This window comes from Chiloscyllium plagiosum, chromosome 17 (genome assembly GCF_004010195.1).
Source record: "Chiloscyllium plagiosum isolate BGI_BamShark_2017 chromosome 17, ASM401019v2, whole genome shotgun sequence".
Classification (NCBI taxonomy): Eukaryota; Metazoa; Chordata; class Chondrichthyes; order Orectolobiformes; family Hemiscylliidae; genus Chiloscyllium; species Chiloscyllium plagiosum.
In genome coordinates, this window is record NC_057726.1 from 39069746 (window position 1) to 39138443 (window position 68698).

Here is a 68698-nt window from a genome sequence, read left to right on the forward strand (position 1 = left end):
TTTCCCTACAGTCTATATCTTCCACATCCTTTTCCACAGTAAATACGGATGCAAAATATTCATTTAGAATCAGCCCCATTTTCTGTGGCTCCACACAAAGGCTACCTTGCTGATCTTTGAGGGGCCCTATTCTCTCCCTAGTTACCCTTTTGTCCTTAATATATTTGTAAAAACCCTTTGGATTCTCCTTAATTCTATTTGCCAAAGCTATCTCATGTTATATGATGGACAAACATGTCCAAACAGATTGATTCAAGAGAATATATCAATGGGGTGGCACAGTGGCTCACACTGCTGCCTCACAGCACCAGGGTCCCAGGTTCAATTCTAGCCTCGGGTAACTGTCTGTGTGGAGTTTGCACATTCTCCCTGTGTCTGCGTGGGTGTGCTCCGGTTTCCTCCCACAGTCCAAAGATGTGCAGGTCAGGTGAATTGGCCATGCTAAATTGCCCATAGTGTTAGGTGCATTAGTCAGAAAGAAATGGATCTGGGTGGGTTACTCTTCGAAGGGTCGGTGTGGACTGGTTTGGCCAAAGGGCCTGTTTCCACACTGTAGGGAATCTAATCTAATCTAATCACATTCGCTTTGAAATTTAGGACATTAGTTTCAAGTCCCATACAACACCAAGACTTGAACTTAGTTATTAATGCTCCCACTCCTCCCTGTTCCCAACTATAAACGAGAAAATACTCATCCAACGCTTCCAATCATTTTGACATCTCCTGATACCTCTGCTGATTCCTCTCTCTCTATTTCTGCTGTGATTAGAGAACCCACCACGATAAGTTTGTTCGCTTACTCTGTTAGGAGAACCACAGCTGATTTACACCCATTCCGCAAGCTCGCAGGATCAATATTACACCCATTTACCAAGGAGTGTGGTCAGAGACTGTTCTGTCGGTCCCCAGCTGTGGCCTTCCACCACAGCTGTATCTTACTAGCCGCCAATCAGGTAGAAAACAAAATGATGTCCTTCCATTAAGATCAGTGGGAGTCTACGTCCCTGTCCTAACCAGGATCGTTGACTGATTTCATATTTTCCCTCATTTCCTGCCTGTTAATATCCAGGCTTCAGTGCCCTCCAAGGAATATAGGTCATAGAACAGTGAGAAACCAAACATTTTCAATGCAGGCGGTGTACATTTCAGAGCTCAGAGGAAATAGAAACCAGAAGATCTGTGTAATTTAATACTGTTTTATATATAAATATAGAACAATCAATGCGTCAACAAAATCATTGCAGTCAAGAAACTTTAATGAAAAACAGCTGCCAGATCAGGCATGATCACAGTCAGTAAGATCTGGCAACAGTTAATGCTAATATTATTCATTTTTGGAGCACAAATTGACAAGTTTAAGCAGATATACAACTACAAAATATTTGGCTATGACTAACCGATCTGCCTTTCACGCAGGAACATGCCTTGCATTTAGAGTTGCAGCCTCAAAAGCTGGTCTGACAGCATTTTACAGAGAAGAATAATAATTGATTGTATGCCAAAACAGTTGTGTATAATCGATTGAACTTGGACTTTGCTTCAATTACAAAAGGTTAAGATATCGAAATAAATAGCTGTGAAAACAAATACCCTCTGTAATTATTATTTGCTCCCTGATACATGTGGGAAAACTTCAAACACATTAACAAGAGTGAAGTTTAAGTACACTGGCTCTATAAATGAACTGGCTCTGTTCATTTCCAACAACAGTTACTAGGCCATTCGTGGTATATTTTAGTATTCTTCTTCTGGCTTCTACTACTTGTCAAGGGTCAGATACAAATTAGCAAGGAGACTGGCAAGGAAACAGCAAGATTTCAACGAGAGAGGTGCAGCAAAAAAGAACAAGCAGAGCAGGGCAGACTTTGAAGAGTGCACAGAGGGAGAAAAGAGCGTGACATCAAGCAAAGCAGTACTAAAAAACAAAGTCCATGAGGAGGGTGCTTAGAGCCTGCAAACAGCTAGACAACAGAGAGATGGTAGGAAACAATGAGTGAAACAGAAAATAGCAAGACGTCAAGGAAATCAAAGCCAGAAAACAGGTTGATATCAAGAGCAGTGCCAGAAAGCAGTGAGGTCTCAGGCTGAGCACAGCCAGAAAGCAGAAGACAACAAGGAGAGTGCGACCAGAAGACAGGGGGAATGTGAGAAGAGTGGGTCCAGATAGGAGTCAGGCTTCAAGGAAAGTGGGACTATAAAGAACCAGACTTTGTGGAGAGCTTGAGCCAGAAAACAGCAAGACTTGAAGAAAAGTAAATCTAACCACCAGGAACCATGAAGCCTGTAAGTTCAAAGCCCACGTTTGGAATCAACATCAAGAAACATGGCATCACAGTGAAGAATCATCTCTTTAGTATTTCTATTTATTTTATCTAAATGCAGGAATTTCCTATGTACTAAGAACAATATTAATCGAAATAATAAAATACAAGCACAATCAAGACTTGAAGCATTTATTATAATTTAATTACACAAACAAATAATTAAATAAAGGTTACTGGACAGGTGATATGTTGCAGGGATATGTTGCGCCTTATGGGATTGGATGGGTGATCAGTAAACATGTCTGTCGTAAGTGCTTGTGGTACAAGGAATTTTGTTTTAGAATTGCTGAACTGGAGGCCAAATTGCAAATGCTGTGCTGCATCAGGGAGGGGAAATGTTACCTAGACATTATTCTAGAAGGCAATCACACCTCGTATGTTATAGTAATCTGATTTGGTATATGGTAAAGGACACAAAGGTATTACTGCAAGTGTTTTAGTAAAACTAATTTTGAATCCCCACCCTTTATTTATCTCATACAATAACAGCACCTGAATAAACATGTTTCATGAGTAATTAACTGGTCAAAGTGTATTTATAGAACATTTTACAGGCAACATGATAATAGCAGGTGACAGTACAGTTAGAGAGATAGAAATAAATTTCTGTATCGAAGAGCAAGAGCCCAGAAGGGTGTGTTCCATTTAAATTAAAATACTGTGGATGTTGGAAATCAGATACAAAAGCAGAAAGTGCTAGAACCACTATGCAGGTCTGGAGAGTGAAACAAAGTTAACATTTTGAGTCCAATATGACTTTTCTTCAGAAGTCGAGAAAGAATAGCAAAGAAATCATTTGTAAGTAGCTTGTAGACCCCTGATGATAACCGTGCACTGGTATTGGGCATTCACTAAGAAATAATTGGATTTTATAAAAAAGGTATGGCAATAATCATAGGTGATTTTAATTTAAAGATAGATTGAATTAATAACATTGGCAAAGGTAGCCTGAAGGTGAGTTCATAGAATGTTTTTCAGAAGAATTCCTTTGAGGAACATGTTCCGCAGCTAACGAGAGACCAAGCTGCCCAGCTGGGGGTATACAATAAAGCAGGATTAATTCATGGCCGCACAGTAAAGGAAAAATCTTGGGTGCTGTGGTCATATACATGTCAATTTCAAAAGCTCTTAACATAGATAACAGAGATTTAATTTTAGCCCAGAAATATTCTTTTTAGATACTCAATCTCAGTGAAATATCTATTTTGGGTTCACTCTGAGAGCTGGCTCTTGAGGGAGCTGGATCAGTGTGTGTGCACATGAGTGCGTCTGAGGGGAAGGGGACTGTCTCTGGACCAGCTGCCCCACATCCAGTATGCTCAAAGGAAGGAGGAGGAAGAAAGAAGAAGAAGGAGGGAGGAGGAGGAAGGGGGAGGAGGAAGGGGGAGGAGGAAGGGGGAGGAGGAAGCTCTGAGTCCTGGACCTGCTTTTGGAGCTGCAGCCTGGGCCTCCCCCAGGTCAAGGGAATGTCGCTGCTGCCTGGGGCCCACTCCCACTGCTGGTCTCTGGACCCCACCCGGACCTGCCTTGGGGTCTGCCTCACTGCTGCTGCCTTGGACTCACCTTGGGCCCCTCCCATGACCTCCACTACTGCTATTGCTGGAGGCCCACCTCCACCGCTGCTGCCTGGGACTCGCCTTTGGCCCCTCCCCAGGACCTCCACTACTGCTGCTGCCAGAGGCCCACCTCCACCGCTGCTGCCTGGGACTCGCCTTTGGCCCCTCCCCAGGACCTCCATCACTGCTGCAACCAGAGGCCTACCTGGGACTCGCCTTGGTGCAGCCTGGGACTTGCCTTGGGACCCACCCAAGACCTCCACTGCTGCAACCCAAGGCCTGCCTCCACCTGCTGCTGCTGCCACTGCCTGAGGCCCCACCTGGACTTAACAACACAGCTGATTCCTGGGGCCTACCACCATACAGCAGCAGAGTATGGCGAGTCCCAAAATTGCAGGACCCAGCCGCACCTACGCCAGGGTAGCTGCTGCCTTAGGCTCGGCTGCCCCAACCCCCTTTAGGCACCGAACAAAACGCCTGGGGGCTAAGGCCTATCCCCATCCCAACATGACCATCGAGGCCTACAGTAAGGCTATGGCTAGTGGTCGGCCCACTGACCATCGTCAGTGCGGCCAAGATGTATGGGAAGGCTGTCTTTTTCCTAAAGACTGAGCAGGTGGTCCACCTGGCCGTGGAGAGGGGGCTCACTGTGGGCGGGACACATCTACCCGTCGACCCTTTGGAGGTTACGGCCCAGAGGGTCGTGATCTCCAACGTCCTGCCCTTCATTGCCAGTGAGCTCCTTCTTCCCCACCTCAACACCTTGGGGGAGGTGTGTCGGGTGTCCAACCGCTCCTGCTCTGTCTCAAGGACCCTGCCCTCTGGCACATTTACTGCTTCTGACACCAGGTGTTCATTTGCCTGGCCCAGGAGGAGGTCACCAAGAGCTCTTTTACTCTCCTCCACGAGGGCGCGGCCTACCACATCTTCTGGACGGCGTGCGGTGCCACCTGTGCCACAAGGTGGGGCACATAAGAAAAAACTGCTCCACCCAGAAGGCCACCCAGCCCACTCCAACGGCTGAGGGTGGCACTGCTGCACCCACCCCCCTTCCCCCGAAGCCAACACCACAAGCCCCGGCAACAGGGGCTAAGCCAGAGGCTTCCAATGCCTCAGTCTCTAGCAGGGAGGGGGGTGAGCATCCGGCCGGACAGAAGGCGCTAAAGAAGATGCAACGCGCCAGGCCCGCCCACGTGGAGACCACCCTGTCACCTTCCCCCAAAACTAGCCCATGACCTGCCCTATCCCGGCATGAGAATGCCCCCGCGGCCATGCCAGCGTCGCCCCGACGCGGGAACCCTGACCCCCAAACCTGTACCTGATCCCAGGCCTGCTGCACCCACTACCCCATTACAGAAACCCCTGGGGCTTCAACGCCTGCTCCTGGCCCAGGGGCCCCTGAGCCCAGTCCAGCTACACCCTGAAACCAACGCTGCCTTCCCTCCTGTAATAACTGTGTGTCTGGGCCCTGAACAGGAAACTGGGCCCCTGCCCTGCCCACTATCACCTGATAAACCAGGGGCGGGACAGGAAGTGACAAGGCTGGCCCTCCCCACCCTGGCCACACCCTCCCCTGCCTTCCCCCAGCCAATAATATTCTGGGAAAAACTGGGGTGGGGGACCTCAGGCCCCATGACCACCAAGGTGGGTGGGGAGGGGAAGGCCCATAAATTCCCCCGTCTCTCTTGGGAAAAGTTGCTGGCCCTTGGAGGGAAGAGACATCCTGGCAGCGCGCCAGTGGTGCTGTCCTTCTCCAAGGGATGAGCCTATGGTGTTCCTTGCCTGTCCTGCCCAAACTCCCAGGGACTACAGCAGGACCTTCTGCTGCCATAACTTCACTGGCCCCTGGGGAGGACTTTAAAAACAACACGGGCCGTGGTGCGGGTGACAACAGCGAACTGTCCGCTGGGTCATCAAGCACTGGAGGAGAGTAAGGTGTTATCCTCTCTCCTCCCTCCATCCCTGTTTTTCCGGGGGCTGATTTTCCGGGGGCCTTGGCCCTGGGGGAAGACCTTTTCCCTGAGGAGCCGGGTGTCCCGGTGTCGGGAGAGGAGCAGGGATCCTAGCCTCTGCCGCCCAATGACCCGAACTCGGGGTGTTCCGGGAAGGGGTACACCAAGGAAGGTACTGCCAGTGACCCTGGGGTTGGGGTCGCCGGGGGTTTGAGGCCAGTTGGTGTTGGCGGTGCCGGACCTGCCCCTACTCTCTGTGGGGGGAGGGATTGGTGACCGAGGGCGACTTCCTGGAGGAGGGTACAGGATCAGTGGTGGACACTGGGGACAACGCGGAGTCTGTCTCCAGCGGCATTTTTGAGTCCCAGGTGCCCCCCCACCGATCTCCCCCTCATCCCCTTTGAGGAACTCCAGGAGTTTGTCAGGGAAACTCGGAGTTGCTGGGATAGAGCCCATATGGCGCTCGACCGTTGGAGCTCCTTTGAAAGAGTGTACTGGTTGGCCCACGCTGCTTGCCAGGCACCTGAGCTCGACGCTAATGAGCCAGGAACTTCCTGGGGGCACACCTGGTGAGGGCGAGGGACTTCTGAGCCCCTCCCTCGTCCTCCCAGTAACTGTATTTCATTTGTAACTGTACTGGTGGTGGGTGCACAATGCTTCTGACATGAAGACAACTATAGCCAGCCTCAACATCAACGGCAATAGGGAGTCACAGCGCAGATTCCAGATCCTCTCGGTCCTTCAGGACGGGAGGTATGCAGTGTGCTTCCTGCAAGAAACCCACGCTACCCTGGGAGATGAAGCCACCTGGCTCCTGGAGTGGCAAGGGGGGGGTCTACATGAGTCACCTCACCTGCAGATCTGGTAGGGTGGCTATCCTGTTGACCCCGCACTTTCAGCCGGAGATCTTGGGGGTCAGGGAGCCTGTACCAGGCCGTTTGCTTCACCTGACGGTTCGCTGGGAGGACGCAGTGCTTCACTTGGTGAACGCCTACGCTCCCCTGGCCGGGCCGAGGCAAGCGAGCTTCTTCGGAGAAGTGTCCACTTATCTTGCCTCCAACGACATGAGGCAGTGCGTCGTCCTCGAGGGTGATTTTAACTGCGTCCTCGAGGACAGGGACCACGGCGGTGCCCGCACCGGTTGGGCGTCGGGGAGGAGGTTGGGGGACTTGGTCAAGTCCTTCAACCTGGTGGATATCTGGCAGAATCTCTATCCCAACTCCATCGCCTTCACCTTCGTGAGGCTTGGGGTCGGAGCATCCAGAATCGACCGCCTGTACGTTTTGCGGGTGTACACTTCCTGTTTTCCGATGGCCTCCACGTGGCAGGTGTCGTGCACGGACCATCACCTGGTGTGGGCGGAACTCCCTCCGTTCGGCACCAGGCTCGGCTCCGCGTATTGGCACTTTAACAACCTGCTGCTGGAGGACGAGCGGTGCCGGGACACGTTTCGTCATTTCTGGGCCGGCTGGAGAAGGAAGCGGCGAAGCTTTCCCTCCCTGAGGCTATGGTGGGACGTGGGCAAGGCTTACGTCCACGTCTTCTGTCAGGAGTACGCGAGGGGGTCGACGAAGAGGCGGAAATCCAGGATCGGGGAGTTGGAGAGGGAGATGTTCAACCTGGAGTCACGCCTCGGTCAGCCCGACGTGGACCCAGCCCTGCGCAGGGCGTACGAAGAGAAGAAGGCCGCGCTCCGGGACCTGCAGCTCATCAGGGCTCGGGGCGCGTATGTGAGGTCGCGGATCCAGCTCCTCCAGGACCTGGACCGCGGCTCTCCCTTCTTCTACTCGCTGGAAAAAAGGCATGGCACCCGTCAGCAGCTCCTTGTGCTGCTGGCCGACGACGGGTCCCTCGTCTCGGATCCGGAGGGCATCAGGGCCCACGTCCGAAACTATTACACGGCTCTGTTCTCTCCGGATCCGTCCAGCGAGGATGCTCGCAGAGTTCTGTGGGAGGACCTGCCGCAGCTCGGCCCAGAGGACGCCGGAAGGCTCAACGCTCCCGTCACTTTAGAGGAGCTGACCGGCGCCCTCGAGGGGCAAATCCCCAGGGCTGGACGGGCTGACTATGGATTCTTCAGGGCGTTCTGGGAAGTTCTGGGTAGTGACTACGCATAGGTCCTGGGGGAGTGTCTAAATGCCGGAGAGCTGCCCCATTCTTGGCGCAGGGCGGTCGTCGTCCTGTTGCAAATGAAGGGGGACCTTTTTCTTTAAAGAACTGGCATCCGGTCTCCCTCCTCAGCACGGAGTACAAACTCTTCACCAGGGTGTTGTCTTCTCGCCTGGCCTCCGTGCTGGCCCACATGATTCACCCGGACCAGTCCTACACGGTCCAAGGCCGGAGGACACACAACAACATCCACCTGGTCCGGGACCTGATCCATTTCTGTCGATGGGCTGGTCTGCCGAGCGCCTTCCTGTCTCTCGACCAGGAGAAGTTGTTCGACTGGGTCGATCACGAGTACCTGCTCGGGACTCTGCGGGCATTCGGGTTCGGGACGCAGTTCGTCGCCCAGATCTGATTTTTGTGCACCGCCACAGAGTGTCTGGTTAAAGTTAACGGGTCCCTGACGGCGCCCCTTCGCTTTGGGAGAGGAGTGCGTCAAGGCTGTCCCCTGTCCAGCCAGCTATATTCCCTGTGCGTGGAGCCTTTCCTGAGCCTCTTGCGGAGGATGTTGTCGGGACTGGTTCTGTGCGGCGTGGGCACGGGCACGGGGGTGGTCCTCCCGGCCTATGCTGACAACGTGCTCCTCACTTTCGCTGACCTGGGGAGGATGTGCCAGTACCAGGCTGTGTACTCTGCAGCGTCTTCTGCCAGGATCAACTGGGCCAAATGTTCCAGACTACTGGTCGGTCCGTGGCAGGTGGACTCTCTGCCGGAGGAGTTACGGGGGTTCAGCTGGAATACCACCCATCTCCTCTACCTGGGGGTCTACCTCAGCCTGGCTGAGGAATCCTGGCCAGTGAACTGGCAGGAGCTGGAGGCCAAAGTCTCGGCTCGCCTAGGCCGCTGGATAGGACTGCTCCAAGTGCTATCTTACAGGAGTCGAGTGCGGGACATAAACCAGCTGGTGGCCGCCATGCTATGGTACCGGCTGGTCACTTTGGTCCCTCCTCCTGGCTTTGTCGCTGACATCTAGAGAACGTTGGTCAACTTCTTCTGGGACAAAAAGATGCACTGGGTCGCCGCGCAGGTTCTGAGTCTCCCTATTGAGGAGGGCGGTCAGTCGCTGGTGTGCGTCCGCACCCAGGTCGCGACGTTCCGCCTTCAGACCTTGCTGCGATACCTTTACGTCGAGCTTCCTCCTAGGTGGTGCACCCTGGCGACGTATTTTTTCCGCGAGGTGCGTAGCGTCAACTACGACACGCAGCTCCTGTTCGTCAACCATGACGGTTTGGAGGTCACCCTCAAGACGCTGCCTGTCTTTTACCAGGACCTGATCACTGTCTGGAACATGGTCGAATCGCGTCGCGCCTACCCTCCGGCTGGAGTAGCGGCTGTCATCAGGGAGCCGTTGCTCAGGAATCCGCACCTCCATACTCGCAGGTTCGAGTGGCTGTCGGAGGGGAGGGCCGTGGCAGCGAGGGTGACCAGGGTCTGGGACGTGCCGGGGGCCTGGGCTGGACGCTGCCACAGGACATTGCGAGCAGGGCAGCGGTAGACGTCCGGTACGTGGCCACCGCAATCCAACATCTTAAAACGGCGGTGCTCTGACCCAACGTGGTGCACCAGTTGGAGGGTACTCAGGATTCCTGAGCAATGGCTCCCTGACGACAGCCGCTACTCCTGTCGAAGGGTAGGCGCGACGCGATTCGACCATGTTCCAGACAGTGATCAGGTCCTGGTAAAAGACAGGTAGGATCCCATCCGCACTCACTCCAGCCTGGACAGAATTTCACATTGGCCCCAAGGTCCCATACTTCCCGCGGGAGCCTGTGCCACACAACCTGAGTCGCCTCCGGAATTTTAATTTTGTCCCTCTTTAAGGACGTAAAAAGGCAGGCCCTGTATCGACTGCAACTGCACACCGTCCACCTCTTCTCCCTTATCCACCGCCCGGACACGCCTTGGCGTGCCCATTTGCCACTGGGCGGTGGGGATCCCCAGTGGAGGGTTCTCTACGTGGGAGACCTCCCCCTTTTCTCTCGGGGATCGGGGGTGGAGGGTGCTGTGCACAGCGGTCTCCTGCAACCGCAGATTGCTGTGGTTCACGGACTCCCAGTCCAACTGCTTGTTCTGTGGCGCTGTGGAGTCCGTGGACCACGTATATATTGGGTGTGGGCGTTTGCACTCCCTTTTTGATTTTCTTAAAAACCTCCTCCTCTGCTGTTGGTTGCACTTCAGTCCCACGCTCCTGATCTTCGGGCACCCTGTACGGAGGAAGGAGGGCAGGTCTGAAGACCTCCTTGTGGGTCTGCTCCTGGGCCTGGCCAAACTGGCCATAAACAGGTCCAGGCAGCGGGCCGTGGAGGGGGTCGTTAGGGCCTGAACTTCCTTTCTCGTTCCGATGGCCTGAACTTCCTTTCTCGTTCTGATGGCTTGGATTTCTTTTCAGCTCTAGCAACCAAGAGAGTTCTTCAAATTTCTACAACCTGGAAATTCTACAAATCTAACAAACCACTCTGCTGCTAAGATGAAGACTGCTCTTCTCAGTTGAAATATCTGATTCTTCTGCAATGATGTAACTGTTCTTGCACTAGCATGGAACTAAAACCTAATGCTTCCGAACAGAACTGAAGCCAATTGTCTGATCATTTTTATTTCTGTATGTCATAAACACTGCAGTGTAAATACGTCATTAACTAACATGATCTTATCTATTTATGGTCACACACGTTCTTGGACATGAGATTATACATCACTTTTTCAAGTGACTTGCTGATATTAAACAGAAGTTACTTTCACAAAAATGAAACCAAAACCCATTTACCTCTATGTCTTTGAGGAAGACATAAGGAGTCTATCAAAGTAACATAGTTAATTGAAGTGAATGGGCAACAATTTGGTAGGTGTAAGTATAAAGTGGGAAAGGTTGAACCTGTTCACTTTCTTAGAAATAATTTAAAAAGCAGCCTATTATGGGTGGCATGGTGGCTCAGTGGTTAGCACTGTTGCCTCACACCACCAGGGACCCAGGTTCGATTCCTGCCATGGGTGACTGTCTATGTGGAGTTTGCACATTTTCCCCTTGTCTGTGTGGGTTTCCTCCCACAGTCCAAAGACGTGTAGTTTAAGTGAATTGGTCATGCTAAATTGCCCATAGAGTTAGGTGCAATATTCAGGGGAAATGGGTCTGGGTGGGTTGCTCTTTAGAGGGTCGATGTGGACAAGTTGGGCCAAAGGGCCTGTTTCCACACTGTAGGGAATCTAATCTAATTATTTAAAGAGAGGGAGAGTGGCAAAGTAGTGGTCCAGAGTGAACTGAGGAGCAGGAAAATCGACGTTTCGGGCAAAAGCCCTTCAAAAGCCCTATTCCTGAAACATCGATTTTCCTGCTCCTCAGATAGAGAAATATCCATTGTACTAACATTCCAAGTGAATCCTCTTTGATAGTTATGGTGAATATCATGTTTTTAACAAAATGAAGAATACTAACAGTGCACTGAATATAACAGTTTGTTGGCCAACCATAAAGCAGCCTTAAAGACAATACAGAGCAATCTGCCTACCCAGGAGCTTAAATTGCTGTCAAAGCAACAGAACACAATGGGAAATTATAAATAGAAAAATATACAAGGTACATCAGTGACAATGACACTGCAATTGTCCCACACAAATACAAGTATGGCAAAGCTGACATAAGGGAGAATGCACAGTCCACAGTCTAGTTAAGTTGTGACTAATATTCAGAAAGAAATTAAGCAGGTGTTGCTTTGACAGGAGAAATAAAGTTGAATATAATGGGCAGAAGAAAACCATCTAATGCCCTCTAGACTATTATCTTGAATGATAATTATAGCTACAGCAAAATAATTAAACTCAAGAGCGTACTGTTTAATGTCGAGAGTAGGCACAGTGCAAGAACACCATGACATGTTTTGTGCTGTGAGACTGTACTGCAAATTAATACTATAACGTCACTCATTCAAAAAAATGTTATTTCTTCTCTTGGAACTTAGAGTCTATTTAATATATCTTTCAACAAATAATAAATTACACTGAACTATATAGAATCTACAGCACTGAAATAGGTCATTCAGTCCAATGATCTGAAAAATGAACAAATCACCCAGCTCCTCAACTATTTGTTGTTAGACTCTGCTGTACTTAACTGATATAGAATTTGGAAGGAATATTGAAGGAAGACTGCATATCATTGTAGCCATTCTATTGCCTCTAAATAGATGAAGCGATGACAAAGTGTAATAGTACATATTCAATTTAATTTTGCATTTAGTTATCTGTTAAATTTGTCAGCACCATTCTTTAGATAGTTCTGGTAGCTGCCAATAATAGACACTGGACTCTTTGCATATGTTAATGAGATGCCTAATGTCCCTAAAGGAAGTCTTGGAGAAACTTTTTCATGCAGGAGGATGCAGGTCATTTTGATTACCTTTAGAGGAGCTAGGAGGAGAATGAATCAAGGAACCCTCATAAAACTCAAGTCAGCAATCAGAGAGCAAGTTGGTAAAAACAATGACTGCAGATGCTGGAAACCAGATTCTGGATTAGTGGTGCTGGAAGAGCACAGCAGTTCAGCAGCATCCGAGGACAGGCAAAATACTGCCTGTCCTCAGATTTTGCCTGTCCTCGGATGCTGCCTGAACTGCTATGCTCTTCCAGCACCACTAATCCAGAATCAGAGAGCAAGTTGTCCAGTCACTGAAATCAGTGTTGGCACTAAGGTGCAGCTCTAGATTTTGCTGCAGGAGTTCTCTAGGCAATATCCTGAACACCATCATTTTTAGCATCTTCAGCAAAGGCCTTCCCATAAACTTAGGTATGTGATCGCTCACTACTGATAATTCTTCAGAAAATGAAACAGACTTCATTCATGTAACAGAATCTGAACAAAATCCAGGCATGAGCTGCTAGGTGAAAGTTAACATTCACATTCTGCAACAACAGCAAAACCACCTAGGACATGGCATTGACTGCCATTCCTATCACAATGTCTTCCACCATTAACATTCTGGAGGGCATCATGGACTGTATCTGTCATATAAGTAGCAAAACAAACAACACCAGGTCAGAGACTGGGTATCCGGCAGCAAGTAACTAACCTCCCAAATTCTCAAAATCATCTTCACTAATCAAACGTTTGGCTGATCAAGCAAGCTTCATTACCTTGAATAAGATTACATTTCTTGAATATTATTGGATCTGCACTCATCTAGGTCATTAGTGAATTTTTCATCATATTCTTGACTTGGGTTTTGTGTCTCTAGTCTCTGACTCTCTTTTGTAGACATGGTATGTATATGGCTGGTCCAGTTCAGATTTTGGCCAGTGGTAGCCCCAAAAATGGAAGGATTCCAGGCTTTTTCTAAATTAAAATTTCATCACCTGCCATGATGAGAATCAGACTTATGTCTCTGGAAATTTGCCCTGGGGATCTGGATTATTAGTCCAGTAATACTACACTACTGCCTTCCCCAAAATAAAAGAACAAGTTTCTGAAGGGACTTGATAAGGTAGACGTTGAGATGTTTCTTCCCTTTCCTGGGGAATCTAGAACATAAAGGACACCCTCAGCATCAGGAGTCAATTATTTAGGAAGAAGAGGATACCGTAATTCTCTTCAGAAACTGTGAATCTTCCGAATCAAATATCTCACAAGGGGCAGCACGGTGGCACAGTGGTTAGCACTGCTGCCTCACAGCACCAGGGACCCAGGTTAGATTCCCGCCTTGGGCAACCGTCTGTGTGGAGTTTGCACATTCTCCCCGTGTCTGCGTGGGTTTCCTCCGGGAGCTCCGGTTTCCTCCCACAACCCAAAGATATGCAGGTCAGGTGAATTGGCTATGCTAAATTGCCCATAGTGTCAGGGGTAAATTTAGGGTAGAAGAATGGGTCTGAGTAGGTTATTTTCGGAAGATCGGTGTGGACTTGTTGGGCCACAAGGCCTGTTTCCACACTGTAGGGAATTTAATCTAATCTTTGTAGATGTCCCGTCATCTTAGATTGAGACATAGAGTGCAAAAGTAAGGAAGTCATTCCAAACCTTAATAAAGCTCTGGTTAGGCCAAAACTGGAATATTACATCCAATTCTAGTCACTACATGTCAGGAAGATAGCAAAGTTCCTTCAGAGGGTGCAAAGGAGATTTAACAGAATGATTCCAGAAATGAGGGATTTTAGCTACAAGGTTAAATTGGAGAAACTGGCTTTATTCTCCTTGGAGCAAACTAGATTGATCAGAAATATGATAGAGGTGTAGGAGATTATAATAAGTTTAAATAAATTATACAAAGATAAGCCTGAGCTGATGATACAAGGACTAGGGAATATAAATTTAGGGGTTGGAAGAACATTTTTTATGTAATGAGTAGCTGTGGCCTGGAACTCTCTAAATACAAAGGTGGTGGAACTGGAGATGATTAATAATATCAAACAAATTAGCATTGTGAGAAATGAAGTTGTACAGCTATGGGGTCCCTCCACTACCTGGAGTATTGGTGAAAGCACCTGTCATCTTTTCTTGGGAAGCCCAAACATTTAACTGCTTCAGGCACTTAAGTAGACAGTAGTAGGACCTCTGAGGACCAATGACCCTGTGAATTGAAGTTCCATCTGCCAGCGCTACTAACTGACTACCACCAAGAGGCAGTGGCTGATGGTACAACATCCATCGGAGACCCCAGATAATCATAGATTCTAAGCATGGGTGAGTGATGGTGAGAACACAGTGCTGAGGTGAGGGACAGAGTTGACAGGCTGACCTTGATGGAAGGAGGATGCTATCAGCAGGCCTCCCTCTTCCTGTTTTCATGTCCCTCAATTAGGCACTGGATGTCTACAAACAAATGACAGCTGTACAACTTCATTTCTCACAATGCTAATTTGTTTGATATTATTAATCATCTCCAGTTCCACCACCTCCCTCTTCCTGTTTTCATGTCCCTCAATTAGGCACTGGATGTCTACAAACAAATGACTGCCCTGTCCCACCTAGTGTCCAGCTTGTAAGCAGCCGCACGGAGAGTCCCTTGCACATTGCACTGGGTTGATAAGTCAATACAATTTGCAGAAGGATGAGGCTCTTAATTGATCTTTCAATACCCTGTTAAAGACCCCTGTTGGCAGCAGGAAGGCCCTCATTCCTGATGAAGGGCTTTTGCCCAAAACATTGATTTTCTTGCTCCTCAGATGTTGCCTGACCTGTGCTTTTCCAGCACCACTCTAATCTTGACTCTAATCTCCAGCATCTGCAGTACCCACTTCTGCCTGGCACGGCAGGAAGGCTGTCCACAGGCCTACTTGACATAACCTTAATTGGATCAGAAGTGTGTCTCCACATATCTCCGTCCTGTCCATTTAAATGCTCCCCTGTCAAACTTGCCATGGATTGGTGACCAGGGAAGGAAGGGTATGTAATCCTGTGGTTCTAATGCTGTTTTCGAGCTGATTCCTGTTCTGAATGCAAATTTACCTTTGATTCACTCATTTCCTTCCCCATTCTTATGCAATTGTGCTTTATTTTTCAGCATTGGTCTTTATCAAAATTCTAACAATTCTTATCAAGTAATGCTTTTCCTATTAAACTCCTTGTACTCAATAAAGGATGGGACCAAACTTCTAACTACACTAATATTGAATTTAAAGAAAGCACATTCTGTTATTCTACTTGTTTATACATGTGTTGTTTATCAAATGTTGATGATACTCTTTGATGGTGTTTCTGATTATATTTGTCTGACATCAGAAGGACAGATCACAGAGAAGACTGTAATGGATCAGGAGTAAGACATTACATTTGTTACGCTAGGATCACAAGCAAAGTTTCTAAGTTATTATTACAGTTCCACATGGGATGATACTTCAAACTATCAGCCTGTTTAGTGAGGAAAGATTAATTGGCTCCCTTTCTTTACTCACCCACACTCCCTCAGTTGGGTGCAACAAAGTTAATTTAGAAAGAATCCATCCTTAATGGATACTTCTCTGACAGAAAAAGATAATTTATGCTTTAAAGGAACCAACTTAACCTGGCTTTCTTGAGTTAACAAAAAAATAAGCTAATTAGTAACTAAACACAAGAAGAGATAATAGCACCACACACACAGTTCAGAGGAAATGAAAAGTGAATCTATAAAAAAGATAAAATATGCAGTCATTTGTGAAAAGCAGACGGAAGAATATTGTAGCCATTACCTATAATGTTGGTGTTGGCAGTTGAATAGACAATCAAAATTCTTCACTCCTGGTTCCTTTCAGCAGTAGCTGGCTGACAACATGAGAGAGAGAGATTTTTTTTCTCCTTTTCTTTACTGCTGTGTTGAGGTGTATATTTGCTGTTCTCAAAGCTGTGACCTTCACAGAACACTAAAACATCCACTAACATGCTGACCAGGCTGAAGTTTGCTTTTTACCCCTTTTCCTGTGTATTCTTGGAAGGAGAAATGCAAGCAGTTCCCTTACACAAACTGCTGTCTTTTCTCTGGATGTTCACAGACTGAAATGCTCGTGGGGGGGGGGTACAACTCAACTTGTAATGCCGTTCTTCCTTTGAAGCTTCTTTGATACCTATAGGTCTGATATTCTGAAATTTCTCTCCAGGTGGTCATTGGATTTACATCCATGGTCATTTTGACTATATAAAAAGCACCTGTTGGAACTTAAAAGTTTGATATATCCTTAGGTGATCCAGCTTCATGTTTTGTAGTTATGACGCACCAGAGAGTTGTATTTAGTAACCTGCAAATAAGTAAATGTAACAAGGAATGTTACAGTACTGCAAAGCGTATAAAAGCTTTAGTATTAAAGGTAAGGATGAGCTAAGGATGCTAAAGACAATCAGAAGGGTCAGATTCTATTCCTGCTTTTTCCTATATCACTCAACTCCTTAAAATTTAAAAACTCTAACTACTTCCTCTTTAAATATTTTCAGTGATCTAGCCTCTTAAACAACTTTGACTGGAGAATTCCAGACATTCACTACTCTCAGAAGAACTTCCTTCATGTTTCAGTTTTAATAATTGTCTTCTTTGCTGTAACTATGTCCCCTAGTTTAAGATTCTGCCATGTGAGGAAACATCTTCTCAAGGTTTACCCTGTCAAGCACCTTCGAATCTTGCATTCTTCGACAAGGTCTCATTCTTCCCCTTATTCTTCTGAACTCTAATGTATAAGGGTCTAACCTGTTTAGTGGTTCTTGATAAATCAACCCCATCATCCAAGGAACCAGTGTAATGAATCTCTTTTCAACTATCTCCAACATCAATATGTCAATTCTTAAATGCAAGCTCCAAAACTATTCACAACATTCTAGGTGTGGCCTAACCAACAACTTGAACAGTTGTAACAAGAGCTTATTTTTAAGCTCTAACTCCTTAGCAACAAAAAACAAAAATGTATTTATTTTTTTAGTTACTTGTTGCACCTTAACTTTTTGTGTTTCATGCACAAGAACACTTGGATCAATCTGTGCTGCAACCTTTTTGGAATCTCTCTTCGTTTAAATAATAGCCTGCCTTTCGATTCTTCCTGCCAATGTGCATGTCCTCAGACTTTTATACATTAAAGTCCCATCTGCCAAGTTTTTCCTACTTACTCAACCTATCTATATCCCCTTATATACTCTTTATGTTTGCATCACAACATACCCTCCCCCCTATTTTTTGTATTATTTGGATGCATTACACTCTGTTCCCTGTTCCAAGTCATAGAGTCATAGAGATGTACAGCATGGAAACAGACCCTTCGGTCCAACCCATCCATGCCGATCAGATATCCCAACCCAATCTAGTCCCACCTGCCAGCACCCTACCCATATCCCTCATTAATTTAGATATTAAACAATTGAGATCTTACAACTGATTCTTGTGGAACATCACTGACTATGTCTTTTCAATTTGAAAACACCCATTAATTATGACTCTAAGTCTTCTGTTGTTAACCAATCCTTGGATCTTCTCTCTTTACATGTACAAGTTATCATCAGATATATTTCAGATTATCCAGCAGATAAGTCTCTATTCTAATCTGCTATTTTGCTGAATGTGAATTTATTTTTGTTTCTTCCTCTCCTCTCTATTAATATCTAAAAATAGATTGTAGGACTCTGCAATTCTGATGAGGATCTTCACGAGCTAGGAGCACATTACTCATGGTTAGTAACTAAAATCTGTGGACAGCAGGCATCATTTGTACTTTCTCAGTATTCAGTACAGGTTCATACCGTAACAAAAAAAACAACCTCACAAAATCTTGAAGGTTCATCATAATAATTAGGGGATAGATTATGAATACCAATGTGAAAAAAATGTATTTGCTCCACGTTCTGGATTATAATAATGTTTCAATATAAACAAGTGTCATTATATATTTGTAAAGTGACCACACATTGCCAACAATTATTATTTATAATCAAATCTCTTATTGACATGTGTGTAATCTAAACCCTTTCAGTATTATCTCTATTTTTAGAGATTGTCAGCTTTGGAAAAAAAAAGTGTTTGTTTTTTGTATATGTTCAATAAGGAATTACACTAGTTACTTCTGAATGTTCTTTAAACCAAGTTTTGTATTGTTACCTGCTGGAAACTACTGGATTTTATTCTAAGACAGCACATGTCACAGTTGGTATTTTGCTTCATTTTCCAACACAGACTCTTAAAATAGACAGAGTGGAAAATGTCCTTAAAACATGACCTTACACACAGTACAGCCGAGATACAGTGTCAGTTAAAGCAAATTGGTACTTATCCAATGTTTTGTCACAGCAGCACTACAAAGTATGCTGTTTTATATCAGAGTGAAGGCATGCAATCAGTTGATAAGTAACTTTGTAAGTTTTCTTGATCATAAAACTAGCTTTACTATATTCGTAACCAGATGGAATACAGGCCGTATGCTTTTTACAGAAAAAAAATTGGTCATCAAGTTTATTCTACAACAATTTGAAGTTGTCATTCAGTATCAGTGAAATAACTGAAGTTAATATCTTCATTGAGTAGAATATCTTGTTTGAGGGTTTTACCTGGAAATATACAATGTGATTGATCTCTTTACAGAAATATTTGAGGAGAAAGTGAGGTCTGCAGATGCTGGAGATCAGAGCTGGAAATGTGTTGCTGGAAAAGCGCAGCAGGTCAGGCAGCATCCAGGGAACAGGAGATTCTCCTGTTCCCTGGATGCTGCCTGACCTGCTGCGCTTTTCCAGCAACACATTTCCAGCTCTTTATAGAAATAGTCAATTAACCACATTCCAAATGCAATTTTCTGATTTAAGCAAATATGATTTTACATCAGAGTATATTGCTCTAGGATTAGACAGCAAACATTAGCACAAGAGTAATGAGTCATAAAAACACTATATAATGTTCATATTCTCTCTGATAGTTTAATAGTAAGCTATTGATGTCAGAGCCTTCATTTTTATATATGGCATTAACATGCCTCCTCTAAGAACTACATTCTAGCACAAATAAATGACCTGGCATTGCCTTGTAAAAAACACAATTGCAACATTTCTTTTGACTTATGACATTTGTGATTTTTTAAAAAAAATCTATAATTCAATTCTTCTTGAAGAAGGGCTTATGCCCGAAACGTCGATTCTCCTGTTCCTTTGATGCTGCCTGACCTGCTTTCCAGCAACACATTTTTAAGCTCTGATCTCCAGCATCTGCAGTCCTCACTTTCTCCTACTGTATTATTTCAATCTAGTGTAATATTGTGTGATATTCTTATTGAATTAGGCCTGCACTAAAATTCTGACAATTTGTCCAGATTTCAATTAATGAAATTGAGAAAGAAATTAAATTTGATACAAGGTCATGAAATTTCTAAAAACTAATAATCCCGTTCATAATGTCCATATGAGTCAAAGATATTTAAAGAAATAAAACTTCCATTAAAATTAGCTTCCTCTTTCTTTAACTAGGATATGTAATGTTTATGCCTTTGCCTAAACTTATTACAATATGCACCACCGAGTGGCCTGAAAATAAAGAAACAAAATTGCAAACAATTGGAAGCAGTCGACAGCCCTTACATCAACAAAACATGTGCATTTATCTATATTCTTTGATGCCAATAGCCCATCTATAATGCATATGATGCATATTCAATAAGTCCTCATTTAAAATAGTTCCATTTCATATTCTTTCACTTTGAAATTGGTCAGTTAATGGGGCTTGTAATCTTATTGAGTGTCATGAGATTCATTTAACATCAATGCCCAGGTGATTGGTGCCATTTTAGAATGGCATATCCTGCTTTATAACTCTCCAACTTGATGCTACTCCCCACGTCCTGCCTTCTGATACATGGCCTCTCTCAGGGCCTTGTTGCTTCTCCCCTGATAATGGAGGCCAAGGTCTTGTTGTGCTCCTGTTTCCATCTCTCTTTGTGAAAGCTACAGGTCAGAGGTCAGGGAAGAGAAGGATCTGGGACAATCAGGGAGTGAGACATTCAGGAAGCAGAATTAGCAATGAGTTAGCGATGTATTATTGTAATCAGAAAGCTGCATCCCTATTTTAAGTTTTAAAGGTATTTTATGATAAAAGTTTTTTTTCATTCACCAATGTAGGATCAGTAGCCACGTAAAATACCCTAGGATTTAACATTTTCATGCTGATTTTATTTTTTATCTGATAAGGAAGACACTACAGAACCTCATGGCGTGAATTCCTATGGGAATAAATGTGTCACTTAAAAGTCATTTCATTTAAAGACATGATTTTCAGGAATGCAATCGGAACTTTAAGTGATGACTTATCGTATGGGTATAAAAGCACAGTGTCATAAAAGGAAAGATAATGTAAGGTAACCAAAGGTTTGGCCAAAGAGTCTTTCAGGAGATAGTAAATGGAGAGGCAGAAAATTGGGAGAAAATTCCAGAACCTGAAGCCACTCAAGTCCATGCTGTACATCTCTATGACTCTAATACTCTAAATCATGGCTGCCAAATAGTGCAAAAGGAATTTTGGATGCACGAGAAATGGGAGTCAGAGACGTGAAGAGACAAGATCATAAGGCTGAAAGGGATTATGGAGAGGCTGTAATAGCACCCTCTTGTGGTTATTTTATACAAATATATACCAGAATAAATCTGTTTCATTTGGTCATACAAATAAAAAGTGCTGGAGACACTCAGCAGATCTGGCAGTATGTGTAGAAAGAAACAGGGTTAATATTTTGACTCTGATATGCACGTCATCAGAACTGAAAGACATTGAAAAAGTAATGGATTTTATGCTGTTGAGAAAAATGTAGGAACACCAAATGGTAGAGATGCTAGGGGCACTACAGAGCAAAAGACAAAGGAAGTGCTAATGGTAATACAGAAAAGATATGGTTGAAGGGTAGGTGTTAATGGAAGGAATTAACTGCTGAGGATATGTGAGCTCTACTGATCACTAATCAGAAGAAAGTGAGGATTGCAGATGCTGGAGATCAGAGTTGAAAAGTGTGGCGCTGGGAAAGCACAGCATGTCAGGCAGCGTCCGAGGAGCGGGAGAGATGATGTTTCAAGCATAAGTGATTCATCCGGAATGGTTGGAGGTGGGGGGGGAGGCTGAGCTATAAATAGGAGGGTGAGGGTGGGGGTAGGGGGCAGGTAGCTGCGAAGGCAATAGGGAGATGAAGGTGGGAGTTGGTAGTGATAGGTCAGAGTGGAGGGTGAAGCCGTTAGGTAGGAAGGAAAATAGACAGGTGGGTCAAGAGGGTGGTACCAAGTAGAGGAATTGGATCTTGGATGAGGTGGGGGAAGGGAAGATTTAGAAACTAGTGAAGTCAACTTTGATGCATGTGGTTGAAGGGTCCCAAGGTGAAAGATAAGGCATTCTTCATCCAGTTGTCGGGTGGCTTGGATTTGGTGGTGGAGGTGGCCCAGAACTTGCATGTCCTTGGCAGAGTAGGAGGTGGAGTTGAAGTGATCAGCCACAGGGCGGTGGGGTTCTTTGGTGTCCGTAGATGTTCCCTGAAATATTCTGCAAATCGGTGTCCTGTCTCCCCGATGTAGAGGAGACCACATTGAGAGCAATGGACACGGTAGATGCAATGTTTGGATGTGCAAGAAAATCTCTGCCAGATGTGGAAGGATCCTTTAGGGCCTTGGATGGAGGTGAGGGGGGAGGTTTGACACTTGCAGTGGCAAGAGAAGGTGCAGGTGTGGAGGGTAGTATGGTGAGGGGCATGGACCTAACAAGGGAGTCGCGGAGGGAATGGTCTCTGCGGAATGTAGATCGGTGTGGGGAAGGAAATATGTCTCTGGTGGTGGGGCAGAAATGGCAGAGAATAATGTGCTGTATCTGGATATTAATGGGGTGGAAGGTAAGGACCAGGGAGGTTCTATCCTTGTTGTGGTTGGAGAGGTGGAGTTCAAGGGCAGAGGTGCAGGAAGTGGAGGGGATGTGCTGGAGAGCATTGTGACCATGTGGGAGGGGAAATTGCAGTCCTTGAAGTAGGAGACCATCTGGGATGTCCCAGAGTGTAATTACTCCTCCTGGGAGCAGATATGGCAGAGGTGGAGGAATTAGGAACAGGGGATAGCATTTTTACAGGAGGGGGAGTGGGAGGAGGAATAGTCCAGATAGCTGTTGGAGTCGGTGGGTTTCAAATAGATGTTAATGTTGAGTGGGTTGCCAGAGATGGGGATGAGGGGTCCAGGAAGGGGAGGGTGGAATCAGAAATGCTCCAGGTGAACTTGAAGTCAGGGTGGAAGTTGATGAACTGTTCAACCACCTCATGGGAGCATGAGGTGGCACTTTTACAATCATCAATATAGCAGAGGAAAAGATGGGGATGATGCCAGTGTAACTGCAGAAGATGGACTGTTCCATGTATCCAATGAAGAGTCAGGCATAGCTGGGGTCCATGCAGCTGCTCATGGCTACCCCTTTGGTTTGAAGGAAGTGGGAGGATTTGAAGGAGAATTGTTGAGGGTGAAGATCAGTTCAATCAATCGAATGTGTGTGTCGGTGGAGGGGTACTGGTTGGGTCAGCGAGAGGGCTTGGAGGCCTTCGCTATGGCAAATGGATGTGTATAGGGACTGGATGCCCATGATGAAGATGAGGCATTGGGGGCTGAGGAAACAAAAGTAATGGAGGAGGTTGTGGGTGTGCGTGATGTCCCAAATGTATGTGGGGAGTTCCTGGACCAAGTAGGACAGGACGGTGTCGAGATATGAGGAGACAAGTTTGGTGGGGCACGAGCAGGTGGAGACAATGGGTCAACCAGGGCAGTCCATACAAAATAGTCATAGGGTTGGGATTCAAACAGGTAATCGAAATGAAAGACAGTTTTCATGATTTGAAATTGTTTAACATAATGCCAAATCCTGAAGGTTTTAAGGTGCTTAAGTGGAAAATTAGGTACTGGTCCTCCACCTTATCTGAAATACCACAGCAGCCTAAGGACAGAAATGTTAACATCATAGCAAGATGGTTCATTGAATTTTTTTTTTAAAACTGTGGATGCTGGAAATCAAAAACAAAAACAAAAACAGAAATTGCAGGAAAAATTCAGGTCTAACAATATCTATGGACAGAAATCAGAGTTAATGTTTTGGATCCAGTGATCCTTCTTCAGAATTGGTGTATTGAAATGGCAGGCAGCTGTAAGCTTGCGATCATTACTTACAGACAGAGCAGAGATGTTCTACAATGCACTGATCAAGTTGTGTTTAGCCTAACCAATGTAGAGGGGACCGCGTTGTGAACGGTAAATACAGTGGACTGGATTGAAAAATGAGCAGAGTTTATGGGACGGCATGGTAGCACTGTTGCCTCACAGCACCAGGGTCCCGGGTTCAATTCCAACCTCGGGTGACTGTCTGTCTGGAGTTTGCACATTCGCCCTGTGTCTGCGTGAGTTTCCTCTGGGTGCTCCAGTTTCCTCCCACAGTCCAAAGATGTGCAGTTTAGGTGAATTGGCCATGCTTAAATTGTCAATTAGGTGCATTAGTCAGAGGGAAAAGGAGTTTGGGTGGGTTACTCTTCGGAGGGTCGGTGTGGACCTGTTGGGCCGAAGGGCCTGTTTCCACACTGTAGGGAATCTAATCTAATAAGTCTAGCTTTAGAACACAAGTGGACCAGTGTTGTAAGCAAAGGTTACTGACCAGGTTTCAATACCTGCTTTGTTAATATGCCTTAAAGCAATTAAGATAGATGCATTTCAGGGGAAAATAGATGAGCTTTCAAGGAAACAAAGGTAGCTCCTCATTACTATATGTGGTTAATATTCCTGCCTATGATGCGGCAGACTAGTGAAATAATTCCACAGAGGCCAGTATTCCATCAAAAAATCACCCTTTATTTACATATTAAAAGTCCGTGACAGTGATCCAGCTTCCTCAGTGCCAGGTCTCAGAGTGAACAGAACCTCAGACACTCCTGTTTATACATATCAGCCAGGGCTCCCTGATGGGGGCCAGATGAGCAACCCCGATCAGGGAACTCATATTCTGTGAGGTCCACCTGGCTAACCTTGTTACAATCAAGACAACTAGGGAATAATTCCCTGACAGGGTGGGCAACTTAATATCTTTGAGGGCTCTTGTGGTCGTGTCTTTGTCTCTGAGCCAGAAGCTGAGGTTCACATCCTACTTATTCCAGGAATGTGTGATAACATCTTTGAACAAGTTGATTAAAACATCTGGGAAGAAAGGAATGGATGTTTACAGTGTTAGATTCAGATGAGAGGAGGCATGATTGAAGCATAAGGACTAGCATCGGCCGGTTGGGCCAAGAGACCTATTTCTATATCATAAAACCTATGTAATATAATTTTACCTCTTTTGAGATCATAAATTGCTTCCTGGAGTTTACATAATTGACCACTTTCTTTTCCATTTAACTCTGTACTCTTTTAATTTTATTTAACTTTATGAAACTGTACAGGCACCTATTCATATATTGCATTTCACATTTTTTTTAAAATGCATTATATTTTGAAAAGATATCATATTACATTCAGCTTGTGAATATGAAAATTCTTGAATGTTTTAAGATTATATTTACACATTTAATAAAATTACTCCAGTGAATATTTACTTACATTCTATGAAACTGTACATTCAGAAATATATTTTGTGAAAGTCAGCATTCAAAATAATAGCATGGTAGCATACATTGTAGTTACTTGTGGATTATTCATATATATTAGGATGTAATTTTATGAAATTCATCCACATAGTTTATTGAAGTGTACAAAAATATTAGTTTGTTTTACAAATGTACACAATTACAGACATAATTTTCATCGTACATGTAAGCGCACACATATTTAAACATTTTGTGGAATGGCCATTCATGTACATTTTATGACCTCAGAATAAGTTGTTATTATCTCAATGTTTGCATACAGACTGTAAAGATACCTTATGAAACTATTGAAATATATTTACCTGTAGTTTCACTGTGACTTTCATAAGTCTAAAGTCATGATTCTTTCAATTAGTAAATAATTCTTTGTGAAGTTCGAAGCCTAAAAATGCTGAAAAACAAAGGAAACATTCAAGTACTGGAGGCAATGTGGAGGACACTCATAAAACCAAATCCCTAGTGTCAATGACTGAGTAATGAGGAAATACTGAAAAGACTAGAACCATTCAGCCTTGGAAAAAAAAATCTGAGCAGTGATCATCAATAAATATTCATTGAGATGGAAAAAGTTATTTAGAGTTTCATAAATCTACTGCAGAGAAACATGCCATTTTTCCCAAATGATCGACCCCACTTTTACTGCTCCGCATGAGCCCCTTGCTACAATGAAATCCTCTAAAAAGATTTAATCCAAATAGCTCATTTCGATTAACTCAGAGCTGAACAAGAGGAGATAAGCTGAAAGAAAAAGAAAGTGCATTGATAAAGTGCTTTCACAACTTCGGGATGTCCTAAAGTGCTTTACAACCAATGAAACACTTTTTAAGTACAGTCACTGTTGTAACCCACCGGGATATACAGCAGCTACTTTGTGTTGGTCAGAACACAGAATTCCCCTGCTCTTCTTGGAGGATTGAGTGTTTATTTACCTCCAACTGAGAGGGCAGAATGGGTTTTTGGGCAAACTCGTAACAGACAATGTGAGGATTGATATGGCAGGTCATCTTCACCAAGACAATGATAAATGTTTGAAATCAGTTTAGAGATAGAGATAGAGTGATAGCTGCAAAATCTTTTCCATAAATTAAGAAGCAATTAGGTGGTGGAGTTAAGATTTTGGAGTCATAGAGATATAGAGCATGAAAACAGACTCTTCGGTCCAACACATCCATACCAACCAGATATCCTAAATTAACCTAGTCTCATTTGCCAGCATTTGACCTATATTCCTCTCAACCCTTCCTATTCATGTACCCATCCAGGTGCCTTTTAAATGTTGTAATTGTACAAGCCTTCACCACTTCCTCTGGCAGCTCATTCCATACACGCACCACTCTTCGCATGAAATAGTTGCCCCTTAGGTCCCTTTTAAATCTTGCCTCTGTTACCTTAAATCTATGCCATCTGTTGTGGACTTCCCCACCCCAGGGAAAATACTTTGTCTATTTACCCTATCCATGCCCCTCATGAATTTATAAACCTCTATAAGGTTACCCCTCAGCCTCTGACACTCCAGGGAAAACAGCCTCTCCCTTTAGCTCAAACCTTCCAACCCTGGCAACATCCTTGTAAATCTTTTCTGAACCCTTTCAACTTTCACAACATCCTTCCGATAGCAAGGAGACCAGAATTGTATGCAGTATTCTAATCATGACCTAATCAATATCCTTTAAAGCCACAACATGACCTCCAACTCCTATATACTCAATGCACTGAGCAATAAAGGCAAGCATACCAAAAGCCTTGTTCACTATCCTATCTACCTGCAACTCCACTTTCAAAGAACTATGAACATCCTGGATAAATGAACTAAGATGGGCCAATGGCTTTCCTTGTCCATGTTTCTTGTGTCCTCATGTTGATGAAAGTAGTGATAACTCCAGCATAAAGGACAAGAATGCTATGTTTCAGTATAAATCCTGTAGACATCAGCTGCTGTACTTTAAATATGGCCCTCTGGAGGCTAACAATTGAGTAACACAATACGTGCTGCTACTCGGCTGAACAATAATAATAAGCTGAGATGTGAAGCAAGTGTTTCTTAAAGGTGTAAGACAGCATAGGACAGATCGCTCCCCTCAATCTTGGGTGTCATAGTTACCTTTAGGAAAATATTCTTTATCAAAAACATTATACAGATTCTGAAAAAACACATTGAGATCAACAAACCAATTTCCAAAGGTTTTAGTTCACAAGCTGCCATCTTAATGGAAGCACAGATTATTTTCCCTGCTGGCTCAGTTTGTACACATATTGGAATGGTACCAAGCCAGGTATATAATTCTACAGCCCTCTGTACTGAGAATTATCAGATTTCAACAGGAGATTGCATGATTGGACTCACTGGCTTTTATGTAATGATGGGAGGTGGAATAATTAGAAGGGTTTTGTCTTCAATCACTAGCAACTGGATATTGCTCGAAAGTATTCAAGTAAGGATATTGATCAAGGGCAAACTCGAGTTCAGCAGAAATGTGTCTAAATTATAAAAAGAAATATGGTGACAGTCACTGTCTGGATTTTGGGATTGAGTACTGAAAGGATAACTGGGGTCAATAAAACTACAGTTTTAGATGATTTAAATACCTTTTGGAGAGGGAGGAAGAAAATAACACAGCCATATTTCCTTACGTATAATTTTGTTACACAGTTCTCTTTTTGTGGCAATGGAAGTCAGCTATTACCTGCACCACAGTTTGCATTTACCAGGTTATTTAAGAAGAACATATTGTATTCAGGTGTTTGTTTATTTACTATGTAGCCATGTCTCAAACATACTCCAAGCCAGTGAAGGAAGAAAGAGGCCTTTACAAAGGAAATCTCACACGTACATTTTTACATCAGTTCTATGCTATAATCATGTATAATGTGTGTTTTTTAAGATTTTGATTGATTTTGGTCCCTTTACTGTACCATTTTAACTCCATTTTAGTTGTTTTTCTTTCACATTTTTCTTCATTAAAAGTTTTGTTCTACCACGAGACATATTAATAATATCAATGTATTCAAAAAAAGGATTAATTAAGAGTACAAAATGTAATAGCTGAAAATGTGTTGCTGGAAAAGCGCAACAGGTCAGGCAGCATCCAGGGAACAGGAGAATCGACGTTTCGGGCATAAGCCCTTCTTCAGGAAGGGTTTATGCCCGAAACGTCGATTCTCCTGTTCCCTGGATGCTGCCTGACCTGCTGCGCTTTTCCAGCAACACATTTTCAGCTCTGATCTCCAGCATCTGCAGTCCTCACTTTCCCTACAAAATGTAATATACCTTTCTAAGGGAGAATGCTGTTTTGCTTAAAGTGTTACTGCCACTACCCAACTCCATTAAATTTGGATGCATTGCAACACTTTATATTAAAACATAGGCTTTGATTAGTTAAGAGCACAATTTTCCAGTGGTGCTATATTACCTTAATCTAAATGATGTGCTATATCAATCATTCTGGCATTTTGCTTACATGGTCTCAGCTCAAGTGAAAGGATTATTCCCTGATCCTGAGTTCCCATTACTTCACCAGATTTAATAAAATTAAACTTGCAATTAAACTAGGGGAATGGAGAAAAGAGTACAATTGTGCTTGCATTTCATATTAAATTTGATGTGCTCTTGTTACATGGTCGTATTTTTGATTAACTTATGTCAAAGATACACAGTGTCAAATCAAGCATGTAGCTTATAGTCATTCTCCTTTCCTATCTCCCTTTCACAAAGTCACTCATACAATTTTTTCATTATGTTTAACCATTCAAGATGAAACACTGATTATTTCAGTTCAATTAGGGGAATTAGCCAAATGGAATATTACAATTCTACATATTTAATAGGAAAAGCTAGCCAGTTTTTTTCAATTTATAAAGCAGGAATTTGCCAAACATTATCAGAAGAGAATGATTGGTATCACTATGAAAGAATATGAATCAATATTAGTGCAAAAAGAGGCTAGTCGGGCCCATCATATCGGTACTAGCCAAAAAGAATTATTCTGTCTAATCCCACTTTCCAGACCATGTTCCATTGCCATAGGCTATGTCACCTCAAATGAAAATCTAAGTGATTTTCCTTTACATGCAATCAGAATTTCTAATACTGCCAACTTTTCAGGCAGTGAGTTCCAGATCTTCTTCACCCTCAGGAAGACAAAATCTCTTCAACTCCCTACTATTTCTTCTATTAGTTATTTCAAATCTTTGGCTCCTGGTAACTTGTCTCTGCTACAGGAAAACAAATCCTTTCAAACACCCCCAACAATTTTTTTTACACCACAATTAGATCTCTCCTCAACACCAGCCTACCCAACATTTCCTCAGTGCTAACAGCTTCCATTTGTGGCAACAAACACATGAATCTCCACTGTAACCTCTCTAGTATGATCAAATCCTTCTAGAAAATGTGATGAGTAGCATTCGACAGAACTCTGACTATGACCTAATTAATACTTTTATACTATTCTTGAAACTTCTTTGCTGTTATGCTCTAGGAGAAAGTGAGGATCACAGATGCTGGAGATCAGATTAGAGGGTGTGGTGCTGGAAAAGCACAGCAGGTCAGGCAGCATCCGAAGAGCAGAAGAATCAATGTTTCGGGCATAAGTTGGAATTCCTGATGAAGGGCTGATGTCCGAAATGTCGATTCTCCTGCTCCTGTTACGCTCTAGGCCTTGGCCAATAAAGGCAAGTATAAACTTTACCTTATTGACCACCCCCATCTACCAAGACATGCCAGAAATACTATCAAGGTTTGATATAAGATTGTCAGGGACAATAAGAAGGCTTCTCATCTGTTGAGAATGTTTCTAAAATTTTTACATTTATGCATGTCAAAGCACTACTTGTTACAATATTGAGAAAATACATGTTTATGATTAGTACATCTTTCAAGCTCCACTGTAGTGCACCATAATGAAAAATATTGCTGAGTTGACATACTTGAACTATATACAGGGATATGTTGAGCAATGGCTATATATCGCCACCTGCAGTTAGGAATCATCAAATAAGGACTCTTCATCAGACTTCCTTGCTTAATAAGCTGGCTAGAACACAATTTGGATATATTTGGACAGCTTGATTAGAATATATGTTATTGCATGTCTCCAGAGCATGAGAATCTTGAACCTGGCCCTTCTGGCTCAGAGGTATGGACACTATCACTGTGCCAGAAGAGCTCTAAGAATTTATATTGGAACGGGGTTATCCTTGACTCTATGCCACGTGAATTGCTCCTACAGTGTAACAGGAGCAGGAGAATCGACATTTCGGGCATAAACCCTTCATCAGGAATTCAGGCTTATGCCCAAAACATCGATTCTCCTGCTCCTTGGATGCTACCTGACCAGCTGTGCTTTTTTTAATACTAGAAATAAAATCAGGAGATGCAAGACAAACTTCCAATTCACTATTACCCATTTTACATTATAATGCAGTCAAAACTACAGTGCCCCAACTTCCAATTATACAAAGAAATAGGTTGTGTGAATCTGAAAAAAGGGAAGGTGAGGAAAAGCTTGTTTAAGAAGTACTATACTAAGTATTTTAAATTTGACCTCAACAGTTGACATTAACCGTTTCAACCAACAAGCTCCCGTCTAAGCCATAAAAGGAGAACATTTTTTTTCTCCCTCTGGACAATGACTCTCCTGTTCTGAAAGTTTACTGGGTCTCTACCAATACCACCAGGCAGTGCACAAATATATTTGTGCTTTTTTTTAAAATGGTTTTCCTTCTTGGCCAAATATGTTTGTGTCCACTCAGCATCGGCCCACAACATAACTGAATTTTCTAACTCATCAGGTCATGAGTTTTGCTGCATCAAAAATATATGCAGGTCAGAACTTACATGACAGGGCACCTAACAGTGCCTGCCATGAGTCAGGTATTAAACTTCTTTTGCATAGCAAGCTGTTGAAAATGTTAGCTGATAACAAGATTCACAAGTCATCTGAGACTTAAAGAGTATGAGATAAGCAGCTGTGTATCTCTTTAACCAATCAGATTGAAAAATTGTGATATAAATGGCACAAGGACTGGGAATGTCAAAATCAGGTCCAGAAACAGAAATTGTGAGGGATTTGATTAAGAGAAAAGTAAGACAAAAGTAAAGTTGGCTGCTAGTAATTAACTCTTATTCAGTGCTAAAATTTAATGCTCAGACTTGAAATGACAAGCCTTAACTTGCTGTGACAAGTTTTTTTTAAGCTTGTCTCAACCATGTAAATGCAATTACTTCAATAATGAAGGAGACAGTTTTACAAAATTAAAGGTAAAAAGTGGCAAAAAAAAAAGGGCATTACCTTCTGAATTTCCAGAAACATGCATTTAAACCTTGCCTGCAGCCCCTGAATCTGATTTCAGCTGAAACATTAAACTTTGAAATGTTAGGTGAGCTGGATAACTGAATTTTACATTCCCTCCTGCTGTGCAACTGAAAGGCGATACCAGACAAAATGGGAATTTGTTTTAGTCTCATTGGCAAAACTCTGAAACAGCTGCAGAATTAAATAAAAAGGACTGAATAAGTAAAACTTGCAACGATGTTATGAGAACTGGGGAAAGCACGCTACAGTTGACACTACACACCAAATCTCACTGAAGAGTAGATAAACCAAACAAGAGATTTTCAGAGTATACTTTTAACCTTATATCACTATTACCTAAGAACAGAATTTGTTCAAGGTCTGAGCTTGGGGCAGGTGTGGGGATGGGGGAGGTAAAGTACTGAACAGTATATGATGGCATTGATGTATCTAAAGTTTAATTCTGATGTCATGGATAAGTGAAAGATTATCTCACTTAAGATGGTTTTAGGCATGAGAGTCACCCTCATTCAGAAAATAATTTAGGAAATACAGATGACCATACCTAATATTTGGCATTTCTAATGGGTCCAGAATAGTACAAATATGACAGCACAAGACAGACAACAATCTTCCCAGGCTGGAAACAACACAGAATTCTTTAGGCTATAGATGTGACGACACAATAAAAGAAGTCTCACAAACCATTAACAGAATTTAGTGCAACTGCTAGAGTGAACTTATCTGATGAAACCGAAGTCAAACAAAAAAAATGTAATTAAAGTTGCCTGAGTAGGTATGTAGGTCAGCAAAAGGACACCAACCCAACTCAGTGGTTAGCACTGCTGCCTCACAGCACCAGGGTCCCAGGTTCGATTCTGGCCTCAGGCGACTGTCTGTGTGGAGTTTGCACATTCTCCCAGTGTCTGCGTGGGTCCCCTCTAGGTGCTCCGGTTTCCTCCCACAATCCAAAGATGTGCAGGTTAGGTGAATTGGCCATGTTACATTGCCCATAGTGTTAGGTGCATTAGCCAGAGGGAAATGGATCTGGGTGGGTTAATCTTCGGAGGGTTGGTGTGAAATTGTTGTGCCGAAGGGCCTGTTTCCACACTGTAGAGAATCTAATCCTGACAAGAGCTCCACAAGAAATGCAGAAAATAACGTGAAAACATTGTACCAATTTGTTGGTTTTGTCAACTATGTAGCAAAGTATTCCCCAATTTGCCATCAGAGTGTGAACCTCTGCACAAGACTCACTGCCAAGAAATATACAGAGCTATTGGAACATAAACAAGCAGCAATTTTAATTCAAATTTTAAAAAAACTAACAACAGCTTGACACCCTCTGCAAGTCAGCAACCCAGCTAAGGCACTGATCCGACTAAATTTCTTGCTCTGATTAACTTCTCCCTATAGAAATGACATTCCACAAGGAAGGATCACCAACTCGGAACAGATACCAGACAAACCAACAACTCTCACCATTAAAGTACCTGAATGCTTTAGGGATAACTGATGAAATGTATCAAGACTGATAAAATTCAAAGAGACTCGAATTATCAGTTTTGTTCATACGTGATTTTTCTTCTTTATTGATCACAGACTGGGAATTGGTAACTGCAAGTGATTTTTGTTCGGTTTTAAAAAAAAATAGGAATTTTATAAAAATGCATAATGTACTAGCTAGCCATCATGTGGAGGTGCTAGTGTTGGACTGGGGTGGACAAAGTTAAGCATCACAACACCAGGTTGTGGTCCAACAGGTTTATTTGGAATCACTAGCTTTCAGAGAGCTACTCCTTCAACAGGTAGCTAGTGGGGCAGGATCATAGGACACAGAATTTATAGTAAAAGATCAAAATATCAAATAACTGATGCAATGTATTGAACAAACCTAGATTGCTGTTCTGTCTTTCATCTTTTAGAATGGGTTTCGATTCATTAACTTGCAAATCCCAGAACTTCTTTCAAGTCACATTCCTAAGATAACTCAAGGGTTTTATTTTTAAAAAGTGACATTTCAGCTTGCCATAGTCATGCAACCTGTATCTCGACTATAACTTGTTTTTACCTTAGATTGTGGCAGCCATTAAACACATCACATTGATCGGCACTCTGTTTCAAGAATTTATAACCTTGATATATCTTTCAAAGCAATTAATACTTTCAAAATGAATTACAGGATGATTATATTTTTATATCATTAAATAATTTACTCCTAAGTGTAACTGAGACAAACCAAATTTTACTCATTTTCAGTTTTGGAATTACTAATCTATGTTACTTTGGAGAAGTGAAAAATATTTTATATGCCACAATATACTGCTTTTTTGCAGTCACCAGCCAATCGCTGTTAGCTCTAGCATTACCAATAGCTTGAATAAACATTTTTGCTGCTGCTTTTCTCAGAACTAAATCTTAAATTGATTAAACTGTAAAACCACATTGATTTTTGTAACTTAATCATTCCAATTTAATTACTATTTTCTTCCTTCAAGAACTTGCATTCCACTTCAAAATCACAGTGGTCAATTTTAGTCCTTTCTTAAAAAAAAAGTTTCACTTCTGATTTTTATTTGTTTACAGGAATACAGGGTCACTGACTAGATTAACATTTAATGTTTATCCCCATCACCCTTCAAGATGTTGATGAGCAACCTTTTGCAGTAAGGGTGTTGTCAGGGGTTTCCAGGAGTTTGATCCAATGACAGTGAAAGGAAAAGCAACAAGGCTCCCAGTCAAGATGGTGTGTTGCTTGGTAAAGCGATTCAATACTTTTCTATATAACTGGTATTTAGAATTTCTCAACCAAAATGAGAAAATATAAAATTGGTTATTAAGTTAATCAAGGAAAGATAAAAGGTGAGCTGAAAATGTTTCAGCTTTACAACTGGTAGGGAGAGCACTCACTCCCATTTTGTAACTCCCATGAGGATGAGAGTTTGTCCATGAGTAACCCAGTTATAGAGACAAGACAGATTCCAGATTTAGTCCTGAGGACTTGCTAACTTAAAATTACTTTTACATGGTATTACCACCCTGTTTGAACGCAACATATACTGCCCTGCAGAGAACAAGCAGGAATTTAGAGAAATAAACATTTTAATCAAATTCTAAATAAATAAATCCTTATTTTAAAAAGATAGCTAATGCCAAGTTTAATGTAATTCTCCTTGTTTAACATATTGAAAAAGAGCTCAATGAGCCAGTCTCAAATGTTTTATCCTAGGAAGCATATTCTGTTAATTAAGACCAAGAAATTCCTGACCAAAGAGTGAGTTAACAACTTGTTGGCTTGTCAGAAAGCTAAAAATCAGGCTACTGCAAGCATACATTCTTCTAGATGCTACACATATATTCCAGTCTGTGCTACTTTACATATCATTATCCCAATTTCACAATTGCCCATCAACATAATTCTGCAGCGAAATCAGTTTGAACGACCAGAAATACAACACATTGTGTGCCTTCAAACAAAAAAAGACTAGAATTTCCTTTTAAATAGTATTCTTTAATTTTTCAGCTAAATGTTAAGTAGGCAATTTACCACAATGGGAAATTTTGAATGAAAAATCCCTAATTTACAGTGAATCTAAGAGGAGCCCAGGCATGTGAATTGAATACAAACACTGTAGTGCTTTGTTAACCAGGACTACAAAGTATTGCAGCTCCAGTAACAGCAACAATGCCTCCTTCAGGACTTTCACTCTCTAATCTGTTTGCAAGGATTAGGTCCCTGTATTGAGGCCAAGAATTTTAATGTAAAGTTCCCTTTCCCTCGAGGTACAAAACACAAACACTCAGAGAACACGTATGTTATTGGTTTTTATTCTTAACTTGTTAGAGTGTAAAATTATTTCCACTTTATAAATGAAATCAATATAATTATTAAATGAAGGCAATGTTAAACACTCAAAAGATCCAACTGGCAATGACAAAAATGCCAAATTAGAATCTACCTATTGCAAAGGAGATATGCTCAACTGTCTAAGAGATTGAGCATATGTTCTACTTTTAGTTTTCTAGAATATTCCTTTTTCAAAAAAGTCCAAGAATCTTTTTTGATGCAACATGTTCTGAAATGTTGATGATGACAGGAATTCGTCAGAAGTAGCTGAGATTTGCAGGAAAGAAAATATTGCACGGAATTGAAAACGAAGGAGGCAACCAAAATTTGAAACAACAGAAGTTGCTAGTATGGTACACAGTTACCAATTAGTTGCAACCAAAGTGAGTTTTCATCTTTTTGGTCTCAGATCTCATTACTCACGTGGTAGTTTGTGTTGGGGAAGGCAGCTAGTGAGGTAACTAAACAAGAGCAGACAACACACAACCAAAAAGAATTAATGCTAAAACTATGGAAATCATTTGATAAGTCACATTTAGAGCATGGTGTACTAGTGTACTATTTTAAGAAGAATACGAATATACAGAAGTATCAAACAGGAAAAGACCAGCTAGCCTATCGCATCCAGTTGAATTCTCATGTATCATAATTCTGCAACTCCCTACCAAAATACCAAAACCAAAATAAACTTTTATTCAAACAGCGTTTCCAAATACTATGTTTAAATGACAATTAACAAAAACGGCATTTCAACAGGAGAACTGAATAACACGATCAGAAATATTTAATTTATTACAAGTCTTTCAAATGCTGTAACAGCCTAGTAGTTCAGATTATATAGGATAATTTCTACAGAGCAAATCAGGAAATAAAGACCCATGCACTCACTTTCCTGGAATAATTAGCCAGTAGGACAAATGAACATTCATGCCAAATCTACAAAAGCATGCATTTTGTTCCTGGATAGTTCAGTTCTGAATGTAGTAAATTAGGAGAGCCACTCAAGAGTTTTGATAATTAAGTTTTTAAAAAGTAGATTCCAACATTATTTTCATCACAACATTCAAAACCAGCTTATAGATCTTGGGCATCATCAATTCAGCCCACTGGTTACATCAAATGTATTGAAGGAACACAATCTCCTAAATTGGAAGTGTAGAGTTTTAACAGCATACCCGAGTGTTAACTCTCTGTACAATTAAACATAATCTTCTGACTGATGTCATGGGCTTTTAAAACCTCCAGTTATATTAAATGGATGCAATTACATTTCTCCATGGTCATTCACATTGAATTTGATTGTGGGTAAAACAAAGCAGAACATGGGATTTATTTTCCAAAGAACTTTCTTCCTAAAACTTTGATGTTCAGTCCAACTAAGCCTGGAACAGTTCACAACAACTGGAGTTTTGATTTTCTTTAATTATTTGAGGATTAGAAACCAGTTGCAGTACCCAGGTATACAAACTAATTAAAACTTGGCTTTTTGATGATGTTCCACACTGAATCGGTTGCTGACACAAGAGACTGGGATTCAGATTTAAGTTGTCTATGCCTCACGAAGCCAGTAAAGAATTGGAGAGGTGGCACTGATCTGCTTTCCTGCTGGCCAGGTTCCCACTTTAAACCTCAGATCAGGCCCTCTAATTCAGAGGCAAGAATCCTACCATTGAGCCAAGGTGGACACTGAATGGGTGCAGAAAAAAAAAATCAAGTCATATTCAGTCACAACAATTCTAGGAACAAATCTGTCCCATTGCTGAAAATGAAATATTTTGTCAAAACCCTGCATCGTGCATTCAGACAATTCAGAAATACCGAAGTGAAAACATTTACATCGCATATGAGGAGAGCGAGCTGTTTGGTTGGCAAGTGCACAACTGGTGGAGGTGCTGTCTTGGAGAATGCACCAGTTAATGGCAGTTAACTGCATGTTTGGTTTACATTGTTAAACCAGGCCAATTAACTTATTGGTCAAGGCATTACCCAGAGAAATGAATAGAAAATAATTGTCACTTAGTTTGTGGAGTTGAAATCGTGCGGTATGGATACATGTTCCTAACATCTGCAGAGAACAGGAACTGCACGTCAACACATAGCTTCTAAATAAATGTGCCACCTTGAATCCAAACGACAATCCTAAATTGGTTATCAACTTTCTTTTTTGCATACTCAAGATTTGGTAGGCAACATGTTGACTGCACTGAACCAACCCACGCCAAACTCATCACAGCGACAAACATGACTTGTGATTCCACGATTGGATTATACTTGTTAATTAGTTCTGAGCATAACAAGAGCTATACTGCTCTTAAAAAAATGCATAATTTTGTTTTCTTTGTCAATTCATGTAAATGGTCTTGAGTGCAAGACAAAGCCTGGCAAAATATCTGTTCTTCCTCCAGCAAGACTACCAAACGACTGTATTTGTAATCTTAAATATTCCACTTTGCAAAGAACTAATCTTCTCCTGTGACAGTTTGGGTTGGAATGTCAAAAAAAGTTTTGAAATGTAACTTGATTAAAGTTTACAGTAATTCAAAAAAAGAGACAATTTAATATACTCAACTATAAATATAATGCATGGACCAGGTAAATTCAGTGCTTAAAACATTTCATTAAGCATGTGGCACCATCTGTTATACATCTGGTTACATTCTATCAGAGCAATGAAGCCACGTTATCTATATATTTTGCCAGAAATACATTTGTATCTTGGGTGGGAGGGTAACCGGATAAGCACTTAAGCATCTCTGTGAGGGAGATATGATCGAACATATAATTAACAAATTCAATCCAAAACTGGAGATTCTTACTTCAGGAGTTGTGCCAATGTGTTAATCGTTGCACACACACTTACATTATATATAAATGAATCTATTTATTATCTGGAAAAACTAATTATATGTAAATAATTCCTGGATTTAATTTATGCTGGAAGATGTAAAATTACAACCAAATGTAATCAAAATTGGAATTGGACAAATTAAGATATACGAAACTTAACACTTTTTATTGTAGTATTTTATGCAGTGTTTAGACTAATTACACAGACCAGAATAGATAATACCTGTAAGCAATGTCATAAATAAAGTAAAATACAAAGAAATCTGCATTTGGATCAGAAATAAACCATTTCTAGGTTCATGTAAATACACCAGGGGAACATCTTTGGCTCCTTTTCCTGGCTTGTTCAGTTGACAAAATGGATTGGGGAAACAAGCTTTTCACCGATTTCTTGATCGATGCATGGATCTACACCTTTGTTCAATGTGGAATTATTATTTCTTTACAAAGTATCTTGAGATTTAGGAAAGAAATTGTTTTCTTCCACTTTGGTGTACAAATTCAAGTCACCACCTGTCCATATCCAAGACATCAAAAAGTTCTGCTTAAGAAAAGGTCATCTATCAATTAAGCAGAATCTAACTATAGATTTAGGCATTCACAATAATGCTGGAAAACGTCACAGTACGAGATCCAAACAGGTGAAACAACTGTGCAAGAGTTGAGTCCTGAGTTGTGGTTATATTTCACTTTAGCATGCTTTGTCAAAGAATTAATTTTTGATTGATTATTTTTCTGTTTATTTCTGCCAATGCCACTGAAAATACAAAGGCTCGTTCATCTGAAAGACTTGCATATACATCAACTTCCTTTTCTTGCCTTTCTGCAAAAGAAATAATACAGTAAAGTCAGTCATGGTCAAGTCCAAAGGAATGTGGTTTCTGTAACAATCTACATTTGATTTTATCAACTTCTTCATCTAACCCCACCCTTGCAGAAACGGTACAGAAACACATTTATTAATAATCAGACTGCCAGGGCAGCTTTCTATCAGCTAGGTGGGGGAGAAAGGAAGGCCAATTATAAATTCAATCAGTGTGGGAAACTTCCTTTTAAAAAAAAACTGCTCTCTTTTCCATTTGTGACTTAAAAAAAATCTGTTTTCATTAAAAGGAAATAAAGATCAAACAAAAACCTAGGATTAGTATGTGGCTAGGATTATACATTCTCTTGACACTGCTTTGGGGAAAGTAATACTACATGCAGCATTATACAATTCCAAGGTTTGCATGTACATTAATAGTAGTACAAATCTGGGCCTTGTTTTGCGTGACTATGTTTTTTTTAATGTACTTCAGCTACAAAGCTACCTCAATGTACCAAAGAATCAGCATTAAAAGAATGACTAATGTTTGGCAGCATGTTGGATGTTTTCCATTCTAATTGCATCTCTGTAAATGTTTCTGCACATCTGCAATACTGAAACTCCTTTGAATTTCATGTGATAACTAATTTTTTTTTAAAGAGAAATTTTCAATGCCATTTTATAAATAAATGCCAAAAGAAACTTCAAATGTTACTTTAGGATTTATTAATGTTTTCACCGCTTAAGATTTCAGTATGATCATTTTTATTAGGTCAGTATACAATCAGGTCAGTTTTTTGTGGCCAAAAAAACCTGTAAACCTCATCATGTCTGAATATACACTCATGCAGGTGCCTTTGGGCACTGGTATTAAGCTAATTTACTCAGCGCACAATGTGAAGTCTTTTGAAAAGATGGGATGATGTTGCCAGCAAGATATGGGAGGCACTGATGGCATGTGACAATTCTTTTTCATCTATTAAGAGAATGTCGAAGAATGGATTATTTTTACAGGCTTCTCAACAATATCCCTATTGCAAGGAGTAAGCTAGTTCTATAAGTTATTGCTTGGCACAGAGGTATGCATTTAAATTGTTTTATAGTAATGTGATGTGCGTACATTTGACTGCAAGTTTGTTTTGCAATTGTTGTTTAAAAAAAATAGACACCTGTAATTTTCCGTAGAAAGGATTGGTGGGCCTCACCGAGCAGGGACCAAGTGTTTCGCCACAGTGATAGAGAGAAGGAAGATGAATGGATGCAGAGTCATCATGGGCCCTTTCACAAGAGGAAACGTGTTGTCACAAAGTTTGGATTTTACAAACCCATTTATTAGTGGAGAAAGGAAGCCAATATAATTAGCACATATTCATTTTTATAAACAGAGCTTGGAAAAACAGAAAAATCAGACAAAGGACAGGAAGTGTTTTCAAAATTGCCAAGTCACTTGATCTTCATTTTTGTTGGATGGGAAAAACACCTTTGTTAAATAAATCAAAAGTGAAATGCATTACACTCATTTAAAAAAAACCTGTATAGAATGGCAATGAATTTTGGAGGAGGCAGTGTGTAGTAGTAATGTCATTGGACCAGTCTTTCAGAGCAAAGGAGAAAGTGAGGACTGCAGCACCAAGCTAAAGTTGTGGAAAATAACTCAATTCCCATCAGGGCAAATGGTGGAATTTGAATTCTATAATCAAAATGGAATAAAAAGCTAGACTATGTAATTATTGTTAACTATTGTAAAAACCCACCTGGTTCACTAACATCTTTTAGGGAAGGTAATATGCCATCTTTACCTGCCCTGGCCTACACTTAGCTTCAGCCACATACCAATGTGATTAGCTACCCTCTGTGCAATTAGGGATGGGCAATAAATGTTGGCCTAGCCAACAGTAGCTGATGCCAAATGAACAAAAACAAAAGTTCAATAATTTTCACTTATACAAGAGTAGCTCAACATTTATTTTGGCAAAAAACACACCTAGTAGTAGAAAAAAAATCTGATAAACAAAATCCCATGTTTTTCCAATCTTTCCAGATGTGAAAACTAGTGTATCCAGTTCTACCAATGTTTCTAAAATAAATTAATGTTCAGCCTCAGCTCTCAAAAGCTAAACTTGTGTTAACTATCCCATACATTCTTGATTTAAAGTTAAAATCCAACTAGTCAGTCATTATCAGCATAACAAAATTGCATGCTATTGAAAAGCAAAATACTGCATACACTGGTTAAAAACAGAATGCTGGAGAAACTCAGTAGAGCAGACAGCATCTGCAGAGAATGAAACAGTTAATGTTTCAAGTCCAATACACTCTTCTATGGAAATGAGTTTCTGCATGTGTTTTTTAACTTAAAAAAAATGCTGTAAATGTCCAAAAAAGCTATTAAAAAACAGCCAAAGTTGTCACTCTTGATTACTGTTCAGTAACTTCTGCTGAACGGTGTATCTCTGAATTTCTGAAGATAGATCAATTTGTCTCTGATGTCCCTTACCCTCTTCCTTCAAATTATCAGCTCACACTGTTAAGGCCCATTCAATTAATGAAGGAGATTCTGGGATGCTATTGATTCACATCAATACATAGGCCAACATGATTTAACAATTTCAGTACCAGAAAAGGAATAAAACAAGAAAAGATATTATTTTCATAGGGGGCAAAATTATGCCACCCGCCCAACCTGCCAATAATTGCACATTCACTACATATTCTGACACCTTCGACACCAAAAAATTAAAATTGATCTGTAAAGTTCACTCCTCACCCTAACCCACCATTCAAACCTCAATCACAAGTATTTTCACCTTTCTCGTCATCATGTTTCTTGCTAGGGGTGGTCTTGGGTCGTCCTCGCCGCCGCCGAATTTGCTCAGATTGGCTGTCGGATCTGGAACGTTTCCTGTTTTCCAAGTCTTTAGCAAGAGGAGAATTTGCCTTCTCCCGCCGTGCCCTTTCTGTTCTCCTTCTCTTAGCCGCTGATTTGTTGTCTAGCACAAAATAAAGTTTTGTTAAATCCTAACACACGTTTGACAATAGCAGTCAGTCACATATTAGATTCAAGTCCTTTCCAAAACTAAAGCTATCCAGTTAGGAACAATCTTACATAGGTTTGGAGTAGGCCATTCAGCCCTGAGCCTGTTCCGCCATTCAATGGGATCATTGCTGATCTGTGACCTAATTCCATGTACCTTCTTTGGCCTATATCTTTTAATAACTTTTGCTAAACAAGTCTCTCTCAGATTTTAAGACAAAAAAAATCAACAATTGATCTAGCATCCAAAGCAATATGTGCAAGAGAGTTCCAAACATCTCTATCCTTTCTTACAAGTGAAGGAGTGCTTCCTAATATCTCTCCTGAACAGTCTGGCCCTAATTTTAGACTATGCCCCCCAGTTCTAGAATCCCCAACAAGTGGAAATAGTTTATTTTCACCTACCCGGAACTTTTCCTGTTAATATCTTGAATTCATCTCTGCCTTCAGCTTGTAAATCTAACAGTAACAATTTGAAACAGGCTGTTAATACAGTAGAAATATACTGTGACTACCATAAGCAGGTCAAGGCCATGAATCCTGCAGCAACGCAACTCTTACCATCCCCCCCGCCCCCCAACCTGGAATGATAATGAGAGCTGGTCGTAGAAACATCAACTGCAAGTTCTTTTCCATGTCACACAGCATCCTAACATGGAACTGTGTTACCATTCCTTCACTACACAGGTTACAATTGTGGAATTCCCTAAATATCACTATAGGTGTCCTCACAGCACCACGGCTGCAACAACATTGTTCTCAAGAGCAATTAGAATGAACAATATGTTGTCTTAGCCGGCAACACCCACATCCTGTGACAGAATAATCACTTTCCCTTCAGTTTAAACTCCAATACAAGTTTAAAATTGCATTCACCATAACCTTGTTAAAATAGGCTATAAAAAGTAAGGAAACAGAAGGCTGAAGAAATGATTATTTGAACACTGCACATTTTTGGCCCATATCCAAATAAATCAAATTCAAATGATTAATTAATGTTGCCGGCCCTACACTTTCGGACAATGTATTTGCTAGAGCAACTTTACTACAGTAATTTAAACTATATATAGTAATCTGTACATCAGAAATTACAGCTATGTACATCTCCTGCCATATTTTCCATTATAAATGCCTTTTTGTTTGCACTTCTAATGGATAAGTCGTTATGAACTTGTCATGTTGTAAATACCACCTCGACTTAATAGAGAGCACCAACATTGGCAGGAGGTTGGAACTACAACATTTCAATCTACATAGTCTTTTCCAAATAAAGTGTGGACACAAAAACATCTGTAATGCAAATAAAATAAAGGGCTGCAGGTATAACTTTAAAATGTGACTCAAAAACATCTGCACATCCTGGTCTAACTATTGCATCCTCTAACCTCACCACTTGAAGAAAACACTTAGTTTCGCCTCAAGCTCTATACTTTGAAAGCTCAACTCGAACTCGGGTCATAGAGTCATAGAGATGTACAGCACGGAAACAGACCCTTTGGTCCAACCCGTCCATGCCGACCAGATATCCCAACCCAATCTAGTCCCACCTGCCAGCATCCCAGCCCATATCCCTCCAAACCCTTCCGAGTCACATACCCATCCAAATGCCTCTTAAATGTTGCAATTGTACCAGCCTCCACCACTTCCTCTGGCAGTTCATTCCATACATGTACCACCCTCTGCATGAAAACGTTGCCCCTTAGGTCTCTTTTATACCTTTCCCCTCTCACCCTAAGCCTATGCCCTCTAGTTCTGGACTCCCCCACCCCAGGGAAAAGACTTGTCTATTTATCCTATCCATGCCCCTCATAATTTTGTAAACCTCTATAAGGTCACCCCTCAGCCTCCGACACTCCAGGGAAAACAGCCCCAGCCTGTTCAGCTGCTCCCTGTAGCTCAGATCCTCCAACCCTGGCAACATCCTTGTAAATCCTTTCTGAACCCTTTCAAGTTTCACAACGTCTTTCCGATAGGAAGGAGACCAGAATTGCATGCAATATTCTAACACTGGCCTAACCAATGTCCTATTCAGACGCAACGTGACCTCCCAATTCCTGTACTCAATACTCTGACCAATAAAGGAAAGCATACCAAAGCCTTCTTCACTATCCTATCTACCTGCGACTCCACTTTCAAGGAGCTATGAACCTGCACTCCAAGGTCTCTTTGTTCAGCAACACTTTCTAGGACCTTACCACTAAGATTTGCTTTCCCAAAATGCAGCACCTCGCATTTATCTGAATTAAACTCCATCTGCCACTTCTCAGCCCATTGGCCCATCTAGTCCAGATCTGTTGTAATCTGAGGTAACCCTCTTCGCTGTCCACCTCCAATTTTGCTGTCATCTGCAAACTTACTAATTGTACCTCTTCTGCTCACATCCAAATAATTTACGTAAATGACAAAAATCAGAGGGCCCAGCATCGATCCTTGTTCCACTCCACCGGTCACAGGCCTCCAGTCTGAAAAACAACCCTCCACCACCACCCTCTGTCTTCTACCTTTGAGCCAGTTCTGTATCCAAATGGCTAGCCTAACACTGGCCTAACCAATGTCCTATTCAGACGCAACGTGACCTCCCAATTCCTGTACTCAATACTCTGTATTCCATGAGATCTAACCTTGCTAATCAGTCTCCCATGGGGAGCCTTGTCGAATGCCTTACTGAAGTCCATATAGATCACATCTACTGCTCTGCCCTCATCAATCTTCTTTGTTACTTCTTCAAAAAAACTCAATCAAGTTTGTGAGACATGATTTCCCACAAGTTGACTATCCCGAACCAGTCCTTGCCTTTCCAAATACATGTACATCCTGTCCCTCAGGATTCCCTCCAACAACTTGCCCACCACTGAGGTCAGGCTCACCGGTCTATAGTTCCCTGGCTTGTCTTTATCGCCCTTCTTAAACAGTGGCACCACGTTTGCCAACCTCCAGTCTTCTGGCACCTCACCTGTGACTATTGACGATACAAATATCTCAGCAAGAGGCCCAGCAATCGCTTCTCTAGCTTCCCACAGAGTTCGAGGGTACACTTGATCAGGTCCTGGGGATTCATAAAATCATTCTAACTTCCCAGCAGAGTGTCTACAAGCACATTACTCTGCAACATTTACCCAGGTATGCAAATGAATGGTCATGAGTGATACATAAAACTGGTCAAAATAATCCCATTTAAAAGAACTACAACATACAAAGAACTGCATTGTGAAGGCCCTAAAAAGGATTCCAGGTAAATACTGTCCATGCGAGTTAAGTTAAAAATCACACACATGACACAGATGTTTTCCTATAAAATTCTGGGTCTTATGATGCTGCTCCACAGCTACTCAATGAAGGAGCAGCGCTCAAAAGCTAACACTTCCAAATAAACCTGCTGGATGATAACCTGGTGTTGTCCACCCCAGTCCAACACGAGCACCTCCGATCACGATAGTTAAAGTAATGTCATAGGCTTCTACATAATAAACAAGCTATATTAGCCATCCAAGTAAACAAAAATCCCAAAATTAATGTCATTGTTTATGGTACTTGAAGGAATACATGAAGGTAGTGGTATTCTTTACATTGTTCATTGTTACTTGAAGCATAAAGCCGGTTAACATAGATAGTGATGTATATATCATGTTCATTTGACATTTCACACCATAAAAGTATCCGCTACATATTCAAATATAATAATCTACAAGAACAAAAAGGTACATGTCATATCTTGCGCAAAAAATAAAATTAATCCTCATCACAAAGTGACAGCTTCCTTGCTGTAAGCATGTAATAAAGTTTACTACATATTCCTACCTTCAAATGAAAGAAGTTGAGAGAAGAATGAACTCAAAAAAGAACCAAGACCATTTTGTGGAGTAAGATTGTGATTGAATCCAAAATACTATCACACAATCTACCTTGTTCAAACAAAGGCATCTATCCTTCCAATTATTAATAGTAATTAATTCCATTGAGTCAATGGACTCTTGACTTTTTCTAGCACACAAATAACAGATCATAATGACTTTTCTCAGTAGGTCACATCTGAAGCAGTTGGACAAGTAGGCATAAATGTTTGTACGTCACCTAGCGAAGAATTACTAACCACTCAGTACAGTAGACACTATCACCTTGTTCTATTATATTATGCCACCACCCAGGTTATTTGTCAAACGTCATCTGATGACTTTCACTAAATAGAATTTCTCGATGTTATTTCACCAGGCAAGGAGAGATGACGACCTAGTGATGTTATTGATTGACTATTAATTCAGAGATCTAGGTAACGTTCTGAGGATCTGGGTTCAAATCACTCTGTGGCAGATGGAGGAATTTGAAAATAAAAAAAATCTGGAATGAACAATCTAACGATCATAAAACCATGATCGATTCTCAGAAATATCCATGTGGTTTCAGGAAGACTGTCTATACCTATACTAGTCATGATTTGGAGATGCCGGTGTTGGACTGGGGTATACAGAATTAAAAATCACACAACACCAGGTTATAGTCCAACAGGTTTAATTGGAAGCACACTAGCTTTCGGAGCGACGCTCCTATGACCTGATGAAGGAGCGTTGCTCCGAAAACTCGTGTGCTTCCAATTAAACCTGTTGGACTATAACCTGGTGTTATGTGATTTTTAACTCTATACCTATACTGGTCTACATACAACTCCAGATCCACAACAATGTAGTTGACTCTTAACTGCCCTGTGGGGTAATTAGGGATGGCAATAAATGCTGGTTTAGCCAGCCACACCTACATGCAGTAAAATGAATCTTTAAAAATGGGCAGAAAGTAAATCATATTAAATATCCTTTCTTCTGATCCAAGTAAAGAAATTCCAAAAAATCATTAGCTCTTACATCATCTTTTAGGTCTTTCTAATCAAAGTGATGGCAATTACATAGTTTCTTGCAATCTCAAACATCCGACAGGTGAAATCCTCATTCATGCCTTTGTTACCTGCAGACTCAAATGTCATATTTCCTAGACTGGCCTTCTTCCTTCAAAATACAATATGAAAGGTCCAAATATAAAATGGTGACTGTATGTATATTACAGCTTAGCAAGGTGATTCAAGCATTACAAAACAGAGACAATTTCAAAAAAAAAATTCAAAAGAATATAGGAAAGAAAAGCTGGTAAATAACTGAACTCACCTTTCCCTTTTGTTAGCATTGAGTAGTATATTGGTTGTGGCACTGAAGCAACAACCAGGCATTTCCAAATTAATGGACTACGTCTTGTCTAGTGTTACATGTGCAGCTTTAAATGCTGCACAAATAGGGAGAATATTGTGGTAAGAGAAAAAGGAGACAGCACAAGTACACCAAATAATTTTAGCACGAAGAAATACAAACATGGAGGAAAATGTTTGAAAAATGAAAGCTATTTCTGTAAGACTCAATTTGGAAAAAGGTCATTGGCAGTAATTTAGAGGACTCTTGAATAAGGCCACCAATATGTGAATTCAGAACAAGAGGCAGTTTGGCCCTTCTAGCCTGTTCCACCGATCAATAAAATCACGTGTAATTGGACTCTAGCCTAAGCCACGTTTTCACCCACTCCTAATCAACAACAACTTGTTAGTTAAGGATCTACCTACTTCTGCCTTAAATCAATAATCAATGACTTGGTTTCACTGGCCTCTAGGGAAGAGTATTCCAAAGACTTACAGGCCACAAAGAGAAAAATTCTCAACTTGATCTTAATTTGGAGACTTCATGTTTCTAAAACATGCCCCCTGATGTCAGTCTCTCCCACAAAAGGAATAACATCCTCTCAGCATTCACCATGTCAAGCCCTTTCAGAGCCCGCCATGTTTTTTTCAATAAGATCAGCTCTCATTCTTCTAAATTCTAATGGATATAGGCCCAGCCTAATCAACATTTCCTCAAAGGTAACCCTCCCACCCCTAATCCCAGGTTTAAATAGAGTGATACCTCTCTGAAAAAGAAGTGTGACATTAAAGGACAAGACAAGAATAAACTTCCTTTGTGGAAGGTTGTGAAACATGGAATGCACTGTCAGTTTTCGTAATCAATGTCAAGACAATGAACATTTTTAAAAGTTGGGTTTGTAGGTAGCTGAAAGAAGAATGTAAACAAATGAGAAAGAACAGACATCTGATTAGGAACACTGTGTATAGGATTAACAAAGTGGCTTGTTCGATCAAAAGACATTTTAGTGTTATGGTCTCACCTGTAATTTGATGTTCTTTCGGTTCTTACTGAAACTTTTGGGTTTGTTTTAACTGATTAAAGATGTGCTCTTATCAACCTTCCATTATGATCCTCCCAATTTACTCTTACATCTGGTGCTGTACTGCACCAACAGATGTAGAGCTGAAAATAGGCACCATAACAAGGTGATTTGGAACAGTCTGAAGTATGGCTGATTAGTCCTATTCACCACCTGCCTTACTTTCCATTCACGACTAGAGCAAAATGATATGGAGAATACATGTGTAACAGGACAGACGAGGAAGGAAACACAAGCATAATTGGATGAATGAGCCAGAAACAAACTGCAGCAATGAATACAAGATGTTGCACCTGTTACTGAGATGCAAGACACTTTTGATAAATAAAAAGGGGCTATTTTTATGGTGGCACATTCTTTTTATGAAATGGAAAACTACCAATGCTTTCACATTTTCTAAGTTATATGATACAAACATTCTGAGTGAGAGTTAGACTCAACAGAATCAGCTCTTTTTAAAAAAATTAAAACATCCACCAAAGCAGAACAAATATTGCAATTTGTGATACTACTGTAATAGAAATCATCTAATTTACTACAAGCAATGCAGAGATCCATTATCAATTTCTAAGAACCTTTACGTGCACAACATACATCATATTGCAAATAAACCTTAACATAAACAGAAACAAAACACACTTAATGGGACAGAATAAAGTATCTTCGTGCTGGATGCATTGACTGGAAACTGAAACCAACTAACACTTTAAAACTTGTAAACATTCCCCGAAAAACAACTTGCACCTTTGTACAGCATCTTTATTGTCAACATAAAAATCAACCACTCAGAATATTTTATCATACAAGAGCAATCATACAAAAAGAAAACAACTTAATGTTGGAGATATTAGGATGTCTATCTAAAATCTGTCAAATCTAAAGTTTGAAGGAAGCCTCAAAAGGAGCCTAAGAAAAGATGGCTAGACATAGTCAGGAGGCTAAAAATCACAATGCCAGGTTATAGTCCAACAGGTTTATCTGGAAATACAAACTTTCAGAGCACTGCTCCTTCATCAGGTAGCTAGTGGGTCAGAATCAGGACAGGATAATAGCTGACGAAGGAGCAGAGCTCTGAAAGCTTGTACTATCACCTGCTTTTTTTTTAACTTCAGCTGGTTAAAGGCATAGTTACCAATGGTGGGGCACAATAATAGGATGCACAAGAGGCAAGAGATAGAGGAATGCAAAATACTTAAATGACTGTAGTGCTAAAGACACTCATGAGGGATGATTCAATGAAAAATTTATAGACCAGGATGAGAACTTTAAATTGTTAGTGTTGGGATCCAGAGCAATTACACTAGCAAACTTTGATTAAGGAATAAGGAAGACTTGAGAATACAGACTTTTGGATTTGTTGTATTTTACAGATGATGATTCATGGGACTCATTAGAGAACTAGAACAGCTGATTCTAGAGTCAAGCTTGCAAACAGTCAGAGGTAGATGCTGAAGTGAGAGCTAGAAAATGTGGCAAGGATTGAGATTGTGGAAGCTAAAGACAAAGGCTTTGATCTTTCAGGTGTATAACTGGAGAAAACTGTGTCTAATCTAAGACTGCGTATGATTAAGCAGTCTGAATGCAGAGGCAGTGGAGCAGTTGAAAAGGGTCATGGAGTATAGACAAAGGTGTTCTCAGTGTATCCATGTAAACTGACACATTGAGTTCAAATGATGTTGGAAAGAGGCAACAGTGAATAAACAGCTTCTGCTTACTCGAAAAATCACACTGTTACCTTAAGTTCCCTTTAGAAAAGCAATATTATAAATAATATTATAATATTCATTACATATCATCAGTACGTTATGAAAAAGAATCAAGTAGCTATAAGCAATACTACTGGAAATGCAATCCTAATATCTTAGCCAGTCATTAAAAACCATTGGCTGAACACTAAGTCACACTTAACCCTCAGTTGGAAACCGACAATTTGTTAAATTCTCTAATAAAAAAAAAGCAAATTTTAATGTCTATTTAGGTCACAGATCAGTCACAGGGATCTCAAAAAGAACAGCTGTACCTTACCAGCAAAAGGATACATTTTGCTTTGATCAAACGTTTGCTGAAGGACTTCTGTGCCTTTATGTTTCAAAATGACAAAGCAACAGAAAAAGATGCCAATGTGATTCATGAATTGATGATAAATTTGTGTTGCTTACTCACTGCTTTGCTCCCTACCCCATATAGTTATTTATCTTTGTAGACTGATGGGGTTTTAATCATCATTTACCTAAATTAGGTGGTGGTGATTTCTCAGACAGTTTAGCATTCAGTAGTCTTCTACTAATAAAAATGAATCCACACGGGCATGACTTACAGGCAACAGGAATCTGAAAAATTAAACAGTTGAAATTAAATGGTGTTTTTCTGCAGTCCATCGCCATAAACATTTTAATCACAAGGGATAAGAATACGTTTACGTAGGTGGTCGTTTTTCGCTAAGAATTTTCTTTTTAATGGCATCTACACAAATTCGCTAAACCGTTCAATTCTAGCACTTTTATAAAAAAAATAACTCACTAGAAACACTGTGTACCAAATCATTTTTAAAAATTCACAATTTCCAGTGTTACTAAGATTATACACTGGGCAAGGCAGTTTGCCAAGAATGCAGTCTTTTGCATTTTCCTTTTGATGACGGACTGACATCTCTTACGCAAATGTTTCTAAGAACTGGCGCCCGTCCCTCGAGAAAGAATTACTGTACTGTAAAGCGCCAATATAATCACACTATATTAATAACAGAGTTAATAAGCTTAAATCCCCAGGATTTGAAAACTAAACGGCCGCATAATTTAAATTCAGTACTCAAAATAACGTATTTTGAAAGTCACGGCATAAACCCATGAATGTCTCCGTTGTGATTAAGCCTTTGGCAACTCGTCAGCACTTTAGTAGTATTCATGTTTGCGACAAACTGCCCGCAATGCATATGCCATATGACAACAAAGATAAATTCTACGTTCAAGAAAGTCTGAAAAAATGTCTAATGTCCCCATTCAAAGTTCATTAACGGCTGTGTGAATAGGAAACTTAGAACTCGGCTATCAACGTGGAAGTAATATGTAATTTTGCAAATCTGTTATTCGGCTGACGCCAAAGCATGCTAATCACTTTCAGATGAAAGACATTTGCTCAAGGCTGTCTTCCACAGTCATTTCCAGCTCAAATACCATCATTTTATTATATCTTCAAATAGAATACGTGACCATATTGTAGCAAGACGGAACGGGGTTGGGGGGGGGGGGGGGGGTAGTGAAAGCTGATATTATGCAATATTATCCACGCCTAAAGCTTGTTGGAAGGTCCAATAGCAATCCAAGGTGTAGGTTTTTATAAGAAAATTAAAACAAAGTCATGTCAGTAACGAGGTCACGCATAAAAATCGAAAATGTTAGGCCAATGTTTGTGAATGATGCTTCAAATAGACAACCTCAATAATGCAGCCTATCAAACCACACAAAGAAAGGCTCAATCCTCACCGATAAACGCGAACTGAATGTGAAATATAGACAAATGTTTCCCGTCTGAGATATCCCACCTGTTGGTCACATTCCGGACATGCTTTCGTTGCCATTTTCGTAACTTTCTTCGCCTTATTTGCAGCCATTTTCGGGCTTCGGTTGCAGGCTCTTATTCACCAGGGCTGTCCGGGATAAAAACTTCCAACACAACTTCATTACAACTCCAGAGTAACAATGTATCCGGCTTCCATCGACCGCGAGCCCCAACACTCACTGAGCAAGGGAGCGAGCAACCCGCGCGGCCCCGACCACGGGCCGGAGCACGTAACACCACCGCAAAGCGCGTAACCCCAGCCGGTTGCGTGCGCGCGCACCAGCCAGTATAAATGATACACTGTGTACCCACAGTGAGCGCTGGCGCGCCGTATCCGGAAGCCTGCACCCTGCTCTTGTTCAGGTGCTTTCCCCTCGGTCTGACTTCAAAATTCAATAAAGTACACTGACTGCATTTACTGCCGGTACATGCAACTAAAGCGGAGCATGCTGCCGATTCTCAGCAGGCCAAAGTAACATGTGTGGACAGGTTTCAGCTAGCCACTTTATTTTTGTCTGTTTCAGAACATCAAATCAGAGAAAATGTTGGTAACTGGCCTCTTGTGCAGAGTATTAATTTAAGGATGCAGGTTTGCAACACCCAGCAGATGTGGAAAATATTATAGACAGCCAAAGTTTGAACGTTAGAAAGCGGGACGGAATAAACAAAGTGCACAAACTATTGTGGGGTAAATGCATGAAATCTGAATTACAAGGAGAAAGTGCTGGAAACACACTAAGCAGGTCAGGCGACATAGGGAAACTCAATTTTCCAGCACGTTCCGATTATATTATTAATGTTTCAGATTTGTGGGAGATTGGTGAAGTTACACCGTAAATGCAAAGCCAGTTTAAAGACGACGTAGAACAAAAGGGAAAGATCTGTGTGATAGTGTGGACGCCAGGAGTCAATGACAAAAGCCATCATGGTATAAACCTAAAGGAGGTGCTCATGACGCAAATATAAAATCAAAAGATACTCGAGAGGAGGTGAGAATGGTCATAGCAGAAATGGAGAGAGGCATGGAAAATTTGCCAGAAGGAAGCTCCTACTTTACAAAAACATGGCAGTAAAAAAGCAAGGGGGTTTAGCGTTACGCCAATCTCTAAACTTGGAAGAAATACAAGTATATTGCTATTGCAGGAGATGGAAAGGCAGGAAATGTATCTTGCACTTGGCGCAAACAGAATTAAGTGTCACTGCCCGAATGATCATGATGGTAAAATTCTGCAATATACCGAATGCTGTACATTCAAAATGATCATAACTTTTTTTAACAAAAAATCCATCTTGCTAGGCTTCATTTAATGAGGACAAAAAAAAGCATTTTTTTCCAGAACATATAATTATGATATTTGTGTGGCTGGACTATTCTCAGAATATTCCACAATTTTTAACTAGATAAAATTCGTATTAAAAATATACATTAACCTGAATTTGCAGTATGACTAATTGATAATAATCTTTGTCTAGGTTTGAGAATCATGCATTTATAATTATGACCGCTGGTACTGGTAAGTAGCGTAATGTTGCAATTAATTGCCATTGTCATTTTTATCCCAGTTCATTACACTCTTGCCAAAAATGTACATGGTCCTCTGGGATTATGTGCAGATTTCATTTAGTACCTGCAGTTTTCTGTATATAGATTTTCTACTTTACAAACTGTGACAGTTATATATATTTTGTTTTTGTGTTGCTAAAACAGTTTACATTAATGCATGCACGGTAGTGATAACAAAATACTACAGTTTAAATATTGGAAAGCAGGTTATTCATTCAAATTACTTAATAGGATATGTGTAATACTATACTCATAATGACAGAGAATGTCATGATTTACTGCTTTCATATTTAGTAATGTTGGAAGATTGTTAGATGTCACAAAGGCAACAGTCCCAATGGAATAGGCCTGCATTCCATCAATTTCAATCTTAACTCACCCAATAAATGGACAAAATGCAAAACAAAAATTGTTACATAAGGGTGAGGTGCTTCTGTTACCATGAAGGACTCTCCTTCTCAACTTCTTCCCTCGCCTGAGGTCTGGTGACCCTCAGTTAAATCACCATTAGTCGCTTTTCTCTCTGATGAGAAAGCAGCCCTATAGTCTGATAAGACTATGGTGGCACAACAAAAAGTTTTTAAAATTTTTCATCCATTAATGGGATCTGTGCATCAATAGCAATATTGTCTATCCCTAATTTTCCTTGTCAATTAACCTTCTTTAGGTTACAACTATAGTGCTTTCAGGAATGGGGTTATAAGATTCTAGGAGAAAGTGAGGACTGCAGATGCTGGAGATCAGAGCTGAAAATGTGTTGCTGGAAAAGCGCAGCAGGTCAGGCAGCATCCAAGGAACAGGAGAATCGACGTTTCGGGCATAAGCCCTTCTTCAGGAATCCTTATAAGATTCTAACCAAGCAAGAGTAAAGAAACTGTGGTAAAGCTCTGTCAGGATGCCACTGTGTGGTGGTGATGGAGGAAGTGAATAGTTCAGTTGCCCTGAATAGAGTGAAGCATCTTGCGTGTTACTTCCATTGCATTCATCCAGCAAAATGAAGGGTATTCCCTCGCAGTTTGACTTTGTAGATGGTGGATATGTTTCTGGGATCAAGGAGGTGAGTTTCTAATCTCTCACCTGTTCTTTTAGCCATAGTGACTGATCTGATTAAGTTTTTGCAATATGATAACTCATAGAGTCATAGAGATATATAGCCCAAAAAAAGACCCTTAGGGTCAACTCGACCATGCTGACCAGATATCTTAACCTAATCTAGTCCGGCTTGACAGCACTTGGCCCATATCCCTCTAAACCCTTCCTATTGATATACCTATCCAGATGCCTTTATAATTTTGCAATTTTACCAGCTTCCACCATTTCCTCTGGCAGTTCATTCCATATACGCACCACCCTCTGCGTGAAAAAGTTACCTCAAGCCAAATCTTATCTAGATCTTGCTGGATTTGGACATGAGGCATCTGCTTTCCACATGTTTAAGCAGAAGTATTTTGCTCTTGCTCCAGTATATACATGAACGTTAGATGAGGTATAGCCACACAAAAGCAAAATATGCCTGACTTTGTGTCAAGGATGGAAATTCTATATACTGAAAACTGCATGCACTAAATGAAAACAATACAAGTCCCCAGAGGGCCATCTATATTTTAGGCAAGTGTTTAATTGACAAAAAATGGCTATAACAATTAATTGCAATGCCATGTTACTTTATCTGAGTTGTTTCAGTATGTAACAAGTAGCAAATGGCACTGTGCATCCATCAGTCAGCATCCTCTGACCCAATGATGGATATAAAGTAATTGGTGAAGGAGCAAAAGATGGTTGGGTCTAGAATTCTGACCTGCGAAACCCCTGCAAAAGTGTTGTGGGCCAGAAACAGTTGACCTTCAGAAACCACAACCAGTTTTTGTGCTAGTATATTCCACACTATAGGGATCTTTCCTACAATTCCCAGTAAGGTCAGTTATACTAGGACTCCTTGATGCCACTCTCTCTCTTAAGTTTCACCTTAATATCAAGGTAGTTGCTTTCACCTTACCTTTTGAATTCAGCTTGTTTGTCAATGTTTGGCCCAAGAATGAAATGAGATATGGAGCTGACTGACACTGCTGGAACTCAAAATAATTGTAATTGAACAGGTTATTGCTGAGTATGATAGCACTGTGAATGATACCTTTCATCATTTTGATGCTGATTGAAAAATCGCTGACAGCATGGTAATTGACCCAATTGGATAATTTCTGTTTTAGCAGACAAGACATACTTGGGTTGATGGTGGTGCAGTGGCTGTATTGGAACAGTTTGGTTCGTGTGCAGCTAGATCGAGAGCATAATTCTTCAATAATACAGCCAAAACATTCTTGGACCATAGCTTTGCTATGTGCAGTTGATCCATTTCTTTCCATCATGCAGACTGAAATAAATTGTCTGGAGATTGGCATCAGTAATGATGAAGACCTCATGAGGAGGCTAAGATGGATCATCCACTTGTTACTTTTTGCTAATCATGGCTGCAAATTCTTCAGCTTTGTTTGTTGCAACAATGTGGTAGGCTGTCTCATCACTGAGGATGGGATGTGTGGAACCTCTTCCCTCAATTAACTTTTTAATTGTCCACCACCATTTAGGATTATATATGACAGCACTCCAGAGTTTTGATCTGATCCATTTGTTGTGGGATTGTTTAGCTCTGTACATCAGATGCTATTTTACTGGTAATCTTGTATGTTGTTCTGTGATGTAGCTTCATCAGCTTTGTGTGTCAAACCATGTTTGATCGTTAAGCTCGATGATAATGATTAAGTGAGGAATATGCCAGGTCAAGAGATTACAGATTGTGTTTGGATAAAATTATGTTGTTGATATAATCCAAAGTGATAATGTATGATCAATTTCGAGCTGCTAGATCTGTTTTCAATCTATCCTACTTATCACAGTGGTAGAGCTACACAACATAATGAATGGTATCCTCCACATTGAAAAAGTAACTTTGTCTCCACAAGAATTGTGCAATGGTCACTCCTTCCAATATTATATGGACAGATACATTTCCAATAGGTAGATTCCTGAGGGCAGGGTCAAGTAGGTTTTTCCCTCTTGTTGGTTCACTCACTATCTGGTACAGACCCAGTCTGGCAGCAATGTTCCAGATCATTGAACAGTAGCCAGGATGTGTTTCTAATCTTTAATAATCTTGTTGACAAAATGGTGCATGCTTAACTTACAGAATAATTGGGGCAATCCGCAATGGTTTACCATTCTGGGGAATAATGGTTTTACTTTCAGTGTATCTAAGCAACAAGAACAGGAATCATATGATGTAATGTTCGTTAAAACAACAGTGAATGATTAGTTTGATTATTATTAAAGTAATTTTAAACACATTTCTAATAAAAACCATCAAATTTGTCCTAATATTTTACCAAAATAGTATGGTAACTATGAACATATTGACTTATGATTTGTCTCCATAACATCACTGCACACTGAGATTAATAATTCATTGTGTCTGAAGTGCTTTAAAACATTCTGTTGTAATGGTATACTATAATATGCACCTTGTTACAGCAATTTAATTTCCGTAGGTAGTAGGCAGTAAACATTAGATGCAGGTTTTGCAAAAGTGTAGAGAAACTAAATTAATCATTCTATGATGGTAGGTTTCTTTGAAAGTAAAATCCCATTTCAGTTTTTAAATTGGATCTGTGATAAATTTTACAGTTTTGTAGTTGTGAAGCAGAGCTTCATGGCACCAGAATTTGTATTAGGCATTAAGGTATTGATGCCATCAGGCCTCATGGTCAGCTCAATTTTCCAGTTTTAATGTCTGAAAATGTCAGAAAAGGTGACGACAGATGAGGGTGCTTATTCATCATATTTATCTTGATTTTATACAGAAGCCAGTATAGCATTCAACTGCACTGGAATAATTACTGTGATTTTTGCCTCTGCTCACTTGCCTTCCTGCAACTCAATAACTGATTCTCTCACTGTGCTGTATCTGTGATGGCATGATGTCGTTTGCTGTAATTGAGCCGTCATTACAACAACAGCAACTTGCGTTTATATAGCTCCTGTAATGCAATAAAAATTCCCAAGGTCCTTCATAGGAACATTAAGAAGTAAAATTTTGACACCAGAGATTCTCCGAGCATCCAAACCAATTTTCCACCATTTCCGCTCAAGCCTGCTTCCCTCACATCAGAAGTAAAACAGAACATATCATGAATGATACTGATGTTTTACAGATTGATGCTAAATCTATTTATATACAACTTCCCTGCTGAAAAGTATTCTCATATACCAGATAATATGGAGGCTTGACCAGACAGTACACAAAACTGAAGCCAATCAACCTCACATCCTGTTCCTGAGCACATTGTTCAGAGGTACTTTAGTAAGAGCAGAGCCTGTAAGAAAGTATTGGTAGAACTGAATAAAAATTGTGTTGACTGATACTCCCCAAGTACTGTGAAAATTGTTTTGGTATACTAAAGATAAAGATTATTGTTACCTACTCCATGACTGTGCCTCTTTGTGGGGCAAAGTTGCCCAGAATACATGTAATAATAACTTTGAGATGTTTAAGAGCTGAACAATAGCTGAACAAGTTTCTGTGTAGATATTCACATCACTGCTTGAAGATGATAATGGTGTGCTTGATTGAAACTATGGTGTATGCATGCAAGATATTCTAACTTTGGTGGTACTATATATGGCTGCATTTATTTTCTCAGATAGTTGCTTTTGCCAGAGATGAGTTAAATGTAGCTCTTTACATTCACAAAGTTAATATTATGGTCTGAAATGAGAAAAAAGCTGTTTTTAAAACCAATGTTTGAAAGAGTGGTGGTAATTTTGAAAAGCAAGTAACCTGACACACATGCAAGCATCATAACCTTGATGCTTGAGTTGTTTGATCAAGTAGTAATTGAAGTTTCGCTTACAGACAGTTTGAAGGTAATGGGTGTGCAAATGCAGCTTTCATTGGTATCAAGAAGTTGATTGCTAACTAGTCACAAGCTCATAGACCAATGATAGAGACCTTTTTGCCTGCCAACAATTGTGTGATTTCAATCTTGGGCAACTGAACAGATTGAATCCAGTATTATGGGCAAGACCACACCCTCAAAATATATTAAGAAGGTAATCTAGACTCTAACCTTTGCTTATTTTAAAGGCAAGTGCCAGGAATTACGATGCATTCCAGATGCAATTTGATTGGTCAAACCAACAGATTTGAAGCAAAACACACTTTATTCATACACTATAGTTAAGATACAACAAAGAAAGAAGAAATTGGAATCATTTAACTCTATTGGAAAACTAAACAGAATAATAGATTATTTACCTACTAAACAGTAACTGTTCCAATATAGTTAAAAATCATGCAACAACAGGTTATAGTCCAACAGGTTTATTTGGAAGCACTAGCTTTTGGAGTGCTGCTCCTTCATCAGGTAGCTGTGGAACAGGATCATAAGACACAGAATTTATTGCAAAAGATTAGTATCCACAGCTACCTGATTAAGGAGCAGCACTCTGAAAGCTAGTGCTTCCAAATAAACCTGTTGGACTATAACCTGGTGTTGTGTGATTTTTAACCTTGTCTACCGCAGTCCAATGCTGTCACCTCCACATCATGCTCCGATATAGTAACATCCCATAAACATATCCTTAGCAAAGGCATGTCTCTCAAGCAATTCTCAGGTCCAGGAGGAAAAACATCAAGATAAAGCTGTGTGTGTGTGTGAGAGAGAGAGACAGACAGAGTAGCAGGGGGAGATATATTGCAGTTTCCAAACCCGGCTACAGGACCCCAGCAACTGCTACAGAAAAACTAAAATTAAAAATCCTGGTTCTTGGGGAGCTTGATCCCACCCAATTAGGCTTCTTTTATCATTCCAACCTAAAACAAAACAAAGGCCTCACAAGCTGTTTACTTTATTGGGTTCAAACAGAGAGCTCAGCACTTCTGCTTTCAAACCTTCTTCAAAAAAAAAGGACAAAATACACCTCTTAAAGCCACAGTATCATCACACTGGGAAAATGGAAATCATGTTTAGCTAATTTATTGAAGTTCTTCAAGGAAGGAACAACCAAAGTGGATAGAAGGGAACTAGTGGATATGGTGCATTTGGGATTCAACAAGGTACTTCAGAAAAGGCTAAGTGCCAAAGGTGTTAGGGATAGCATATTGGCATGGTTAGAAAATTAATTCATGGACAGGAAACAGTGAGTGGTGATAAACAGCTCTTTTTCAGATTGGCGACCTGTAACTAGTGAGGTTCCACAGGGATCAGTGCTGGGTCTGCAACTGTTTACAATATATCATAGAGTCATAGTCATGGAGATGTACAGCACAGAAACAGATCCTTCAGTCCAACTCATCCATGCCAACCAGACCTCCTAACCTAATCTAGTCCCATTTGCCAGCACTTGGCCCATATCCCTCTCCATCCAGATGCCTTTTGAATCTTGTAATTGTACCAACCTCCACCATTTCCTCTGGCAGCTCATTCTACACAAACATCACCCTTTCCGTGAAAAAGTTACCACTTAGGTCTCTTTTATACCTTTCCCCTCTCACCCTAAACCTATGCCCTCAGGTGCTGAACTCCTCCCATGCCAGGGAAAAGACCTTGTCTATTTATCACATCCGTGCCTGTCATGATTTGATAAACCTCTATAAGGTCACCCCTCAGCCCCCAACACTCCAGAGAAAACAATCCCAGCCTATTCAGCCTCTCTCTATAGCTCAAATCCTCCAATCCTGGCAACATCCTTGTAAATATTTTCTGAACCCTTCCAAGTTTCACAACATCCTTTTGATAGGAAGGAGACCAGAATTGCACACAATATTCCAAAAGTGACCTAATCAATTTCCTGTACAGCTGCAACATGACCTCCAAACTTTCTATACTCAATGCTCTGACCAATAAAGGAAAGCATACCAAATGCCTTCTTCACTATCCTATCTACCGGCGACTCTAGTTTCAAGAAACTATGCACCTACACTCCAAGGTCTCTTTGTTCAGCAACACTCCCCAGGACCTTACAATTAAGTGTATAATTTGCTTTTCCAAAATGCAGCACCTCACATTTATCTAAATTAAACTAAGGGAGAACAAAACAATGGGGTATTATTTAATGGAGAAGAAAACAGAAAGCTGCAATATGAAGGGACTTGGGGGTGCTTGTACACAAAGAATTGAGAACTAGCACACAGGTGCAGGAGGTAATCAGGAAGGCTAATGGAATGTTGGCCCTTATTGACTCAAGGGATTAGAGTGTAAGAGAAGGGAAATCTTACTACAATTGCACAAAGTGGCAATGAGAGCACGCCTAGAATTCCATAAGCAGTTTGGTCCCTCGATTTAAGGAAAGATAGTTCAGGAAAGGTTCACAAGGATGATCTCTGGTATGGAGGGATTGTCTTATGAGCAAAGGTTAAACAGCTTGAGACTCTACCCATTGGAATTTATGAGAGGTGATCTCACTAAAATATATGGGATTCTTAAGGAGCTTGACAGGGTAAATACTGAAAGGATGTCTCCCCTCATGGGAGAGTCTAGGACCAGAGAGCATAGTCATGGAATAAAGAGATACCGATATAAGACTGAGATGAGGAGGAACCAAAAGACAAAAGGGTCAGTTAGACTCAAAACGTCAGCTCTTTTCTCTCCTTACAGATGCTGCAAGACCTGCTGAGATTTTCCTGCATTTTCTCTTTTGGTTTCAGATTCCAGCATCTGCAGTAATTTGATTTTATTATGAGATGAGGAGGAATTTCTTCTTTCAGATGGTTGAGTGGCTTCAGAACTCCTTGCCACACAGAGCTGTGGGGCCAGAGTCCTTGTGTATATTTATGGCTGAGATAGACAGATTCTTCAAGAGAGTATTCAAGGTTTTTGGGGAAAGAGCTGGAAAGTGGATGCAAGGATCAGCCATGATCCTATTGAATGGTGGAGCTGGCTTGAGGCAGCCAAATAGCCTATTCCTGTTTTACTATTTCTATAGTCTTGTTAAGTTAAGAAAAGAGCATGAAATAGAGCTGCATAGGGAGGAGGTGGCAGCTTAGTGATATTATTGCTGGACTAATAATCCAGAGACCCAGATAATGTTCTGAGAAACTGGGTTCAAAATCCTGCCACGAGATGGTGGAATTTGAATTCAATCAAAAAATCTGGAATTAAAAATCTAATAATGTCAATTTTCAAGAAAGGCCCATCTGGTTCACTTTATGCCCTTTACAGGAGGAAATTGCCATCCTTACCTGGCTTGACCTACTTGTGACTCCAGACTCACAGCAATGTGGCAGACTGTTAACTCTCAATTAGGGATGGGCAATAAATACTGGCCTAGCCAGTGACACCCTTCATCCTTGAATTTTTTTAAAATGTTCTTCCGCAGCTGAAGCGTGGTTCGGCCATTCTCAACACACCACAAAGCTAAAGAACCAGTTTACCTTTCCTCCAATATTTGTTGCAAACTGTAACTTTTAACTGATAAGTCAGACCCTTTTTATAAGAACCAGCCACCTTGTGTCTCTTAGCAACCAATGAAAGTATCTGGAAAAAGAAGACTCATAAACAAAAACATTTTTAAAATGTAAAAAGCATCTGTGGAGAAAAATCAAAGTTAATGTTTCCGTTCTGGTGACCCTTGTTCAGAACTAATTGAGGTTTTATAGGAATTTCTGTTTTGAATCTGATTTCCATCTTCTGCAGTTCTTTCAGTTTTTTATAAGAGTCATTAAGAACACCTCAGCAACAGAATCTGGGAAGAAAGATTATTGAACTGTTTTTCCAGTTTTTTCCCTCTGTTCATAACTTATTTTGTTTGTTTGTATGTGAGTGTGTGTAAGGGGAGTTTAAAAAGGGATTAGATTTATAACATGTTGTTAGAGTCTAATTACTTGTAATGAATAGTGACTCTTGTTCAGTACTGAAACCTGTGTTTTCTACCAATCTGAGTCTGGAAGTCAAGTAAATTGGGAAACTTTGCGTACTTTACCAGTGGTCTATCTTCTGGTAGCAATGCAACTACCCAACCAATGTGGTATCTGAAAAGATGGCAATGACAATATCAAATCAACCTTTTCATTCTTGCAATAGTATACTATGTTTTAAAAATACATTTAAGTTTGCTGGCACCGCCCCCACCCCGCCGCCGGTCTACCCTTCTCTTTTTCTCTTATTTCCTTTATTGTTTAATATCATCTCTGGGGATAGGGAGGGGGGCTTATTGTTCCCCACTTATTGTTCCTTTTTATTATAGGTTGGGCGGTTTAGTTGATTCAGGTGAGGGGGGGCGTTTGCTTTGTCCTACCTTATTTCTTTCTTTTAGAGTGGGGCTTTTCCCCTTTATTGTGTTATTATACTTAGTTATTACCTGTTGTGACTGTAACTTTATAGTTTTATATGTTTATACATGGTATTATCTTTACTAAATGTATCTAGGTGTTGGTATGGGTGAGGGGGTAGGGTACTCACCATTAACTTTAGCTTTATGGTACACTTGATTTTTTCTATTTTATTATGAGATGCCTGGGTTGAGGGTGGGGCGCTGGTTGGGAGAGGATATGATGGGTTTTCAGATTGGAAGTGATGCCCCCTGGAACCAAGGGGGAAAATCTCCTTTTAAATATGTTTTATATTTATTTTATTTAGAAATAGTTTTTTACTATATTGGCGTGAGTATATTAAAGAATCTCTATTTTTGTGAATTTTCTATGGTTTATGCTCGGAGTGCTTTGGATGGGGTTCTTCCTCCTGGGGGGTCTCAGACTTGCCTGGACAATTATGGTTAGTCATTCGATTAAACGGTGTACCTGGAATGTCAAGGGGAGTAATTCACCAATCAAAAGGAAGAAAATACTATCAAACCTCAAAAAAGAAAGGGTTGATATAGCTCTCTTACAGGAGACACATTTACTGGATAAAGAACACTTGATATTACAACAGGGAGGATTTGATCAGGCCTTCTTTTCATCTTTCAGTTCAAAAAGTAGGGGAGTAGTCATTCTCATTCGGAAGAATCTCCCTTTCAAAGTCTTAAGTCAGATAAAAGATGAATCTGGATGGTACATACTGATTAAAGCCCTTATAAATGGAGAGGAGTATGGGATTTTGAATCTTTATTGTCCCCCGGCACATCCTTTCAAATCATAATGGAAGCATTTTCCAAACTGATGGCTTTCGGGGTTCACTACACAATTATAGGAGGAGATTTTAATTGCATTATGGACTCAGAGATAGACAGGATACCCAAAAGTACTGTGGGTATATCCCCCAGATCCAGGCAATTGGTGGATTTGAATAAAGAGCTAGGACTAGTAGATGTGTGAAGGTGCCTCCACCCGCAAGGCAGAGATTTCTTTTTATTCTAGTCCACAGAAGTGTCACACTAGAATTGATATGTTTTTTGCCCCCTCGACCTTTTTGAATTTCATATTATCCTGCAAAATAGGTAATATAATAATTTCTGATCACGCTGCAGTGTATGTGGAAATCAAGACTAGGAACAATGAGACGGCCCCCTGACATTGGCGTATGGATTCTTTCTTAATGAAGGATAGTAACTTCGTAAAATATTTCTCTCAAGAATTCAAAACCTTTTTGGAAATTAATTCAGGTACGGCTAGTAACCCGTCGGTGATGTGGGAGACTATTAAGGCCTATGCGCAGGGTCTGATCATTTCATACTCGGCGATCCAGAAAAAACAAAAGGGAGAACAACAGCATCTACTTGAGGTTCGCTTAATGCCAGCTGAGACAGCGTACGTTAATAGGCCCTCTGTTGCTAAATTACAAAGGATTACAGCCCTTAGGACAGCCCTGAATACCGTGTTTACCCAAACGGCAAAGAGGGAAATATTATTTGCAAAGCAAAGATTATATGAATATGGCGATAAGCATGGTAGATACCTAGCGTTTCTCACAAGGCAAAAAAAAAGGCCTCTCAAGCTATCACATCCATCAGGGAAAGTGCTCGTACTTTGACTCACAATCATAAAAGGATCAACACAATCTTCAGAAAGTTTACTTTGATTTGTATAAATCACAGGATTCTGAAAATATAGCCAAGAAGATGGAGTTCTTTTTTAAAAGCCTGGCCTTTCCGGACTTAACCCCGGAACAGGTGTCGATCCTGAATGCTCCCCTAACAACCCAGGAAGTACTTGACGCAATTTAGAGCGGTAAATACCTGGTCCAGATGGATTTCAGGTTGAATTCTACAAAGAGTTTACAGGAGTACTAGTGGGTCCACATGTACAACTACTCATATAGTCAGGGCTGCCTCCCGCCTTCGTTGAGAGAAGCGAATATTTCTCTCATTCTCAAAAAAGAAAAGGACCCAGAAGATTGCACATCATACAGACCAATATCTTTGCTAAATGTAGATTTTTAAATTCTTTCTAAAACATTAGCATTGAGGCTGGAGAGGGTATTGCCATATATCATAAAAGAGGATCAGACGGAGTTTATCAAGGGCCGTAGATCATCTAATAATATTAGAAGTGTTTTGAATGTGATTCAAGTCTGTCATCAGGAAAGAATATCGGGAATAGTAGTCTCTTTGGACGCGGAGAAAGCATTTGACAGGGTTGAATGGTCATACTTGTTATATACACTGGAAAGGTTTGGCGTTGGAAAGGTATTTGCTAAATGGGTCTCAACATTGTATAATGACCCCAAAGCACCCATGATCACCAATGATTTAGGCTTGGATAGCTTCAGTGTGGGTAAGGGCTGTCGTCAGGGATGTCCTCTCTCACCGTTGCTATTCACGCGAATAATTGAGCCACTAGCGGAAGCTTTACGGGCTGATTCTAATATAACGGCCCCAAGGGTTAGCACGGGTAAACATAAAATTACCCTTTATGCAGATGATGTTCTCCTTTTTCTTAGTAATTCTTTGATGTCCATGCCCCTCCTGATCCTAGTTATTAATTTATTTAGTGCATTCTCAGGTTACAAAATTAATTGCTCAAAATCGGTGGCCAAGCCAATGGATGGTCTCGCTAGTATGTCCCACTTATTGGATGGATCTCATTTTCCCTTTTGATGGTCTTTGGAGGGTTTGTTATATTTAGGTACTTTTATTACCCCAATATTTGGTCAGCTGTACAAGGTCAATTTTGTGCAAATACTGGAAAGGATAAGGCAGGACCTTCAGCGTTGGGGGTATCTTCCAATTTCTTGGCTCGGTAAAAGAGCTCTAATTAAAATGAATCTCTTGCCCCGTCTCTTATACCCTATGAGAATGTTCTTGATGATGCTGCCGTGGCTGGCATTGTGCAAATTATATGGTTGACTTGGTTCTTTCATCTGAAATCAGAGACAGCCCCTCATTAAGTTAAAGAAGCTTCCACAAGCAAGGGGAGGGCTGGACTTTCCAGATTTTAGGAAGTATCAGCTGACATCTCTATTAAGCTACATAGCCAATTGGGTCTCATCTGACCCTCAGTCAATCTGGCTGGATATCGAGGCTTCTCAAGCAAAGTGTCCTCTTATTAACCTCTTATTTTTAGATTAGATGAAAGTCATTATGGACCATTGTAAAAACCCTATAGTATTAAACACAATTAAAGCCTGGAAGATAATGCGACAAAACGAGGCTAATTCACATAAAACCTCCCCTTATCCTCCTATAGTGGGGGCATGGGGTTTTTAACCGGGGCTCACAGACGCCACAATTAAATCCTGGAGGTCCAGGGTTATCTCCTGTTTAGGGGATCTGTTTGATGAGGGGGGTCATGGTGTCTTTTGAACAGCTGCACCAGAAATTTTGACTACCTAATGGAGACCTCTTTCAATACTTCCAAATTCGAGATTACATACTGAAGAAGACTACGTTATTAGATAGCCTTTATAAATCAGATAGGGAACGAAGAGTGTTGTGGCCAATGGGTTTACCCTCGGTCAGCACTCTCTATCATTTATTACATAATGAAGTTTCGGAAGATATGGAACGATTGCTTAGAACATGGGATCAGGAATTGGGGTTGGAAATATCCACAAAAATGTGGGACGACATCTGGGAAAGTGCCAGAAAAATCTCCATCTGTAATAGAACCCAAGCCATTCAGTTAAAGATACTCCACAGGACTCATATAGCACCGGAATGATTGGTAAAATTTAGGGCAGGAGTATCTCCAATGTGTCCCAAATGTAAAATAGAGGTGGGCACTCTCACACACTGCTTATGGACATGTCATAAGATCCGCAATACTGGGTCAGAGTAGCAAATGCTTTGACAGAAATCTTGGGAGCGGAAATTAGAGTGGTAGTGTTGGGGAGGGCAAGCGAAACAAAGAACAGCCAGGGAATTCCTAGAAGCTTGGCACTCATCCACAAACTCCATCAACAAACACATAGACCTGGACCCAATATACCGGCCACTACAGCGGACAGCTGAAACTGACAACCGGAAGCAGCAAGGACAGGCCACTATAAATGCCGGAGGAAACACCACAGAAGCGCTTCACAGGAGGCTCCCAAGCACTGAGGATGTCACCTAGTCAGGGGACGAAACGTTTGCAACAAAAACTTCCAGCTCGGCAAACAGAACCACAGTATTTTCCATTCTCTCCTTTTGTGCAAGGAAAAATATCTTAGTAAACTGGGTAGCTGAGGGCCCTCCAGGACTTTCGAATTGGTATAGGTTGGTCATGGAATGTATTCCTCTTGACTTCCTTACAAATATGGTGCACCAAAAAACTGAATTATTCTATAAAACATGGCAGCCCTACCTGAAATATATAGATACAGATATTTCAGCCATTTTGTCAAGGACTTTCATCTAGTTGTGGTGGCGGTTAGAACATAGAACATTACAGCGCAGTACAGGCCCTTCGGCCCTCGATGTTGCGCCGACCTGTCATACCCAATCTGAACTACAAATGTGTTGCTGGAAAAGCGCAGCAGGTCAGGCAGCATCCAAGGAACAGGAGAATCGNAGTGGGGTGGGGGTGGAGAGGTCAGGAAGAAGATTGCAGGTTAGGAAGGTGGTGCTGAGTTCGAGGGATTTGACTGAGACAAGGTGGGGGGAGGGGAAATGAGGAAACTGGAGAAATCTGAGTTCATCCCTTGTGGTTGAAGGGTTCCTAGGTGGAAGATGATTTCATACCCAATCTGAAGTCTACCTAACCTACACTATTCCATGTACGTCCAATGCCAACTTAAATGTACTTAAAGTTGGCGAATCTACTACCGTTGCAGGCAAAGCATGCCATACCCTTCCTACTCTCTGAGTAAAGAAACTTACCTCTGACATCTGTCCTATATCTATCACCCCTCAATTTAAAGCTATGCCCCCTCATGCTCGCCATCACCATATTTGGAAAAAGGCTCTCCCGTCCACCCTATCTAACCCTCTGATTATCTTATATGTCTCTACTAAGTCACCTCTCAACTTTCTTCTCTCTAATGAAAACAGCCTCAAGTCCTTCAGCCTTTCCTCGTAAGACCTTCCCTCCATACCAGGCAACATCTGAATAAATCTCCTCTGCACTCTTTCCAAAGCTTCCACATCCTTCTTATAATGCGGTGACCAGAACTGTACACAATACTCCAAGTGCAGCCGCACCAGAGTTTTGTATTTGATTTAATGTTTGTATTTGTGTGTATTATTTTGTAAGTTTGTAAAAACATGTTAGATTTTCAATAAAAATATCTAATAAAAAAATGCATTTAAAGTGACTTTTTCCAAATTTGTTCCATGAAAAATTGATCAACAACTTCTGAAATGTGACAACTGATTGATTTAAAAGAAACAAGAGTATCTTCTGCCACTGCACTGACAGAAGAAATTAGTGCTGTTGACGTCAATATGCTCCTAGAGCTGGAAACCAGCACCAAGCAGGAGGCTGTGAGGGATTGTATGCAGGGTGAATAATGTTTGGAGTAGGGCAGTAAGGCTATTGCTCTTACTCTTTGATGTAGCCTCCTCCTGAGGAAAGAGATCAATCTGAGACTGGTACAGTTGAGAACAGAAGCAAGTCAAACAGTCGGGGCAGGCAGGGACAAGGTAGGAATAATAAATTAAACTGCATTTATTTCAATGCAAGGGGCCTAACAGGGAAGGCGGATAAACTCAGGGCATGGGACTGGGATATCATAGCAATTACAGAAACATGGCTCAAGGATGAGCAGGACTGGCAGCTGAATGTTCCAGGATACAAATGCTACAAGAAGGATTGAAAAGTAGGCAAGAGAGGAGGGGGAGTGGCGTTTTTGATAAGAGATAGCATTACAGCTGTACTGAGGGAGGATATTCCTGGAAATACATCCAGGGAAGTTATTTGGGTGGAACTGAGAAGTAAGAAAGGGATGACCACCTTATTGGGATTGTATTATAGACCCCCTAATAGTCAGAGGGAAAATGAGAAACAAACTTGTAAGGAGATCTGTTATCTGTAAGAATAATAGGGTAGTTATGGTAGGGGATTTTAACTTTCCAAACATCGACTGGGACTGCCATAGTGTTA

At 41.0% G+C, this 68698-nt stretch overlaps 1 protein-coding gene across 6 annotated transcripts; it reads right to left on the bottom strand.

Annotated features, from left to right (window-relative positions):
- Positions 1 to 24377: 24377 nt before the first annotated feature.
- On the bottom strand, positions 24378 to 51929 carry c17h16orf87 (chromosome 17 C16orf87 homolog). 6 transcript variants are annotated; one of them, XM_043706906.1, is made up of 6 exons: positions 51667 to 51920; positions 50356 to 50455; positions 42279 to 42332; positions 41647 to 41829; positions 25350 to 25438; positions 24378 to 24598 (listed from the first exon to the last, which is right to left on the bottom strand). In XM_043706906.1, the coding sequence occupies exons 1-5, from the start codon at positions 51733 to 51735 to the stop codon at positions 25395 to 25397; spliced, it is 450 nt and encodes a 149-aa protein (XP_043562841.1). In that variant the 5' UTR covers positions 51736 to 51920; the 3' UTR covers positions 24378 to 24598; positions 25350 to 25394. The 6 variants fall into 6 exon arrangements, with proteins under 6 accessions (XP_043562841.1, XP_043562842.1, XP_043562838.1 ...); XM_043706904.1 differs by lacking the exons at positions 24378 to 24598; positions 25350 to 25438 and adding exons at positions 38758 to 38857; positions 40009 to 40117 and having other exon boundaries at positions 51667 to 51919; XM_043706907.1 differs by lacking the exons at positions 24378 to 24598; positions 25350 to 25438 and adding an exon at positions 35954 to 38857 and having other exon boundaries at positions 50443 to 50455; positions 51667 to 51928.
- Between the last annotated feature and the right edge of the window lie 16769 nt (positions 51930 to 68698).

Excerpts from the sequence above, each read along its gene's own strand:
- c17h16orf87 (XM_043706903.1), bottom strand. The coding sequence starts at position 51,735 with ATGGCTGCAAATAAGGCGAAGAAAGTTACGAAAATGGCAACGAAAGCA. Across the intron at positions 50,456-51,666 it reads GTCCGGAATGTGACCAACAG|ATTCCTGTTGCCTGTAAGTC; the intron begins GTGGGATATCTC and ends TTAATTTTTCAG. Across the intron at positions 41,830-42,278 it reads ATTAACAGGAAAAGTTCCGG|ACAACAAATCAGCGGCTAAG; the intron begins GTAGGTGAAAAT and ends ATTTTGTGCTAG.